The sequence below is a fragment of the Xyrauchen texanus genome, chromosome 16, assembly GCF_025860055.1.
Source record: "Xyrauchen texanus isolate HMW12.3.18 chromosome 16, RBS_HiC_50CHRs, whole genome shotgun sequence".
NCBI lineage: Eukaryota > Metazoa > Chordata > Actinopteri > Cypriniformes > Catostomidae > Xyrauchen > Xyrauchen texanus.
This window is the reverse complement of record NC_068291.1, coordinates 20,075,988-20,148,076: the sequence shown is the minus strand read 5'-3', so window position 1 is coordinate 20,148,076 and position 72,089 is coordinate 20,075,988. Positions and strand designations below refer to the sequence as shown.

The 72,089-nt window shown below is 39.4% G+C and overlaps 1 protein-coding gene across 3 annotated transcripts; it reads right to left on the bottom strand.

Annotated features, from left to right (window-relative positions):
* Positions 1 to 20,616: 20,616 nt before the first annotated feature.
* Positions 20,617 to 57,163, bottom strand: prox1a (prospero homeobox 1a). 3 transcript variants are annotated; one of them, XM_052145602.1, is made up of 5 exons: positions 57,038 to 57,163; positions 52,155 to 53,943; positions 48,218 to 48,326; positions 41,857 to 42,051; positions 20,617 to 25,062 (listed from the first exon to the last, which is right to left on the bottom strand). In XM_052145602.1, exons 2-5 carry the CDS (start codon positions 53,873 to 53,875, stop codon positions 24,877 to 24,879), a joined length of 2,211 nt encoding a protein of 736 aa, XP_052001562.1. In that variant the 5' UTR covers positions 53,876 to 53,943; positions 57,038 to 57,163; the 3' UTR covers positions 20,617 to 24,876. The 3 variants fall into 3 exon arrangements, with proteins under 3 accessions (XP_052001562.1, XP_052001560.1, XP_052001561.1); XM_052145600.1 differs by lacking the exon at positions 57,038 to 57,163 and adding an exon at positions 55,974 to 56,384; XM_052145601.1 differs by lacking the exon at positions 57,038 to 57,163 and adding an exon at positions 56,183 to 56,384.
* Between the last annotated feature and the right edge of the window lie 14,926 nt (positions 57,164 to 72,089).

The window sequence follows — 72,089 nt, the reverse complement described above, 5'->3', positions numbered from 1 at the left end:
CTACTTTAAACTACAAACTACTTTAAACTACAAACTACTTTAAACTACAAACTACTTTAAACTTCTTCAAACTTTCTGGTCCAAACTTTCACAAGCCAACTTAAAGTTTGTCTCAACAAACTTTTTTTTCTAGTTTGTATTGTTTCTTTTCCATTCATTTCCTTTTAATTTTTTCATATCAATGTTACCATATTATTTCAGTTGCTTTAGCGAGAAGGAAAAAAAAGGCACATATGTGTGCGTATGCGTGTGTATGTGTATGTAAATCTATATGCCAGTAACTATTTAAACATAATGGAAAGGATCTGCCCTTTTCTATATAAAATGGTTACACCATGTCTCTTTGAAATCTGAATGGGAAATAATCTGGGACTCAAACATGCCTTGGTTTAGTGCTGCTAGGTAATTGACATGGTGTGTGGATAGTTTAAGCTCATGACCCTATAAAGTTGTTTCATGCTCTTTGAAAACAATCAAAGGTTAAGAAATGACTCATAAAATTCCCCCTCTGTCCCATCCTTCTATGTATTAAAAATTTATAGTCCATAAAATAACCTCTGAGATTAATAGGATCTGACACAATCAGGCATCCAAATTCAAGAGTAACAGTCAGTACCTGGTTTGGCCACCAGCTGCATTAGGTACTGCAGTGCATCTCCTCCTCATGGACTGCACCAGATTTGCCAGTTCTTGCTGTGAGATGTTACCCCACTCTTCCACAAAGGCTCTTGCAAGTTCCTGGATATTTCTGGGGGGAATGGCCCTAGCCCTCACCCAGATGTGCTCAATGGGATTGAGAGCCAGTCTCTTCACTGGCCATGACAGAACACTGACATTACTGTCTTGCAGGAAATCACGCACAGAACGAGCAGTATGGCTGGTGGCATTGTCATGCTGGAGGGTCATATCAGGATGCGCCTGCAGGAAGTGTACCACATGAGGGAGGAAGTCTTCCCTGTTACACACAGCGTTGAGATTGCCTGCAATGACATCAAGCTCAGTCCGATGATGCTGTGACACACCACCCCAAACCATGGCGCATCCTCCACCTCCAAATCAATCCCACTCCAGAGTACAGGCATCGGTGTAATGCTCATTCCTTCAATGATAAACGCGAGTCCGACCATCACTCCTGGTGAGACAAAACCGTGACTCGTCAGTGAGGAGCACTTTTTGCCATTTCTGTCTGGTCCAGCGAAGGTGGGTTTGTGCCCAAAGGTGACGTTGTTGCCGGTGATGTCTGGTAAGGACCTGCCTCACAACAGGCCTACAAGCCCTCAGTCCAGCCTCTCTCAGCCCATTGCAGACAGTCTGATCACTGATGGAGGGATTGTGCATTCCTTGTGTAACTTGTGTAGTTGTTGTTGCCATCCTGTACCTGTCTCGCAGGTGTGATAGTCGATGAACCGATCCTGTGCAGGTGTTGTTACACGTGGTCTGTCTCTCTGTAGCGCTGTCTTAGGTATCTCACAGTATGGACGTTACAATTTATTGCCCTGGCCACATCTGCAGTCCTCATGCCTCCATGCAGCATGCCTAAGCAACATTTACTTAGATGAGCTGGACCCTGTGCATCTTTATTTTGCTGTTTTTCAGAGTCAGTAGAAAGGTCTCTTTAGTGTCCAAAGTTTTTATAACTGTGACCTTAATTGCCTACCGTCTGTAAGCTGTTAGTGTCTTAACGACCGTCCCACAGATGTTCATTAATTGTTTATGGTTCATTAAACAAGCATGGAAACCATTTTACAATAAAGGTCTGTAAAGTTATTTGGATTTTTACAAAATTATCTTTAAAATACAGTGTCCTAAAAAGAGACGTTTCTTTTTTCCTGTTTATAAGTAGAAAAAAATATTTTAGTTCTCAAGGAGACCCAGATATGATATTATGCTCCAATCTGCACAGATGCACAGAAATCTCCCCATAACAAACATGTAGGGCTTAATGCTACACTCTGAGTTCATTTAGTTTGAACCCTGATTTGGTGTTCTGCCCTCAGGATTTCTTTTTTCTTTTTTTCTGATTATTTCCACTGATCTTACCTTTCTAACCTTCTCAACCTTTTAGAACTTGTTTAGGTATACTTTACATACCTTATGGGCTGCAACAACAAATATTCTCATGATCCCGGACACATTTAGAAAAATATTAAATATTTTTTGGGAAATACCTCCCCTTCTATAGGTCTGAAAAGAGGTTAAATATAGATTTATTTTCAGTGCCTTCTGTATAATGTTCACTGTCCAGAAAATCTTCCTTTCACACACTCGTCCTCCACTGTTCCTTAAGGGCACATCTTAGTTTAACAGAATTATAACAGCAGATGTTGCAGACATGAGTAATGTGCAATTGTTGGCCCATAAAGTGCTTTAAGAAAATTCCCTACAGTTGTAGGCACTGCTCTGTTATTAGAGCCCACTTAGATTAAGTGCCATGCCTGTGGCCTTGTCTCACCGCACTGATCTTTGTTTTCATTGTGGAGCTGTGCGTTCAACTGCCCGATTCTCTCGAAACAGGTGCAAAACTGACCTCAGACATCTTGGTGATAGTCTCAGTTCCTAAATCTACAATTATAACTATGCTTTGAGTGACAAAACTGTTAGCACATTTACACCTGAGCCATTTCTCCATTTTGCATATATAGAGTTTCACACATCAGGTTTTAGAATGTAGAAAATAGGGCTGTCAATCAATACAAATTTGTAATTCAATTAATAACATGACATGCCACTTTTGGAGCATCTCACTTTGATTGCCTTGAGTCATAAACACCGCGATTTTAGGTCTTCTTCTTCTTACTTTTTTCCATCGTAGTGCAGGGTCTGCTTTTTTGAAGCCAACCTCCATTTCCAGTGGTCCAGAGCATCTTCCTGGTTGACTCCAGTAGTATGCATATAATTTTTAATACAGTTCATTCAATGTTTCTTGGGACGGTCATGGGGAAGCTGGCTGGCTGGGTCACATTTGTCATTTTTGCCACAGATAAAACATTCCTTAATATATTTTTTTTAAACAGATGCTTTGCCCTACTGTTAGAACAATACAACAGACATAACACAAGAAGGACATGATTGCCAGATCACCACTTCTTAGCCTCAGACTAGCCAGAAATAGCCTTTCTTTCTTGATTTTTAATTGAAATTAACTTTGCCAAATCAGTGTAGGTTGTTGAAGCTTACACTGCATAAAACGGTAATACAATCAACTCATAAACATATTTCCAGTATGTTGTATTTGTTATACTTTCTGCTGTTCAGCAAAATACATTAGAAATATTTCGCCCCTTAATCACACACATGCTCAGTGTAAGCAGCTCATTGGATGTCAGTATGTCGGACACCTCCGAAAGAGGAGATTCTCAGTTCAGTGTACTGTTGACTCGAGAATTGTTACGAGCTATTTATTGTACTGTTGACTTGGGAACTCTTGCGACTGGAGTGTTCAGTCCAATTTGTGAACTAGTTGGAGCGGTTCATTGCAAATAAAGAGTTAAGAAAAGGAGATATCACTAGTTCTAGGATCATATTACTCCCGGTTATCGGCTCATTTCAAATTGGAGTTCCATGCATGTCTGAGAAAAAGGTTAAGATAGAGTAATTTGTGGATCTGTGTTGACTCAAGACGCGAACGGTTTCAAACTATTCAGTACCGATTTGGTGATCTGGTTCAACTTGTTCACTAAAAAGAACCAGTTCAAAAGAACGATTCGTTCAGAAACTGGACATCACTATTAGTTATGTGAACGTGTTGACACAAAACTGAAATCTAGCCTTTCAGATAGTGTGACTGAAGGAAGGAGCTTCTGAGTGGCTTTCTCATTTTGGTAAGCATGCTTAACTTGGCCATTTGTAGTAGTAGGTGTGATTCAGTTTGAATGAACGTACAGTGTTGAATGAAAGGGCAGTAATCAATGCTTTGAATCAGAGAGAGCAGAATATAAAGTGCATATTGTCATCTCAACTGAGATGAAAGATGACAGATTTGAATGAAAACAGTAGTTTATATTAACAATTAAAGCCAAATATTTGATAGTGTAATTTTTCTTTTCACCCTCTGTTAAGTGAGCAATGCTTACCTTGCTTATATGGATGGCACGTCCCTGCCACACTTGAGATACTCGGTTTTTGTGATGTTCAGGCACAGCCCAAAATTGGTCAGGCGCACATTCCAGATCTCGTGTCTGGTCTGCATTTGCGAGCATGACATCATTGACATATAGAAGTGTCCATGTTTGCCGAGTCTAGATTACATTTTTTGCCATATCCATACAGAGGATAAAAAGCAGTGGTGATAGGGCAGAGCCCTGGTGCAATCACTCCGTAATGTTGAATGGTTGTGATACTCCCAAATGGCATCAGACCATGTTGGATGCTCCTTGGTATAGAAGCTGGACATAATGGACATATGCCTGTGGTACTCCATGTGAGATGACATAGTGTGCGACTTGTTCAAAAGCTTTCTTGAGGTCTATCTTGTATCTTTTAATACAATTGTAAATTATAAATATATATATACTGAATATCCAGTACAATTTCTTCCCTGGACAGCAGAAGAAAACTCCTGGACATCTAAAAATCATTTCTGAAACAATAAGTGTCCAATAAGAACATTTAAGGTCATTGTTTGTATTGCTGTGCCTCTACAAGCCCATTCTCTGCTGAGCTGATGAGAGCAGTTTTCTTTATCTCCTCCGCCACTATCATTTTATTAATATGGGTAAAAAGGGACATCTGGACATTTAAATGCAAGCCATTATGTGTGCTAAACAGATGTTGTTTTATTGCCATTTACAGATGTTCCTATGACCTGTTTCATATGGATGAGGACATATCTTGTTTAACAAGATTAACATTGGAAATAAATAATTTCTAACGATTAACGCTGTATTTCTTTCTCAGATAAATATTTTATGATGGTTAAAATGGCAACTTACTTTTTCCAGTACTTTCTGCAGATTTATTGGCACGTCTTGTCCTCTAAATTTCTAGCAGTTGATGTGAGGAATCGACTCAAGAATGATTTGTTGTGTTTGCCTTTGTGTAAGCATTTGGCTCATTCCAAAAATCATCCCATCAAGGAGTAGAAGGACCTAATATTATTGAACTGGTCCTAGCAAATAGATTTGATGAACTGACCATGTTCTTGTGTGCTTATCTTTTGACTGAATGAAAAGAATGAGATTGTCTGAGGAGAGAGGGGGAAAGGCTTCTTTGTGGATTAAACACAAAGACCAAAGCATCCTCGTCAGAAAATATTACATTTACCAAATGTCTTCATTGCATCTGGGATAGATTGCGTTTAGTTTATTGGTGTTACATTATGAAATCCTTTCAAGTCCTCCTGGCAGAGGTGATGTTTATAAGGGAAGGTTGTGTAACCCCTAACATACTGTTTATAAAAAATTAATTGTTGCTTTACAGTTTTGTGCCGTAATCATAGCTAGTAGTGCCTTTGCATGGTTACTGTACCGAACTGTACTTGAAATGTAATGGAAAAAAGTGCATAAATAAGAAAGACAGTAAATAAGAACAGCATATTGCACCAGACAGTAGCTTAGTGTTTTGAGACTCCATCAGAAACACATGAATCCTGATGACCTCAAGGGGTGAGAAATTGATAGAGGTTTGCTAGCTTTAATGTCCCTCATATTCCACATGCAGTGACAGATGTCCCGTCACACTGGTGCTTTGGTGAGGCTTTTACCTCTCTCATACCTAATTTTCAACACAACCATAGCAGACTGGCCAAAATTAATTGGCTCTTCAGTGGTTCTTGGGCAAAAACACAACATTAAATGCATAGTTTTTATATTTACAACTCATGACAAATAGGATGCAGACTGTCTGGGAAAGAGATAGAAATGTGGAGTGTGAGATTAATGAAAACCTGAGCTGAGCCTAATCTAACATTAGGTTAGATTAGTGTTTTCCATCTTGGAATCATGCGATATGTAGATAATTTGATAAGAAAATAAAACAATATATTTCATAATATGAGGACATTGAAGTCTGTTATATCATCATCATAAAATAAAAAAAAGATCATAATATTTGCATTTAAATTTGTAATTAGTACTGCCCTGGTGAAGCTATTTGACATAACAGATATTCCACAAGACAAAATAGCAACTGAATTAACACAAATTATCATTTAAAAATGTTTACACCCCTTTGATATTAATATGGTGTGTTGCTTCCTGGATGGTTTTGTGAAAGTTGTGCATGAGCTTTGTCCTGAGCAGTGAAACTGCCAACTGTTACTGCTACCTCCAGGTAATGCACTTTCTTTGGTTTCCCAGTATCTTCTGCACATGTTGTTTTGTCCTGTGGGATATACAGTAATGATCTGTTACACTATATTGCCAAAAGTTATCTCATAATTGTTTTATATTTAATCGTGATTAATCACAGATTTTGAAAGGGATGAAATTTTATTCTACATATATATATATACTTCTTTTCCTGTTAAACTGCTTTTATTTTCTTCTTAGAAAAGAAGACAAAACAATATGTAACAATAATGCTTTATTAACATTTTTCACACAAAGCCTTCCACAGTATAAAGGTGAACAATTCTTCTTAAACTCTTAAATTCTCATCCTTCACAATATCAATCGGCTGGCAACAGTAATCGTACATCCGCATTCATGATTCACATCTGGGCATCAACGCCAGCATCATGCACTACTTTAAACTCCACATGAAATGTGCTTGCAGACAATGTTTCATTCTGTGTTTTCATGATATTCACAGAGAGCTAAAAATTCTTAAAAGTAAGAAGTCTTGAATATTTGGTTTCATCATAGTCTCATCCAAGCTTTCTCATATAGATATAATCAGAATCAGCTTTATTGCCAGGTATGCTTACACATACAAGGAATTTGTCTTGGTGAAAGGAGCTTCCAGTGCACAACAATACAATATAGCTACAAGACAGAAATAATAATAACATATAATAAAATAATAAATAAAAATAGAATAAAATAAATATAGCCTATGTATATTTTCGATTATACACACACACACACACACACACACACACACACACACACACACACACACACACACACACACACACACACACACACACACACACACACACATGTTGTGTTTCCATGTTTTATGGGGACTTTCCATAGACATAATGGTTTTTATACTGTACAAACTTTATATTCTATCCCCTAAACCTAACCCTACCCCTAAACCTAACCCTCACAGAAAACCTTCTGCATTTTTACATTTTCAAAAACATAATTTAGTATGATTTATAAGCTGTTTTCCTCATGGGGACCGACAAAATGTCCCCACAAGGTCAAAAATTTCGGTTTTACTATCCTTATGGGGACATTTGGTCCCCACAAAGTGATAAATACACGCACACACACACACACACACACACACACACACACACACACACACACACACACACACACACACACACACACACACACACACACACACACACACACACTTGTTGTGTTTCCATGTTTTATGGGGACTTTCCATAGACATAATGGTTTTTATACTGTATAAACTTTATATTCTATCCCCTAAACCTAACCCTACCCCTAAACCTAACCCTCACAGAAAACTTTCTGCATTTTTACATTTTCAAAAAACATAATTTAGTATGATTTATAAGCTGTTTTCCTCATGGGGACCGACAAAATGTCCCCACAAGGTCAAAAATTTCGGGTTTTACTATCCTTATGGGGACATTTGGTCCCCACAAAGTGATAAATACACGCACACACACACACACACACACACACACACACACACACACACACACACACACACACACACACACACACACAGCAAGGGAATATAATGTCAGAAGAGGTAGGGTGTGTTGGATAAATATAAAAAGACTAAACTGTGAATTGCACATAATTATTGCTCAATAGGCAAGTTTGAACTGTTCATGAGATGGATAGCCTGAGGGAAAAAACTGTTCCTGTGTCGGTTCTAGTGCTCAGAGCTCTGAAGGGTCAGCCAGAAGGCAACAGTTCAAAAAGGTAGTGGGGAGGGTGGGTGGGGTCCAGAGTGATTTTTCCAGCCTTTTGCCTCACTCTCGAAGTGTACAGTTCAGGGCAGGGGGCAACCAATAATTCTCTCAGTAGTCCGAACTGTCCTTTGTAGTATTCTGATATCCGATTTCATAGCTGAACCAAACCAGACAGTTACTGAAGTGCAGAGGACATACTCAGTTACTCAGTAACTCAGTAAAACTGTATCTGCAGCATCTGTGACAGGTGGAACATCCTCAACTGTCGAAGGAAGTACAAACTCAGCTTTGCCTTATTCACAGTGGAGTCAATGTGGGTCTCCCACTTCACGTCCTGTGAGATGGTAGTGCCCAGGAACCTGAATGACTCCACTGCTGCCACATTGCTGTTTAGAATGGTGAGGGGGGTCAGTGTTGGGGTGTTCCTCCTAAAGTCCACAGTCATCTCCACCGCTTTGAGCATGTTTACCTCCAGGTTGTTTTGACTGCACCAGACAGCCAGCCGTTCAACCTCCCTTCTGTATGTAGCTTGGTAAAGCTGGTAATCCACAGACAGATAGACTTGGGAACAGAGAGTTGGTGTAATTTAGACTGGAGAATAGCTGGGATGATGGTGTTGAAAGTCAAACTGAAGTCCATAAAAAGGATCCTTGCATATGTCCCTGGTCTGTCCAGATGTTGCAGGATATGATGCAATCCTATGTTTATTGCATCCTCCACAGACCTGTTTGCTCTATAAGCAAATTGAAGGGGATCTAGAAAGGGTCCAGTGATGTCCTTCAGGTGGGCCAACACCAAGCTCTCAAATGATTTCATGACCACAGACGTCAGGGCGATGGGTCTGTAGTCATTAAGTCATGTGATTTTTGGTTTCTCTGGGACAGCAATGATATGATCGTTTGAAGCAGCGTGAGACTTCACACTGTGATATGATCAACAAGCTGTTGCAGCGCGGCGCTCAAGCATGCGTGTGGCGGGATATGAACGCTCACCAGAATAAACGAGGAAAACTCCTGCTCGAATAGAAAGACTTATAGTTAATAAAGAGTGCTTCCAAATTAGGACAGCACATCTTTTTTAATGTTGTTACATCTGTACACCAACCTTCATTGGTGTAAAAACACGTTTCACCGCCTCTCGTTTTCCCTGTTAAATTCATGATGCGATCCGGATTTAAGCCCTGCAGATGTAATGTGCTGTCCAGAATGACTTCAATCAGTCAGGTTTCTGTGAAGCACAATGCAGCAGAGTTTGAAAAGTCCTTGTTTGTACAGGTGAGGAGATGTAGTTTGTCTGTTTTGTTAGGAAGAGAGCAGAGCTTCGCTAGATGAATACTTGGCAGGACTGGTCGAAAGCCACACAGACGGAGCTTGACCAGTGCGCCAACTCGTCTCCCTCACCTGCATCTCTTAAACCACAAAGCTGCGAAAAGTGTCCGAATAGTCAAAAATCAGGAAAAGATTTACTGATAAATGCTGCCGAACATTCAGCTGTTCGTCCCTGTTAAAACTGATTGGAAAAAGATTACTAATCACAGGACAAACAAACAAAAGAAAACAAAAGAATTGGAGCGCTCCACACCATGGCACCATCTTATAGCAATGGAATGTATGGAGAATGTAATGGAAAGTATTATTATTATAATGCTTTGTTATGGCTCTAGAGAGTATTCTGATAACAGCTACTTGAGAAAGGCAAATGGAGGACATAAATAATTGTCAAGGATATGTACAGTAAGGCGAGCAATGTAACGGTACACTGATGAACTAAATACATACAAAAACTGATTTCACATAGAAAAGAGTTTCTTGAATAGCCACAGAATTAAAGTTGTACATATGAAGGAGACATGTGACACCTTTTTGACTTCCTCTAGCAGATTCTTACGGACATATCATGTCATGTCAACACGCAGATAGTGATTGAGAATGTGCTCTGCCGCGGTGCCAGTTGGCATGCTCTTTTGTTCTTTCCATGTTGCTTATGCCTCCACAACAAGAGTTCTCTTTCGACTGACCTTCTCATAGTCCAGACGTTCATGGTTTCAAGGGAACAATGTGTCATTGTCTTATTTATGGTGTGTAAGTGTGTGCCTGTGTGTGTTTGTGAGGCAACATCTTCCTGGCATCCCAAGAAGCAAGGAGGAAAAAAAAGAACTGCATTGTCCATCTCTCTCAATAGCCATACTAAATTGGACTTTGATGGACATAGCCCAAGCGACAACTGCAAAAAGGGGGCTGACTAAATGCTATATGCTGTAACTTCTTCCATGGCTGCCTTCCCTCTTCCATTTATTGTTGGCTATCAGCTGTTGGATACCTGGGCTTGATCTACATTGTCTCTTCTAACTAGCTTGACAGCAGTTGTTGAGGAACACAAGCCATGGATGCCTCAGTGAGTCTCTTCTCAAAGATAACATTTATGTCCAATGTCCTCACCCCCACTGATCTTTTCTCCTGAGTGCACTTTGATCCAAGGAGTTCTAGTTCGCCCAAAGTATTAACGTATTACTGGGATCCTCTCTGTTTATACAACTATTACCTCCTGTGATCCTCTAAAATATGATTAAACATTGACAGATGGCATGTCCATCACTAGTACTGTCACTCTTCGGTTCTCAAATATCATTTCGGAAATAACAAGCAGGTCATAAGATAGTTGAGATCATTGCAATTTCTTTCAGCCAAATAGTCTGTCCCACTCTTTACCTTTCTCTTTATGTTGAATGGTGTGTCTATGATATGTTACGTGCCTTTTGTCTACTGCAGGAAAAAAGGAGGGTTATTTATAGCAAGGTACAGAGGAAAAGAGTTCTTGGAGGGGTGTCTATTTCATGATAAATGAAATTCCTTGGCCATGCCTGCAACAATTGGACTGAGAGAGCCAGGCAGCTTAAAGATGAGGGTTTGCAGGCTGCAGCTGTCCAGCTTGTCATCCCTTGTCTTATGGCACCTCAGCCTTCACACATTTATCCAACAAACAAAGGTTACAAAGAGCATAGATAGTTGATGTCGGCCACCTCAAAGACCTTTTGTCAAGCGTGGTGACATGTGAGCTTGAAAAGGAGTTAAGTTTGTTGTTTCTTTGGCTTTTAACTTCTATTACAATCTGTCACAAGCAGGGATACCATTAAATTGGAAAAATAAGGAAGCCTGGTTGCTATATTTCACTTGTTTACATGGGATGCTGTACTTTATTTCAATGCTGGGGTTCCTTAAGGATGCTTTCACACTTTCACACTTGGTTGCTTGGACTGAACCCAAGTTCGTTTCCACCATCTTCCCCTGCTCAGCTGGTCTTTGTTCACATCATATTATTTGGGTCAGAACCAAGGTCCAGTTGCGCCTTCAACATGCGTACAAGCAGCTGCTGTTGACCACTGTAACTAGGCAACAACTCAAGAAGACACCAGTTTCACTGTGTTATTAAAGTATTAGTCTCTTTGGATTTACCACCAAAACTTTAAATGCACAGATCAACACTTGTATTTATCTGCCATGGATGCACTGAATGTGCAATGATGTGATAAGCAAGATATGTGAAGAATGTAAAATGCTCTCTGAAGGCGATTTATTTGGACACAAGCAGGTATTTGGACACAAGTGATCAGCAGCCTGCAAAGACACAAATTATATGTCATCACAAGTGGTTCACTTCTGCGATTTGGTACAATTGCGTTCATATCAGCTGCTAACCACACCAGAGTTCACATGAACTGTACCCCAGACCACCTTTCAAGTGGACTTGGGTGCGGTTCCCAGGTTAACACCTGTGTGTGCACCAAAAGTGCTAGTGGGAAAGGACCCTAAGAATTTACTTGTTAATCATGTTTGTTCCAGACTGATCACACTGTGAATTTGACAACAGTAGATTGACATTTTTACTTCTGAAATCAGTCTCTGTCCTGAAATTCAACTCATTGCCCCTAGTGGCTGAAAAGTGAGCCACTAGGGGCAGAGTGGCGCCAAAAGTGAGTTGCATTTTTAGTTGTAAGTGATATAATACATTCAACAGGAATGCAAATTGTATTAAACATAACTCTCTAACCCAGACCCCAACCCTAAACCTAACCATCAGCAAAGTAAAAATGACATTTTAGAGCAAAAATGCAACCTCCGAATCACATTTACTGTACCACTGCTTATGTGAATGTGATTATTTGTCAGAACCTGTGTCTCTGGGGTTTCTCAGTAGTGCCAGAGGGAAAGGTGAAAACAATTGAATTGATGCAACAATGTCAATGTCTGATGAGTGATAGCACATGTCCGTAATTTAACTCATGGGGTCGATTTTAGAGTACACGAACATTGAAACCATCATGTCTATTTACTTTGTGATCATATTGTTTGGCCTGCTTGATAAACAGGAAGAAAATTCACAAAGAGGATTGTAGATCACAGCATCACCAAACACGGGACTGTTATGCCAAGTCTAACTTTCCTCTGTTTGGTCACCCTGCTTACATTAGAATATAATCATACCCAGAAATAGTTCCTAGGAAGAAGACAGGTTTGCAATAATCCTTCCTCTGTAAGGTAAGTAATAACATGCAAGGTTAAAAATATATTAATCTTTGTAGCTTACTCGTAAGAAGATTTCAAATAGATTTGATTGTGGCATTTTAAATGCAGAAGGAGATTGGCAGAGTCAGAGGCGTGGGTTCAGAATACCATGATGGTTTCATAGATAATCTCTAGACATCTCAGCACAGTCTGTATCCTACAAACTACAGTATCATAATACATTATTTAGGTGTCTCTCTCTTAAAGTCCTTAGACTTTTGTAAATTTATATGAATTAGCCTTGGTTTCAGAAAGGAAAGAAGAACATGTGTAGCTCTTTAAATAGACTTGCAATAAAAACAACTTTGCCTGAATTTATTGTGAAGATCCACTTACCTTCCAAGATGATTTAATCTGGCTATCATAGACCCTAATGAAATTTCCCTACATTAATACTTTATGATCATTTAATCTTCAGTAGGTAAATACACAATTGATCTAGAATTATTGGTTTTGGCTCGAGGATGAGTGTATATTACAGTAATACAGTCCCTCTGGGGCTTCCATCGTTTTCAGAGATAATAACACAATATTCATTATATTCTTCAGAATCCCCCAAGAAAATATTGTTATGGGAGCGACAATTGCTACACAAGAAAGACCACCCACTAACCGAGAGCTATTTGTTCATTGGCAATACTTCAGGCTTTCAATCAACTGTTTATTGCTTGATATAAAGTGTCTTCATCCACCCATACTCTGTTATCCTCTGTCAATTTGAATGTAATTACAATACATTTGACATGGTTTTAGTGTGCTAATATGGAATATGTGGCAAGATGGCACTGCCCACTATGTTAACCTGTGGTTGTCTAACATGTGCTGTATAAATATCAGCCATATCAACGTATCACTCATGAGCAAGCTCTGATTAAGGGGGCTGTAACCCAAGCGTTAAAAGTGTAGCATGGAGTGTTTTTGGAATGAGAAGCCACCTCTGTCAAGAGGATATCTCCTTCTAAGGCATGCCTTGCCTTGACATGAGCAGGGCAAGGTTATTCCTCAGGAGTACCAGAACAAACTTGTAATAGTTGAAAATAAAATACACACTCCTTAGGCACATAGCAATCTTCAGAGACTGTCTGTGTCTTAACAAGCCATTGTTTGAGAAACTCAATCCCTGGCATGACAATTAGGAGGACTGATTGTTGATAGTTTTTTAAAGGTTACTCTGAAGTCCTTGGCTGGTAGTGCCACACAGTTTTCCCTTACCTCCCAAATACCTCAATAGAACAGTTATTTTAATTAATCAAAATTAACATTGTGGTCTATTAAATTTGTTAATGTGCAGTAGACAATTGATTACATATATTTATATACACAAAAAAGCACACATATGCAACTTTCTGTTGTATTATATCACAAAACATATATTTTAAGAGGCATCAAGTGCTGATGGTAATCTTTAGGCTATTCCTCTGTGTAGAGCACTTCATAACATCTGAACATACTTTGACTTTTAACTCAAAGAGAATCACTTTGATTTCAACAAAGCACGCAACACAAAATGCAAAATAAAGCTAGTTTGTCCAGAAGTCTTAACATCAGAGAGTCTTTTCTGAAACGAAACTACACAGAGAAGTAGTCATGGTACACGCTAAGGATGAACATGCACATACAACATCATACATATCAAGAAAAGAGAGTCACCCTTAGAGACAACCATTGAGGCACATTATCAAAAATGAGATGGTCTTTGCAAAACAAAAAACTCACTCTGTAGCTCTGGAAATGCTAATGAAGAAGGAGTTGGAAGTGAAACAGAAGCCAGTTGAAAGTGAAATGCTTGTGGCAATTCTCCCTCTCTGATTTAAAAGGTTCGGCTTAGATTTGGCATGCTGAAAACGCTCACAGACTTGAAAGGCCCTATTGACTTTTTAATGATCTTATGTGGCTCTTAATTAATGAGGGGTTTGTTGTCTGTCCTCCCCCAAACATTGTAAAGCAAGAACCGACTGTATTAGTGGAGATCATGGTAATGAAGCTGCCACCAGGTGTCACTAAGTCATCTGAAACATCAGTCTTTTCTGAGAGAGAGAGAGAGAGAGAGAGAGAGAGAGAGAGAGAGAGAGAGAGAGAGAGAGAGAGAGAGAGAGAGAGAGAGAGAGAGAGAGATGTGTATGTCATCCTGTAAAATTAAATGCACCCATTAAATGAGCATCAGTTACAAAAGAAACATTTAATTCAAGTTCTTTGATTAAACTAGAACAAACTGGACATTGGCTTGGAAAACAAAATTGTCAACCTATGGTCTACTTTTGTATGCCTTTTTTTGTTTTTTTCTTGTTTCATGTCATATTATTTATATGGTCCATTTAACTCTGTCCCATGACAAGTCATAAAAATAGAATGAGAATCAACTAATTAAGTTATTATGATTTTTCTTAAAGGAATATTCCGGGCTCAGAACAATTTGAACTATACAAGCTCAAACGACAACCTCTGTGGTGTAGTTTATTTCAACAAAAATGTATTAAGACTCCTCCCTTCCTTTATTTAAAAAAAATAAATAAATGGAGGTTACAGTGAGGCACTTACAATGGAAGGGGACAATATTTGGATGGTTTAAAGGCAGATATGTGAAGCTTAACATTTTAAAACTCATGTATTTTTTGAGAAAAGTTGTTTAAATCATATTTCTTTACAGTTATTTTAGGGTTTGTTGACATTACATTGTCATGGCAATGAAGTTGTAAAACTGGCTATAACATTACTCAGAAAAGGTTAGTAAGCCATATTATCACACTACAATCATATTAACATGCATATTGTTTATGTCTTGTGGCTATACTTTTGAAACAATGAGTATTTTATTTTAATGTTTACAGATTGGCCCCATTCACATTGTAAGTGCCTCACTGAACCCAGAATTTTGCCTTTTAAGAAAAGGAGGGGCAAGTCAAAATACATTTTTGTGATAATCAAATAATTCCACAAATACCATTGATTGAGCTTAACTTGTATTGAACCTGGAATATTCCTTTAAGTTTAACAACTTAACCAAACCTAAACACAACCAAGATTTTCATAGGAAAATGCACCACGTACCATGCACCACTTTTGTGTACAACGGAGGAAAGAAAACATCAGTTTTGTAGTAGGGGTTGCATAGACTAGTTGACTAGTTGATTATAACTAACATAGTCTCCATGTGATTTACAAAACGTGTCTGTAGGAAATACAGTGGGTGGTGGATTTCCGAAACCTAGGATGGCAAGAGAAGACTCATTCATATTAATGAGGAAGCTCTACCGCTTTTGTTGGGGTTAGGCTTTGGGGTTGGGTTATATATGACCATTTAGGTAGCGCTTTCCTGACAAATATTACTGAACAGTTAAATCAGCTATCACTTTACTCATGAATATAAATGACTCTTCCTCTGCCATCCTATGTTTCGGAAACTAGCAAGCGGGTGTGGAGGCCAATCTGCACTGAAAGAGCGAAGTGGCTCAAATGTACTTGATGATGACATAGATGCTACAGTAACCTTCAACATATGCAAATGGACTTAAAATATAACAGAAATACCAGTGCTATACAGAATCATTTAAAAAAGGCACTCGCTAGCGCCAGTTTGTGTTTTCATCATGCTTGTTGGACATCTGACCTGGTTGCTGTTCACTCCTTCACAAACACGATTCAGAGAAAATTACAAAAGCGCTTCAAGTTGAAGTATGATGAAATGATGAAATGCATCCCATCCTGCATGCTAGATATCTTGTCCACCCGTAAACATCTGTACAAGTGGCTGCAAGAGGAGAGGGAACCACCAGCACCTAACGGTCGTCCATGCAACACTTAAATATGTTAAGACACTTATGTTAACATTTAGCTATGTTACAGCTTGAAGAATGCCTACCTATCGTGGCACACTTCTAATAAAAGGGTGCTTACAAGAGGATAACATAATGGTGGATGTTTATTCCATCTGATCCATTCACATACAAATCAACACTCAGACCTTCGCTCATAATTTTCCCCTCAGGTGCCAAACTATTGGAAAGGACGACGTAATGACTAGTCGAATTCGACTCGAGTCGATTAATGTGCTTCATTAAAAACCATGTAACCCCTAGTCTGTAACGAGACAAGGGAAAATTCTTACAGGTTATTCACATACATTCATTTGTGTTGCAAATGTTGCATTAGTCAATTGTATTGCATAAATAAATAGGAAATTAATAACTGAATTTGTTCACATGACCTTTCCTTTCTCAAAATAAAGTGTTGGATAGGTGGCTATTTGAATTGATGCCTGCATCCACCTTTTTCCTGAACGCAGAAGTGTTTCACTATTCAAAACGAACTGCTGTTTTCGTTTTTCGGTCTCCAGTGTTTTCAGTGTTCACATCAGCATGTGTTCTTAGAGGATAACATGATGTTTAGCGCAATAAATTAGTACAAATTGTCAAAAAGAGCATGTAGCTCCATATTGCTGATACTTTCAGCCTGATCTCAAAAAATGTACGTGACAATGGCAACATTTTTACAAACCAAAATGATGCAGTTTCCCAATGTCCAGCAGGGGAAAGTGAATAAAAAGTGTTTTGTGTGAAAGTGAATAAAAAAACACAGTTGTTGTAGCACCTCTAGTGTTAATTTCACCAGGAAACTGCAGCAAAATTTAGAAAGCGGCATACAAACCTCAGTTCGCAAACATGTAGTTATAATAAAGTTCATTGTGTGAGACTAGGTTGGATACTTAAGAGAATGTGATGATAATTTTTTGACAGTGCCTCACTCATGGGTGGATGGATGAAGTGAAGCTATGAACTGAGGTTAGTCATGTTCATATCATTAACTACTTCTAGTTGTTATGACAGCCAACAGCTGCACAAGTTGAGCCTGAACTAATTTTAACTCCAAATTACACAAGTTACATGAAATGGTTGTTGTTCTCCATTTTGAACACTCGTAATGGTATTTTCTTATGGAGGCCGGAATTAGAAAACAGTCCAGCGCCAATAAGAATCTTCACAGCGTCACCCAGTGGTTAGTCAGGAAAACTGTGGATTGTATCGATTTGAAATTTGATTTATTGATTGGTTGGTCTCTATGGGAATAAAAGTCTAACTTTTTGTACGAGCCAAGTAATGTGATATGTTACGATTTCGCCATCTTGTACAGATTATCCCAACATAGGTCCATTCTGATATTATAACATACACTCACTGAGCACTTTACATCTTTACACCTACTTATTCATGTGATTATCTAATCAGCCAATTGTGTGGCAGTAGTGCAATGCATAAAATCATGCAGATATGGGTCAGGTAATGTTCAGAATGGGGGAGAAAATGTTATATCAGTGAACTGGACCATTGGATGTTTGTTGGTGCCAGACGGGCTGGTTTGAGTATTTCTGTAACTCCAGATCTTCTGGGATTTTCACACACACAACATTCTCTAGAATTTACTCAGAAAGGTGCCAAAAACAAAAACATCCTGTGAGCGGCAGTTCTATGGACAGAAGAGCTTTGTTGATGAGAGAGCAGAATAGCTTCTCAGAATGCACAACACGTCAAACATTGAGGTGGATGGTGTACAACAGCAGAAGACCATGTAGTGAACTTTATTAGGACCATAGTGTTCCTAATCTTGCACAATTTATTATGAGTTGTCCCAACATAGGTCAATTCTGATATTATAACATAAATAAATCAAAGAGATTTCTCTATTTATTATCATGTAACAAATATAAGACAAAGCAAATGGAAAACACAGTCCATTTATTTAACCACTTTTGGACATACCGAATGTAACATCATGTTTTCTGGAACCCTCACTGCTAACATCTGCCTGTGAATGGGTTTGAAATTGTAGAAGACACTCAGCAGATTCCTCGGCATGTGTGAGGTGACAGACCCATCTGTCCTCAGAGGCACCTTTCACTTACCCACTTACCCTGAACTCACTTCTGCTCTATGGTCCTGATACTCCCCTTGGTTGCCATTCAGCCTGCAGTGCCATTTCTGGTAATAGGGCTTCAAGCGTGATCAACTCTAAGCCTCCTCATCGGAAGGGCAAATGGACAAAAACGTTTTGGCAAAAGGTGTTCATCCTCTCATCTGGGCACATTTTGCCCTCTTTTCCCTCAATATCTCTCTTTCCTGTCCTTACCTAACTCATTTTCCTCCATGCCTTGGTTTGTGGCGGTGCTCTACACTTGGCTGCTCATGGCAGGCCAGTTGGTACTTGAGCAAGGCAGTATCATCCCACCAGCAGCTCTCCTAACAGCCCCCCAGCTGGGAGAGACCAGAGCCCCCATAAAAGTAGCAGAAAGATGTATTAAAGGTAGTAAATATACACATTCAGCCCAGTGAGCTGTGAAAGTTGTGAATTGGTTTTTAAAGCTTTGTTAAGACCAGAAATCACAGATGTTAAAAACAGGTTCAGATGTAGCGACAGATGGTATTTGATTATGAAGCAGACTGTTCGTGTAATGCAAGGATGCTGCTTCAGCCCAACTGCAAGGAGTCTGTCCACTTGGAGCTGATGTAGTAAGCCCCAGAGGTTCTTAGGTTGAGGAACACATAGAGACATACTGTAAAAGATTGAAAAAGAACCCTGACGAAATAAACTTGGCACTTTAAACCATGTCTGTCCAAAGTTGTCTGGGTTCAGCTGATGAGTTCTGGATCCAGACAGATGCAGCTGCATCTGAAGTCGCATGTGATGCCAGAAGGAATGATGAGGTCATTGTCTCCTTGCATAAAGGCAAGGTCGCACACGCCTGTTAGTCCCACTTTTAAATAATCAAAACAAAGTGCCCTGATCTGACAGAGGTCAGCCGGTACGTTGCCTATACTAGAGCATATGAGACCATTCATTCATTCAAGCTTGAATTTTTTTTTATTTTTTTTTTATTCTTTTCCATTTTAAAATAATTTGAAAGTTAATTAATCTTTATTCACACAAATATTTAACATGTGAAGTGTTACTTTACAACACTGTTACTAAGGTAATACAAATTCATGGATAGCTCTGTGAGAATATTGAACAAAACCTTTATCCCCTTCACTTTAATAACAGCCAATTAATAACAGCGATCGTTCTTTTCTCTTTTCTGAGAGAACATCACGGTAGCAACATTATTCTCATGTTATCTCTTTAGGGAGGGGAGAGAAGAGGGGATGGTGGTAAAATTTTCAACAATGAATGGGCCAACACAAACACAGCTGTTTTATTGTTGTGCTGTTAAGATGTGCTTTTCAAAGGCGTGATGATGAAATCAAACAGAAGGGCAGCGGCTCCGCTCGTCATTATGGTGCACGGAGAGTCGGGTGGGGGAGCTGACCCCACCTCCTGTTCAGCAGAGCCACTGGAGCAGTCCAGGCCCGCTAAAGTGCCTCTTTGTATCAGCCTATAAATTTCAGCAGCAGCCGCCCCGCTTCTCTCCACAACACTGCACTAGCCACAATAGCTTGGGCGCTGCTCTTTTATTCCGCACTCCCCATGCACACCTTTTTCCGCCTCCTTTCTTTGCAATTAAGATCGGACATTGATGTGCGTATTTGAAGCATTTTATTGTTTTTATCTCTCATTCAACCCTCTAATATTAAGCCAGTGGAAAATGACACTTGTAGTCTTCTGTCAAAGACAACTTAATCGAGAAACAACTGCAATGATATCTAATGAATTGAACACACGTCAGGCCAGTGGGTCTATTAAGCCTGAGACAAGGAATGAGGAAAAATACAAATAACAGGGTTGATTAGGAATTTGAATTGACTAAGGGAAAAGGCTTACACACATATGACGCTTCATATCTATTCAGTTAACTTAAAGCAAAATAGGGATATAAAAATGTATTATGTAAAATAGGATAAAACACCTGTGAGAATATATTTACCTTCAGGGACGTAACCACCAGGTCCCCCCAATATTTATAAAAGTGGTCTACTGATATGGGATTTTTCCATGGCTAATAATTAAATTATTATTTTTGGTCCCCCAATCCTGAATATGTGGTTACATCCTTACATTTATATAACCCATCATTTTGGGCTTTGCTCTTTATGATAACAAATGGAATAAGGAAACACCTGATCTAGGACTTAGTTTTTATTTTGCACAAGCTTGCATATATACTGCACATACATTCAGTTCTGAGGAGATGGAAGGCACACGAGGCACTTTGACTACTGTATTGTGTAGGTGGTAAAAAGCAAAGGTAAAAGTCTGATTAAGTGATAAGAAATAAAAACTTCAAAACACACATTTTTCACCTTCCAAACAAAATAGATGAAAAGTTTTGTACTTTTTTTTTTTTTCATCAAGCATCTCTTCTGACTCCAGTTTCTGAAATAACAATGGCTACCTAGACATAAGTGTCTCTTTTATGTCTTTACAGAGGAGCTTATGAGGGCGTTATGTTGTCTCGTTCTACCAAATTATATTACAGTACATCCCCAGAAATACCAAAATTGTACACCATCACCAAATAAATTATGATAAATTAAACCAATAAATTATGAAACTTCTGCATGACAAATTGACAACGAAACCCACAACGCTATCCCGTTAACAATGTATGTGTACAGATCAATTAAGTCATGAGTATCCTTCAAAACATATCAAACAAAATTGTAACAGTATCAGCTGGAATTACCATACTAATCAAAGAATTCTCTCATACAAAAAAAGCTTAACAATGCTATATACATCATATTGCTAAATCATAGAAAGGCAGTGTTTTCTCTTTTCCTGTTTGTGTTTATATACATGTCTAAGCCAGTGAAGTCATGTTTAAAACCCTTCAGGGAGCATACACCTCATAAATACAGCATCAAATCTACAAAGTGTCAAGAATCTTGTACAACACAATGCATTCAGTACAAATAATTGTTCCCCTCCCAGAAAGTGTCTTTCTATCTCTTTGTAACTGGTCTTTCTTTGTTATAAAAAACAGTCCAAAACCATGTTTGGCAATTGATTCAGATTTTTACAGATTTGTAATCATTATATGACATTTTTTTTCAGTTCATGAAAAACAACTAAAAAGATTCTCCTAATATGTAGAAGCCCAATAGTGCAGCACAAGTGAGATGAATGTGTACTGTATATCCAAACAAGAATCAAGGTTATTCCGAGAGTTGGCATTCTTTCTGAAACTCCAGAACAATTGAACTTAATGGAGTGCAAAATGTACATATCAGCTACATTTAGGATTTTGGACGAACACAAAGCTACACGGCAAAAGACCCTGTGTTTCAACGCAAACAAGTCCATCTTATTTCTATTACCAAATTAATGTAGACTGATTGAGAACACCTTTGATGGGCAACCCTGAAGCGGTCGTGAGATGAAGGGGCAGGGGCGTAGATTCCGGGTGGGGGGGTGTGTTACAACACCCCCAATATTTATATCATGATCAGTGGAAACATTGGTAAATGCTTCACGCTGCAATTTTCAGGCAAAATCTACACCCTTGTGAAGGGCTGTCAAAATATAAACAACCAAATGTCACCACTCAAAACATTTAAAAAATCGTAACACTTCTAGAAGTACAATAGCAATTACATCAAGAAGGACTTGAGATGTTGAATGCATCCTGCCTCTGGTTTCCTTCAAATATGCAATACAGTGATAAATACAAATAAAACAAAACAAACAACAACAAAAACATTTTTAAATGAGAAACAATATATAAAGAATATTTATCAGAAATGGGTATTCATGTGTATTCACACACACACGTACACAAGCACACACACCTGCACTTATGCTGACATATTACCTCTGAGCTACGTTAAATGGCTTAAAGTACATCAGATTCACGGGGAACTATAGTGTCATTCTTAGAAACACTCTGCTTCTTTAAAAGGGCTGTCAAAGTAATTTTCCCAGGTCTCTATGTGTAGATAATTACCAAGAACCTACTGTTTAGGGCATTTTGTTTTAAACCTAGAAAAATATATCCTGCTATTTCAATTTGTGTAAAATGTTCCAGTGTACAATCTAGGCTTATCGACATTATTACGTCAATACATAAGAATCTAGAGTCAAATCATAGTATTTATGTTACATTTTATGTTATCAATTCTTTTGGAAAAAACTGCTGGTGTTACCAACATTAGGCACAGGCAATTCTCAGATTCATTAAGTGTGTGAAGTACACAATGCCTGTTTGTAAAGAGATTTACACTGCAACAGCTGAATATGACTAATCAAAACTTGATGCAAAAATTGAAATACCTCATTAAGACACAACCATCATTAGTAGGTTGAAAAATGTTGCAAAACATTACCAGTAAAATAAATTAATCATTTCTTTCATTATGACACAAAAGTCCTTACAACTTTAAAAGAATTGTTTATTTTTCACAATGCATGTAGAGTAGAAAGTACGTCAGCACAGCCTTGCAAGAGACTTGAGAATTGAATAGGGCCAAAATGCTTTCTTTTTAACTCCTAACTTTGTTTTGGTTTTGTTTTTCTTCCTCTTTACAATGCATAGTGAATGGCTTGGCGTTTTGTGCGTTGTCCGCGGGCTGTGGATGATGCCAGCCCTGGCGACATAATGACAGCACCTCATGCTCTTTTGTGCCCATTAATCTAGAAGTCAGCAGGTTTTTTAAGGCATTGTGCTGACAATAATTGCCGGCCTGCGTTTCAGTTCATCAGCTGGATTTGCCCAATGCAAACGGCACAGGCTTCCAGAGCAGATCACATGTCCAGCACTTGCCCTCTACTGCCGACTCTTATTTATGAACTAGGGATGGATGCACAAAGAGTCCGAAGGCCCTTTTTTTCTTTTGTGGACACTGTTTTAATCATAAACTGTTCTTTTTTCTTTATATGTCTAGGGTAAGCTAATTGTTTCTGGGACATGTAATAGATCCATAGTACATAGATCCCTTAGCAGGCTTAACTACAAAAATGTGAATCCTTTTACTAGTATATTTTTTTTAGAAAGCGTGAGGAGACAACTTCAAATCAAAGAACTTCATATGAATTATATAAAAGTACAATTTAAATCAACAGATAAAGTTTCTCTAGCATGAAACTCACATGAAATATTTACTACTGATAAACTGTACACTGCCATAGCTTGATTGGATTATTGTAAATATTAAGCAAATCTGTACATTTCTAACAAATAAACTATGTACAATCCAGTAAGTACAAAAAAACCCAACCTTTTTTTTTTTTTTTAAATCTCTGCTAATCTCAAATTATTCTCAGTCAAAATCTCTATTTTGTAAACCAAACTCAAGTCTACAGAATTTACAGTCCAATTATAGAGGTGTTCCCAGCTAGCAGGAGGACAAAATCAACAAAAACTATTATCTTTTCTTGACTCCATAGAGGACGTGTTTGACGGAGTGAGTGCTTGTGAATTTAGAATGTGTATGTATGAGAGGGATGTGTATTTTGGTTTGTGTTTGTATGTGTGCATGTGTTTATATGAGCAGTTTTGATTGTGTGCTTTTTATGAGAAATAATGGTTTCTCAGTGGGAAGGCGTCCATCTTTTTTGTGCCGAACTGGCTTGCCCCAGAATGTAATGGCCATGTTGCTTAGTTACAGGAGAGGCTGCTCCATCAAGGAAAAACCTACGAGTAGGCCTCCCTCCCAAGAGCCAGTGCTATCAATGTGGACACAAAACACAAGAACATTGGACCCTAGCCAACAAGGAAGAATGGCTAAACAAAACAACAAAAAACAAAAAAAAAAAACATTTAATGCTGTTCCTTTCAAGAATAACATCAAATATATATATTATATATATGAATTTCCCACATAGAAAATGTATATCCCTCTTTATTATTATTTTTTTTGTCCAAAGAATAATTTATTTTTTGTAGCATTGCCATGAGAAACAAGAATACCACATGTCATTTTTTTGTCTTGTCATGTCTTCCTTTTTTTTTTTGCAGCAAGCTTTAATAACATTAATGGTAATAATTATATTAATCATAAATAATAATTACATCTATACAAGCTACAAATGCAAGTCTTATTCAGCAATAGTAAAACCATCACACATTGCAAACATCCAGGGATAAAACAAAACCCTCAACAAAATGACCAATAAAAGAGAGAAATTCAGGGTGTCAGTTCCATTTGTTAACCATCGCATGGTAAACATAGTAATTACCGTTTAAAAGGCAGGGAAAAGGGAGGAAGGATTGAATACAGTCAAAACAATCAAGATTTTTATAGACTTTCCCAAAAAGAAACACAAAAAAATTAACAGCTAAGTCATTCAAAAGTAGCTGGGACTTAAAAATAGGAATGCTACCTCTTACTTCATAAAGATTCTGGAAAAGAAGGGATGATGATACTTGGTAAGCGATTGAAATCTCTACTCATGCAGAAGCTCCTGCAGACAGTTGGGAGATTTGAAAATCTCTGGGACCTCACTGTCCAGCTTGCAGATGACCTTGTAAATGGCCTTCTTCCAGGAAGGATCAACATCTTTGCCTGCCACAATGGCATTGAAAAACTCCCGTAATGTGATCTGTGCCACTTCCAGGAATCGCTCCGGAACCTGCTGACACGCAAGGAGACAATGACATTAATAAACATATTATATTTCAATCCCAAGTCTTCGTTTATTAAAAGAAAAGAAAAATAAGGGCCGGCACTGAGGCTCAAACAAGACAGGGGAATAAGCCACTCCAAGAGCCCAAAGCCCTATGGCAGAACCCATGTAGGGGAGCATCGGGCTGCCAAGTCTGGGGGGATTCCAAGAAAAGCCCCAAACATTGTCACTACACTAATTCCTCTTTGTTTCAGTTGCTGAAACACATTCTGGTGGTGCTGACCTGAATACCCATGTGTTTCATATCAATTGTTTGGGAGATTGCATGGAACCTTTTCAAAAATGCTACTTTTATGGTTACTTGCATGGTTACTGTAAAAAAAAGGAACAAAAACAAGACATCCCTGTTTGCATTGAAATTAGTCAGGAAACCCATCACACAACAGCAGCTCCCAGTGAATAGTGTGGTAGGATTTTAGAACCTGGCAAAATTCATGAGGTAAACAAGAGGAACTAATTGGGTTAAACATTAACTGAGCTGTTCCTCTTTTAGAGACTACTTCCTAGAAGGAACGAAACATAATTTGTTGACTTCCTCTTATTTGACACAAGATTGTTAGCGACGTCTCATAAAACGCCTTTTCTCCCAATATGCTTCCACTACTACAGGGGGAAGAAGATGCTTCTGGTTCTAACATTGGCCAATATAACTAATAAGGAACTAACATTCTGCTTTGTTCCTTATCATCTTTCAGTGACTGTGGATTCTGTATCAATCACATGGTTTATTGCTTGGGTACCATCTGAAATATAAGTTTCATTATAAGTATTGGCTTGCCCACATGGATTATCCATAGCAAGTCTTATGAGTGCTCTTGGACAAGGTCTGTACCTTTAACCCCTGAATGCCTGCAGTAGTGCAAAGCAATCAGCCATGAGAGCAGTATTGAAGAGTTGCTCCCTACAACTAGAACATATCCCCTCCCGTGTGAGCCACCGAAAGGCTGTTGTTCGTGAGAGAGGGCCAAGACCGGGGGCATACTGTAGACTGGCCCTGTGATCTCTTTAGCACCAGTGACAGTCCCTCTCCGCTAACACTCTGGAGATGATTAGCCAGGCAAAGAACTAAGTCACCTCCCCTACAGCTAGACAAGACACTTCGCCGACATGGTGCTTATTGTGCCCCCCACAGACACACACACACAGACACACACACACACACACTCGTGCGCGCGCACACACACGCACCCACACAGTCAAACACAGATGGGGAAGTAGGCATGCAGACCAGCAGAAACAGACAGAAAAAACACAAATGTTCTGTAGGGGGACAAGAAATAAGGTGGCATCTTAAAAATGTCACATTCAAATGTTACGATAGCACTAAGACTGGGTACATATTTTTACATAGAAATGCGCAAGATGCGTTTTAAGGGAGTGGAATCAGCCAGGTCAGTTTGAAATCAAGAGTGAATTGGATTCCCGAGTGCACAACTCAACCTGAAACTCTCATTGGCCAACGCTAGAGCTTGCAAGCCTACATATTTTATGTCACCCAGAATAAAAGTAGCAGACTAGATGTTGTGTCATTGTGACAGAAAATGGAAGACTGAAAACTATTAATTTGTCTGGCCTTCTGTCTGATTTTGATAAAACCGCCTCACAGTCTGATCATCTGAGTACTCTCTGTACTAAACTTAGAGAGGAGTTTAACAACACTCACCAGCACGTGCAGCAGAATTCACCGGTCGTCAGTTATAGTGTATACATCCGAAACGAAGTGCACATGTTTGCGGATTTCTGACCATGGTTCAGTCACATTGCTTTCAAAAACATAACCCAGTACAGTTTAGGTGAGTATATTTTATCACATCTTATTCATTAAAATGTATTTATGCAAATTGATTATTTGAAATGTAATATTTGCAAGACAAGGAAAGGCTTCTTTTCCTCCCTTCAAATGGGTGAATCTTTTTTTCAGTTTTAAATGTATTCTTATGTAAAATGAAAGTGTTAAATTACATGGCCATTGTTTTATGTGGGTTGATATTGTCAAAGATATGGGTTTTAGCAGATCCTCTTAGTTTTCCTAGTTTGTAAACAATAAGCCCTGTTAAAAGGCTTTTATAAAAAACAGAGTTTAGTTCTATTTTTCATGTTAATATCAGTGGCAAACTCAGGGCCAGCAAAGCCTTCTCTGCTGGCCTAACATGCCAAATAAATACATATTTTTCATAATTTCATTCTCAATCTCAATGTAATTTTAACCGCTTTCCACTGTTAATTAATCTACAAACAAATAGAGAAAAACAAAAAGTTTATCCAGTCAGAATTTATTCCTTGATGCTTCCAAGCAAAGTGTCACAACCGTTTCACAAATCGCATGGCCGCAGCGGCGCGTTAGTTTTAGCTCCACCCCATCGGCCCTTCAGAATCCACAGAATCCCTCAACAGTGCAAATTAATGCACACCTAATGTCAGATTGTCAGATTCGTCAGCCAATCAGATTGATTTATTTGTTCTTGGTGGGTGTGATCTTAAGGATATGTCCTGGTCGAGGCCTTCTAGCTGGCCTTGAGTGACGCAATCACGCTTTAAGTGATGTAAGTAATTCAAGAGCGAAAATCTTACTGACGAGTTGGCTGTCACTGCTGGTATTGCGAAAATACCAGCAGTGAGAATATTGAGAAGGAGATCCTTATGGATTTAAAAACGAGTTTGTTTGGTAACGATATGTTCTGCATGATCATGCGATTGATTAATTAAACAGGAAAGGAGGACTGATTTTCACTACAAGCAAATTGGTAAGTGCTTTTTGCATTGTTACAGCAACATCAGGAGTTTTCTAAGTGTAAATTAGGCTGCTTGAGCATTCAGTGTCGGATCAAATTTTGAAAAGTAGTGCTGCGTTCCATTCAACACGGAAAGTTTGATTTTACAACTTCTTACTAGGAAAAGTGAAATGGAATGCATCTTGAAATCAGAATTACAACTTGTAGGCTTGTGCAGAAATTCTCAACGCTGATTTTGCTGAGATGCAGATGCATGATGCCACACAAACATTTCGACACTCAGGGAGATATACAACGTAAGTGTTAAACATTCAATTTGTTAAATAATATCGATAATTGAGTACATTTCCACATTACATGATATTAAAGCTTGTTTAACAAACACCTGCAGAAACAGGTGTATAAAACATTATAATCCCTTTTGATAATTGTACACCTGAAGCACAAATACTAGCGCTGCAGCATTGTTTATAAGTTTGCTAGGAGACATCTCTAATGACAGTCAAATCCCAGCTAAGCTAACAGGAGAGTTGCAGTTTTGTTTCCTTAAAAGGCATAGGGAGTCTTATTCATTGTGAAACTGTTTTCTTAATGGCATGAATCACATTGAAGGCCTAGACTTTAAATGCATGGCCCGCCACTGGTTAATATGTAACTTACATTGAAAGTGCAAGCTAAGATAAATATGGAAATATGTTTGGCCCCCGTGAAATTTTCATTTGGATAACACGGCCCTGCAAGTAATTAAATAGCCCTGCCATAGCACATACATTTTCATTTTTAACATTTAACTTTATTGTACATGGTATATGTGCAACTGCACTCTCATCACCAAATGAAACAATCACAACTGAAATCATGTGATCTAAGAGTAGTCGACATGAAACCAACACGTTGCAGACTAGTGGCAGAACTTACTGACTAACTGTCTTGCAGACTCATCTGTGCAACCCTTAGTCAACATAAACTTATATCAGAGTGCCTTACAGCAAAATTAGTTTTGTCAAGTGACAGAGCGTCACTTTCACAAACCCTTGCGTTTTTCATCCCATCCCTTTTGAAATGGATGTTGTTCTCTGATGCCGCATGCAGTTAGTTTGTAGGTTCTTTAACTTCTAGTTCGTATGTTCTTTCTTTAATTGCTTATGGCACCATATTTATCCTGCAAGGTTGAAGTGCTGTAGTTGGTTTTATCAATGCAGCCCTCTTCTGTGGATCGGGATCAGCGCTTAGTTTGGCATCAGTACTATCAATCAGATTTTGACTTCTCCTCAAAGGCCCTGCCAGGTGAGCAGTTGTCTGGACAAAGAATCTCATCCATGTGACCCACACCATCCCCAGCTCCCATTTTTTCCATTAAGTGTGTTAAATATACTGTCATCAAAGTCATAGCCTTGTCTGGAAGACCTTGACCGGTGTGTAAGCTTAAGATGTTTCACTCTGCCGCCACAATCACAAGTGCCTGACTTCTGTTTGTGATGCACATTAATTGTAAAGTGGCTATAAATATCGAACTTATAAACAGTAGTTAAACTAGATGCTCTTATTCACCAGAGTGTAGCTGATGGCTTGATTGGGTTTATGTTGTAACATATACACTACCCCACCTCCCTTTTATGCTGTGCTCAAACACTGTCCGTCTCAAATGGGTGACATTTTTGTACAGTGCAGTACAGTTATTTCTCCCCTCCTCCACTCTTTCTCCTGGGGCAAGATCATAGGGAGGAAGCACTCCTGCCCAAGTGCTTTTGGCCAGAGCTCTGTCTCCTTCTCCCTCCCTGAGGGGCAGAGCCTTAAGGGGTCATTTGTTTGATTATGCTGACTGTCCCCAGCCTCGGCTGCACACAATAAAGGCCTGACATAGCAGCCTGCTTGCCTTCTGTGTCCTGCAGATACTCATCACGAGTGTCAGGACATACCAAGGTTAGTGGTCACTGGGACGGCGCTCATAGGCAAAGGGCCTGCCAAACGCACTTGGCTGATGAATGAATGTCACATGGAATGGAGGGGGTGAGAAAGAAAAAGAGAAGAGAGGGAGGAGAGATTACAAAGGTTATAGATACCCAACCTTCCCCAACACCCCAACTCTCAACATACCCTCTCCCCTGTTTTTTTTTTCACCTTTTGTTTTTTTAAGTCTCCCACTTTGACAATAGCCAGCAGCTCTCTGGAAAACCACTTAATAATTTTGGAAGAGGAAAGAAGGAAACAAAGTGAGAGGGGTGCCTTTCTCAACTTCAAAGGGAGTCAGTGCAGGTGTGCACACTTGTTTATTACTAATGCAAATATTTTATAGCTAATGTAAATCCATTTGCCATTTTGAAAAAAATGGTATGAAAAAAAGTATGAAAAATAATATTCAAGATTGGGGGAACCAAATGTAAAAGTTTAAGAATCTGTTATTGAATATAATATATATACACATCGACCAACATTCTGAATATTCGAAGTGACTGAATATTCTGCTCAATGTCTATGGTGGTTAAGGCCCAGGACATGTTCACATCAAAATCTGCTTTCGTTGCGTCGTCAATGACTTTAACATAGGGTAAAGCCCAGGAGTGCTGCATTGCTAAAAATATTCCTGTAAGGAATTTCTCCAACTCATTTTTTTTTACCATAAAAGGGCAGTAAAATGCTGACTGGGGAAGAAGACAATGTCAAGGAGAAAAGGGTATTGGTATTTTGGATCCTCTTGACTGCTTGCCTTGGAAAGAGAGAGAAAGAGAGAGAGAAAGAGAGAGAGACAAAGACTGAGAGAAGAAAAGAGAGATAGGGTGAGGGAGAGTTATTCTTGTCACAAACCCTTTTGTCTGCATCTGCTGACTGCTTGCCCATAGCCAGCAGCATGCTTTAACTGTTTTGTCACCTCCTCGCCTCACACGGATCAGCTGTTGTTCTTTTGTTACGGCTATTGTGTAGGCTAAGCCTCTAAGGCCGCTCTGCTGTGCGGTAAACACAGCTGAATCGCACTGTAGACAATTTCACATCAATATTTCATATGCCCTCTTTAGTACTACTGATTCTGTCAGGTTGAGAGGAAAAATACAGCAAGAATGGTTTAAATGGCCCGCAGTGCCCTCTGAGAAAATTAATTATAATAAAGGAAACACTACATGTATCGGTGACTGCCATGTCACACATCATTTTGATTCTTGGCTGTGGATGATGTGAAAGTGTGAAAGCACAAGAGATTGCTTAATTACTTCTAGCGCTTTCATGTTCTGACAATCACTTTGCGATCTGTGTTAATGTGTCACATTAATATCATAATGTCCCTGTAACAACATAAATGACTAAAGAGACTATTACGTTATAATTTACTCACCCTCATGTTGTTCCAAACTCATATACATTTCTTTGTTTCGTGGAACACAAAATGAGATGTTAGGCTTATGTTAAGTTTAAGTAAATTATGATAAAATTGTAATTTTGGGGTGTACCTCTTTAAAAAGAGTTTTGAAGATGCATAATAACAACATATCTAATTAGCACTGGACAATGTGTTTGAACCTGTGCTCTCTGGATTGCTAAATTAACTTGAATGAGTTTTGCAAACATGATTCCTTTTATTTAATTATCATTATGAATAAGACTAACTGGCCACTAGTCCCTGCACAACAGCTTGATCGGTTTTCTGGCAGGACAGCATCCTCAGCTCAGCTGTTGCCAAGGATAAGAGGACAGAGAGGCTGTCTTATGAAAAGGGGGATTTTATACCACCCCTCCACTGAGAAACACAAGACAAGAGGTGAAAGTGTTGGGGGGGTTGTCATTTTGATCAGCGGTCCAGGTACTGCAGCCAGCATTCATTCACCTCACTGTAGGTGCACTTGGACCCTCTAAACAAACTACCTTGAAATCTACTCTGTTTGTTGGGTAAGTATTGATTGAAGAGAGACTTACCTCCTGATAACTGCCCTACAAATTAAGGGCTGCATGGGCAGAAGGGGGGGTGAGCGAATATTTGTGTAGAAAATGTCATGGGCAAGTGCAGCAGATGAAGATATGGTTTGTGAAACTTTTGTATCTCACAAGGCCACAAGCATGGAGAACTGAAAACCCTGGCTGACTCTCTGTCCCTGCTTTCTTCTTGGGAGGAACGTCCTGGTTTCCTCACCAGAGCTAATCATTAAAGGGGAAGAGTCTACTTTCCCTTTCATTGTGGCTCCTGTTTGGAGCTGCTGTATTTGACTGCTTGTATTTGCTCAGGCCAAGTCAAAGGTGATAAACTTGCCTGAAGGCCAGTAAACTTTCTCAGAGATTGTCTAGAGCAAATGTACCTCACAAGTCTAATATATTTAGTTTCAGTGTTCATGATCCAGCATTATTCTTGATGTAAAAGTTATTGACGAAAAGAAACAACACTGTTTTTTCTTTATGTAATAAAAATATTTATGGGGGGATTAGATTACAATAAAGGCAAATGATCTCACACTGCATGCTTTATTATATTTGCCATTTCCCCATCTCAACCTAACGTTTTAAATCTGCAAAATGAACTGTAAATAATGCTTATTTTTCTCCGGTATGATATAAAAATATGCTTTTATTAATTTGATTACAATAAGGGCATCGTATCTCTCACGTTGCATGATTTATTGTATTTACCCATCTTAACCTTAAGTTTTAAATCTGCTAAAGGAACCCAGAAATTTCTCTACAGCAGATCATTTGGTTTGACTTTATAATGGAATATGTGCATGCAAAATGTGTTACTCATTTGCTCTCATATGTTTTATATGTAATAATAAACAATAGACTGTAATAAATATTTAAATAAATTATTAGAATTTTCTTTTAAAAAAACCTTTCAGAAATGAACTCACGTGTGTGGGAGTAAGAATTAGACATCTAAACATATACAGGCAGGAAGGTAGTGCAGAAGGTTGAGTTTTTACAAGAGATAATGGATTGACATAGAGCAAATAAGTCTCAAGGCCAGGGGGCTGAAAGGATAAGAGTCCACCCCACTCTCCACCCACCCACTCACTCACTGCCTCTCAGTTTCTCCCTCTATCACTGCTTGCCTAGAGTCCGGGTGCTAGACTGAACTTCAAAGTACAACACCCCGTTATATGAGAAATGTTCAAATGAATGCTGGACATTCAGTTTCAGCTAATCAATAGCACATAGAAAGCAAAATCTTGCAGTTTGATAAACTCTTGGCTGGAGTGTCAATCAGGCAAACAGATTGCATGTTTCCCTTTCTGATAAAGATTCTCTCAAAACCCACTGTGATGCAACTGAGCCTCACAAACTGTCCCGGAAACCTTGAAGCATGGAGTAGGTTCTTACTGCAAGTGCTGGACAAACATACGCACCCTGCTGCTGATTCTGCATTGGCCTTGATGAAAACTATTTTTCATACTTAAGAAAACTTTGAGCAAGCACCATATGCCTATTTCTCAAGGCACACTGGCACAAAGTGTGAGCAGCTATATTTGCACTCACTTTTAAACAAGGTCATTTGGTGGCTTGTTTTTCAACTGAAGACAACCATGAAACAAACGTTATTTATCAAGAACTTTTTCAGATATCTCTGTTTTTCCTGTCCTCACAACAACGTGAAGACAGCATTTTCCAATTTATCCACTTGGGAGAGCATTTTTGAAAAGCTCAGTTTTCGCTGTCAAAAATGCAGTCTCAGTGTGGATGGTAGACCAAAATGTAGAGAAAAGGATGCATTTTCAAACGAAAGTGTGGACGTGGCCTGAAATGCACAAAAAAGGTTTGTGTACTGTAAATGGGCCAAAAGACTGAACAACCTACTGAACAGACTGCATGTCTTTCCCTAGCCTTGTTTTTATTTTAGCGTAACATTAAATATAGGGTCTACCCTGACTAAAGTCTATATCACAACGTTTACTTAAGAAAACAATACCGCAATGACATGTGCACTTCAAATTCAGGGGCAGTAGTTCTCTGACTTAGAGGAGGGTCAAGGTTCAGGTCTGCTTGGGCTAAAGGTTATGAAGTCATTTGTCTCAAATTGCAGTTGAACGCCATAAAAGAAGAGAGTATTTGAGGGAGGGAAAGAGAGAAAGAGGGACATCTGGAGAAGAGGGAGGAGGGAGAGGGAGGACAGAATGGCCTAAGGATGGGAGCAGGCAGGAGGAGGAGAAAGGCAGCTTGGTGTTGGTTCTTTCTTGTCTGGCTGAAGAAAGGATCTGGCACTGAGACTAATGACAAGAAGAGGGAGGGAGAGACAGACAGGGTGGTGGGTGGGAGATGTGCCAGGGTTTGGAGAAAGCCATGCACGAGTGCTACAGATGTGTTCGAACCCCCTGGAGCAAAATAATGACATAATCACCAGTGGTGTCACTGAGCAGACTGCACACAAGGTGACTTGGGAGAACATAGATAGAGTCTGGGTGAAAAAATAAAGCCCATCATGTCCATCAAAGAAATTTCCATCAAGAGATTCTTGTGGAGAGCTATAAAGACACAATGGCAGGTATTTCTCACTTTGTGCCACTCTAGAAACTTATCTTTAGGAGGAAGGAGTTCTAGCGAGCTAGCAGGCTCTTTAGGAACTACTTAAAGGCCTGTTTATGTTCTGTCACAGGTCCATTCTTGACAACAGAATTCCATCCCATGGCAGGCAGCACTTAACACCGAGAGGCAATTAAAGGAAGTGTATATTCAGCACCACAGTATCATACTTTAGGGCAGGAAGCTTGTTGGTGAAAAACGGTCAAGTTTATTTTGTGTACTTAGTCTGAAAATACACATTCAATTTAATTAAATCAAATTAATAATCTATGTTGCATTGATTTCTGAATCAAAGCTTGGATGTATGATTGTGTGTAGTTTTCTTTGGCCAGTTCTGAAGACTACAGGGCTCGGAGATCCCTCTGTGCAACTTAGTGACCATTAATAAGTCATTTTGCCTGGAAAAAAACATTGCCTGAAAGCATCACACACATGCTTATCTAACATCGGTTTCTGTTTCTCTGAGGTAATAGGGAATATAGTGTGCCTACAGCAGTTTGGCTTTAAGTCCCTCTGAACTGCCATTGCCAGACACTAAGGGTAAAAAAAGATCTTTGTGTTTGGTAACTAAAGCAGCCAATAATGAAGTAAAAGTGGACATTTGTTGCAACTTACATTATGAATTAGGTGGTTAACTGCAACTCCTTGTTGTTGCTATTTGCGCTATTAACTAACTGTAGATTAGTCTTCTTTAATGCAAATTCAACGGCACTGATTATGCCGTCTCTTGCAAAGTACACTCAAGGCCATTGGATGTAATGTGTTGTACTGTACATTTTTCCAGGTCACCTCCACTAATGATTAACCAACACACCGGGGAAGTTCGGTTCCCACAAGAGCCGCATGAGAAGAAATCACACAGCCCCTGCTAGTGATCTCATCAACAGAGATATGGGAATAAAACTACAGATAACATGAAATGTTTATCTCCTCAAATGGGAAGAGTTTTCATCTCCAGCAGAACTATTAGGCATATTTCAAACATGATTAATGTTAAACATAGCCTGTCTAATGTTAAAAGATTGCCTAAAGTGCATCACGGTACATTCGATTAAGACATAACGAGTGTGAAGGCTTATCCTGTCAGTGGGCTCAATGGGAACAGAAGCCAAGTGTCATCCTGTAACTAGATTACTGAGGCTCCTCTGACGTGAAGCATGATAATAACTAAGCTAATATGACGGAGTTTGTTTTCATAGAGCTCTATTACGTTCGGCTGGGGACAGTTCAGTGTGACAGCAAGCTGCGGAGCGTGACATTTATAGCAAAGCGGTAGTGAAAAAGAGGAAACAGATTATAGTCTCCTATCAATCAGCTCTCCAAAGATGAATTGATACAACACTGAATATATGAGCATGTTAAATTTCATGGATTATATACACAGATTATTGTAGTCATAGTCAAATAATGAAATTATACTATTAGTATTTTAAAATAGGTATTATTAATAGTATTATTTGTAATTTTATGTTTGTGATTTGACAATTTTATTTCAAAATATTTTACAAATTGGCTCCACTTCTAGATTGCACTGTGTTTTTTACAGTAAAATAAGTGTTGTGATTTTAAGTGTCAGTCCATAAGACAGTATGATCTAATTAGAGAGAGGAAGATGATTGTGACCCAAGAGCCCTTGAAGACAATAGTCTGCATCATCTGACCAGAGTGAATCTCAATATCATATGACGGGCTCAGAATTCACCACAGAACACTTATTGTGAGGAGTGCCATCTAAGCTGCATGTGAGCTTGCCATACAATGGGGCACCAAGTCAGACTTTGTCTTTGAGACTTCTCTCCAGTTTCATTCACAACATAGATGTTTCATTTGAGAGGCCATTTCTATATACTTTTGCTGCATATTGGATATGCTTAAAATTTTCACAAAAGATCAGAATTAATCATAAATAACAAAAGGGAGATAACATCATTGAAGCATTATTAAAGGCAAAGTGTGCAATTTCTAATGCATTAGTGTCACATAATAGCTTTTAAAAACATCATTGCTGTTTCCTTGAATACTCCATCCGATATTTGTTGCACTAACAGATAGACTCTATGTTAGGTTAGAGATCCTAACCCTAACCCTAATGTGTATTCAATTTGGCAATATTCGATTACGCATTGTGTCAAGACTGTAATTTGACTACACAAAAACCTACTGTAACTCGTTATAGCTAGAGTGTTTACACTTTCTAGAGGAATCAACCTATGAATTACTTTGATTTAATTGTCTCTGCATATTAAGCTGGGATAGGAGAAAGTATTTCAACATAGAAAAAAAGGACACTACGCCTTTAAATCTAAACTTAAAATGAATATTTGTGCAGGTAGGTGACTTTGCTTATGTCCACCAGAACCTAGTGAGGTAAATTAATTTGTTGTAATTACCTTCAGGGAAAAATGTAAAGATGAACATGTTTAGTTTTTGCTCTGAAAGAAAACAGATGTTTGAACGAGTGCTAAATTAAACTATAGCATGCTACAATGGTACAGTATGTAAAACAGAAAGATTAAGATGTCTTATATTTATCCTTTAAACGTCATCCGTTATCTTGTAGCACTGTCCATAGCACTGAGTGGCATTGTAATGGGAATGTGAGTCGAGACGGCAGACCACAGCAGCGCAGGTCAGTGTGAGGTCATAGAGAGCAAGAAGTGAAACCAGAGCCCGTTCCTAAGATGTGCTAGAGTAGCATGGCACAAGCTTGCAGCGCAGAGATAAACAACAGTAAACTAGCCCTCTGTGGGGGAGCCGTGTGTGGACTTGGGAGGCCGGGACCTCCTGGCAGCCACGGTGGCAGCTCTCTATGCTCTTATTGATAACCTTCTTTTCTCATGAGGCAGGGGAGATAATACACTCCTGGAACAAGGGTAAAGGGAGATAAATGTTAGACAATAGACGGTCGCAGTAAAGGGACCATCCGCACAGTCTTTGAACTTTTCCCTGTCTCCAAAGGACAATTAATAATGAAGGCCTTTGGGGTAGGTCACACCAGGCATGGACAAGAGGAGCGGCAGACATGAATGAGAGAACGAAAGAAGAAACAAAAGGAAAGGGAAACCTGGGGAAGAGGGGGATGTTTGGATAATTGATCTTTTCCTAATGGTAGAATGGTACTGATCAGAGCATCTAACATTGTGTCATTTACATTCTGTGCTTGTCTTGTAGATATTTACAGGTGATGTGTGTAATTATTTTGATATTAAAATAATTTCTACTATCCAAGCTTAATATACAGAGGCCATTAACTAGGTTAATAGTAGGCCATTTGTAGGTCAATTTCCCGGAAAGTGTAAACACAGCGACTCTATAGCAATATCAAAAAATTGCCCTAATTAAAAACATTGGTTCAAACAATGGCACAAATTTAAAGTGGGAAAACCTGTTTTTCTAAACAATGAAAGTCATTATTTTTGCAATTCTGTTTGGTGACGATAGCGACAGAGAAATAATTCTTAATTTTCAAGTATTCCCTCAAATACTGATAAGTTCTGCAAAACTAATAAGTGAGTGGAAAAAAATAGGAAAACAAACAAAAGAAATGTCTTCAAGGCCCAAACTTTCATTCATTCAATATGAGAATAGGCATGGACACCTGATACCTCAAAGATACCAAGACGAGAGCACTTGAAGTCAAAGGAGGTCTCTGTGAGTCTGCTGTGGGTATATGGCCACCAACATTTTTTCAAAAATGCTCAGAGATCACAGGGAATAGGAAGAAAGAGGGGGATAGACTAAGCCTCCTCTATGCTCTCCTCAGCCGGTACATGGGAGGAGGGTACGAGGACTGAAGACAAGACAGGTCTGGGGCACTCAGGGGGGTTTGACAGAAGAGCCTTGAACTATTTTGTGGGCGAAAGATGAGACCTTCCCAGAGCTGTCATAAAAATGTCTCCTTATCCCAGTGGAGCCTGTGGACCCCACCCCTCTTAGAACTCTTCAATGGTGCCTGTGATGTGATACAGTAAGTGTGAAGAAGGTTCCTGAGAACCAGATGCCACAATTGAAGGGGTAGGAGATGCCACTTGGACTAACAATGCTTCGAGATTTAACAGGTGTTCGATTTCTTTGTACACTTTTACTATTCACTGCTCTGCCACTTTTTAAATTTTATAGTAATTGTCCATCCAAAAACTAAATTAAAAATCTTGTTCCAAACATGTATGTTGCTATATCTTTCGCTAAACACACCAGGAGAAAATGTAGTAGTTCTAATGACTAAATAAATACAAATAAAATAAAAAAGCCACAAAAAGAATGAACTAATAATCTTCCCCTCCGTTGAAGCTCCGAAAAATTATTTGTGTTTGTGTTTAGATTAAAAAATTATGGGGGGAATTCACTAAGAATGAATTGTGCCCGGTAAAGGCGCTGTTTATTTGCACACACTATCTGCACTGTTTAGCGACCAATTCACTAAAGTAATTATGCAGATGAGGCAACAGCACAAATGCTCCCACAATATCTGTGCTAAACGCAGTTTGCTCAGTGTAATTTACGATTTTGCATTCTGGTTCTGAGTGCATTTCAGGGATGCAGCAGACCACCGCAATCTAGCACACTCTGCCGGGACTGTACAGCATCAATTCATTACTGTGATCCAGACAACTGAATCAGAAAGTGTGCTTCACAACAATGCATATCTGAATATATGATAGGTTATAATGCTCTTCACCATCATTTGATCATTATTTGATGAATTACTGCTGCCATGATCACTAGAAAATTTATGTTTTAAAGATAAAATTCAGTTTACCCCCAGCTTTCCTCGGGTGGTAAGGCTGCGATGTTAATTTCACCAGGCAAATAGCATAGAGTTTTTAAATAAAGTGCAATCTATAACATGCCTAATTTACATAGAAATGAGGTGTGTTTGTTGTAAGACGTATACAATAACTTCATTTATTAACTCAAAATGCTCCACTATTTCAGTGCTGACTGCGCCTGCTTCACCACTGTGTGTTGACGAATCACTCCAGGCCTGACGTCATTGATGCCAAAACGGAACTGCTTCTCATGTCTCACCAAAATGTTGTCACCAAGCATAATGCACCAGTTTGAATATGCAGACTGAAGAATGAGATTTAGAAGAATGAGGAAAACATTTCCTGTGAACAATTAACTACATATAAGTCTATTCCTCTTCGAAAGATGCGGAATATAGTGCACAAGTCGTTTGGTCTACTTTTAAGGTTCTTTTATGGCGTTTTTTTTTTTTTTTTGCAAGATGCTTCTTCAAGATTAGGCATGACATTTATTCATAAGGTGAATAAATAATAACATAATTTTCTTTTAACTATTCCTTTAATAAAATATAATTTTGTTGTGTCTATTGAGATATCCAGGATAAACAAATTATTTACCCAGACGGCAGATAATGAGTCCTGTTAGGTGTGATCATGTCTGGTTAGTGCATACAGAAAAACCTTCAGATGAGAGAAAACACTTGACATATTTCTGGCAGCTCTATCTGAGATTAAGAAGGGGGAACTCTGTCTGCTTTGGGAACCTTTCAGGGTTCGGACATCTCAGGCTTTGTCAAATGTCCTTGATTGTGCAAATGTCCTTGATTGTGTTCATTTGTTGCATTGTCCAGCGAAGAAAAACAGAGCAGTAATTAGGAGAGAAATTATGGTGCATTGAGACAGTATGGTGAGGAGGAGCCTAATGAAGGATAAACAACTTGAAAGAAAACAGCAAGCTTGGTGAGCACAACACAAGTGCATGCAAGGCAATTAATGAAGCTCCTTTAATTACAGCCTCTGCTCATTCCACCATGAGGAATGTGACAATTATGCCATTAAAAAGTTTGTACTGGGAAAGAGAGGGGTGAGTACATTCGAAGAGGATGAAAGACACAAGAGCAGCGAAAGGAAGTGGAATGAAAGAGAGGGAGAGATAGAGGGAAATGACAGGCCCAAACTACAAAAAAGAAAGTCTCAAAGGAGGAGGAAGCACATTACTGGTGCACATTGACAGACTAGATTAACATCAAACGATCAGCACAACAGAGGGTATATTCATTCAGGAGGAGCTAGCAAGGTGGAACTTTGATGATGCTAAATTTGGCAGAAAGAGCAACTTGCTGAATCGGCGAGGGTTCCAATTTCATGCCTCACAGTCTGACAGGTGGAGAAGAGAAAATTTAGTACAAAAAGCCTCAGCATGAAGTGTCCCTTTGCACCGCGAAAGGTGAAAAAAAAAAAAAAAAACACCCTGAAGTTGTGTGACCTCTCTCTGCAGCACGTACTTACTGTGGGATATTGTTGCATGCTAAACGAGACAAGCAAGCCAACCCGCCAGGAAAAAAGGGAACAGACCTGGCCGGCTTTCTTGCTGAAATTTGCATTAAAGATCGAGTTTTCCTTGCATGGAAAATGAGCATTTGGGAAAGCCTTTCTTTCAGTCCTGCTTGTACACCTGTGCAGCCTATGTGGCTCTTGATATGCAAAACAATCTCTCCCTCGGTTTTACTTCTCTTCCAACAACAGTCTTATTCATGGTGCCATGCACTTTCTTCCACAGCCATGCAAATCTTGCATTTATGTATGAAAATAGGGATCATGTCCCTAAATATGTTCCTGGTTGAAAAAGGTGTGGCACGCTGCCTTTTCTGTACCTGCAATCACAATAAACCTTGGCGTTGACCTGATCTAAATGAAAGGGTGGGAAGGGGGAGGGGTGGATTTTTGCTAATAGTCAGCTAAATGATGATGATGTTGTAAGGATAGTGTTTGAATGACCAGAGTCCCAGTGGGCAGATATTGATAGTGAGCGGAGCGGTAAATGTGAGCTCGGCAAATTGTATTTGACAAGGACACTTGGGCCTGAAGCATCACTCCCTGTTTGCCTCATCAAACAGACAGATGCATGACTGTGTTTTGGCCCAAAAAAAAAAGAGCAAAATTCCTTGTTCACTTGTACACCCCAGGAGTACAGGGGGCGTGGGGGTTGGGTTTGCAGGATGAACAGCTTGCCGTTCATTGTCTAATCATATAAAGAGATCATTTAGCTACATTCATTGTAATGCTTTGAACTGTGCTTTCGTTCACGGAAAGGAGTCAGAATAATAACTTATAAATCGCTGTGTGAATCTCATCCGGTCACGCAATGCAGCCTGATAAGGTGAATGCAGTTGCCTAGTAGCATTACACAAACAAACACACAAACACAAACACACACACACACACACACACACACATATACACACACACACGCATTGGTGCGGCTATCCTTATGAGGACTCTCTATATACATATTGATTCTATCCACTAACCCTAAACCTAACCCTCTCAAAAAAACTTCTTCAGTTTTACATTTTAAAAAAAACATTGGTTTGTATGATTTTTAAGCGATTTGAATTATTGGGACACTAGAAATGTCCTCATAAACCACATTTATAGCATAATACCCTTGTAATTACCAGTTTGTAATCTAAAACAATTTCCTCGGAAACCATCCAAACCTGCTTACACACACACACACACACACACACTGGATGAGGGCTCACCTCAAAATCGTTGGCCTTGTTGTAGTGCATGTTGAGAGCGCGGAAAAGCTCACAGTCGCGGCTGACGCTCAGCTCTTCTACTCCTGTCACACCGTCATTGATGGCCTGCCGGGCAAACTTTTCCATCTGGATGTAGTAGAACTCACGGAAGTTACTGAACCACTTGATCAGCTGAGATGTGATGCAGCGATTGAACTTTAAAGGAGAAACAGAGAAACATGTAAGATTTATTGCTGCCAAAATATAAAGCTAATTTTTATGCTCAGGGAGTACACTGTAAAAAGTGGTCACCTGCGATTCAATCTAACCCTTAAAGTTAGTTTTGTTGGTGGGGTAACCTAGTTTATTCAGGTTGATTCAGTGATGTTAAATAATATTTTTGATTTTAATCAAACCAGTTAAATTATGAACTACCACTTGAAGCACTATTTTAGGTTAACATATTTTAATAGTGTAGATTGGTAGTATGGTATAGGGATAGTTCTATACTCAATAGATTTGAGGTTTACATGTAGTTGAATAAACAAGAGGATTTGTACATTTCAGTGTGATGTTTTGCATTTTTTCCTGATCGTGAATACAAAAAGTTACACTATAAATATTTTTTGTAAGTTCGCATAAATAAAAAATAAAAAATTGTCACACCAACTAAAGTAAATCTTAATGGTTATATCAAGCAGAAATAACTCCTTAAGGTAACAGCAGCATGTATACATTAGTGTAGATAGATTTTTTTCTCCTGCAAATAACACCGATATTACATTTTTTGGTGCACTTTTCTCTAAAAACTAATAAAATCAAGTGTGACTAACCTCTAATCTGGTTAGCCAGTGAGACCCTTAAATGTCAGTGCAGCAGATAAGACATTTGTTTCCACATACATGTTTACTTCACATTGTCCTTGAGGATGATGGGTAAGCAAACATACTGGCAGCTGAGACAGATTGGTCAGGGTTGCTTTTTCTTTTTTTTTTTTTAAACAAGGCTTACACGATCAGTGTGGGTATTTGCTGTTGTAGACAAATGCAAACAGTTCAGGCTCGAGTAGATGAAATTATAATTGTGTCAATAGCACATAATACAGTGACAGCAAATTTACATATCAAGTAACTGAGTTAATTTTGATATGCCTCAGGGCTTTTTTGCCACATTAATAAACAAGAGAATTAAATGATCAAGTAACGGGTGAAATTGAGTGAAGAAATCAAAATTAAAATAAAAACAATGCAACTAGTTAGTCGTCAAAGAAGTTGTTTTCACTCTGTGACTCTAGTTGAACAGTTCAGCAGCAGGGCTGGCCTTCGTAGCTATATTTGGAGCGCCTGATTCTAGATCAGTAAATACACAAAACTCTGTTTGCCCTGTGTACTTGCCCCATGACCTCAGCTAATGACCTGTGTGACAGCCTTTGGTTCTTTGTGTGTGTGTGCAGCTACGTGTGTCTGTACATGTGTGTGCGAAAACTACGGCTGCCAAGAGTGTAAATGTATTGTACGGGACAGCTGAGTAGAATGTAGCCAAGTTAAAAGCTATAAATCCAGCGGGCTTTTCTGTTGGCTTCTCTGACATGCAGCCTCCTGCCTTTTGTCATTATGGGGCGTTCATCAAGCCTTCATTGCCTTTGCATCCCCTTCCATACCCTCAAAGAGCATTAATCAAAAATCAACAGCGAGCACTTATCTATCTGTGGCCATGAGTACATGCAGGCCTCTGTTTAGATGACAGCTGAGAGGAGGGAGAATGAGGGGGAAAAAAGAGGAAGGACGAATAACAAAGAGGGAGGAGGGTGGCCGTGTTTTCTGAGGGTACATGTAATTACCATGTAGAAACTTGTCGCCATGCTTGCAAATTTAAGATAATGACGTGAACGAAAATTCATACCGAGAAACCCAAGTTGGAGAAAGAGTCAGAAGCCATGGCGGGCTGAAAGGTTCCCCAAAAGGCCAGCTGTGAGGATAATTACTGCAAGGATTCTTCTCCCATAATTTACAGTTGGATTAAGTCATCATCCAAAGACATCACTCTGTAGAAGTTCAAACATGCACTTAACCTATTCTGGAATTATACATTTGGCTTGTGTGTCACCTCTGCCTTCTTTCAGCCTAACAGCAAGCACAAATAAAGCTTTGATAAGAAAAAAGAAGAAAAGAAGAAGAAGAAGAAGAAGAAGAAGCAAGCCTATCTGATCTCACGGTTACCCCTGTATCAATAGAAGTTAAACCTATTAGGATCTACTGAACTCGAGGGGGTACATTTGTCCCCTTTTTCCATGCAGCAAAATGCACGGTCCAAATTTCCAGATACTGAGATAACGACCCCCAGCCCCTGTGACGACTTACTCTAGCCCCCGCCACCATCCCCTTATTTCATTTAGAACAAGAAACAAAACATTACAAAATGATAGCAGGCTGCTCACTGGGGAATGAAAATTGCTTTGACATGGAGATTAGGCTCTGCTATTGTCATAATACATTGTCTCATATGAGTGGGGCTCGCAGAAGAGACGGATAAAAAGTGAAAGGGGGGACACATTTATTTTTTTCAAGAATGGCTAGTGGATGACATAATGGAGAGCACAGAAAAGTAAGTCCACATGACATCGTTTGGCAGCGCAGTATAAAGGGAGATTTAAAAAGCATTGTTGCCGAATAGAAATACCAGAGATTCGCGGGACAATGAAGCCATGTTGCTGGAACGTGACAACTCAGCAATTAAGGATCATGTCATCTGCTTGTCAAACAAAAATAACAAGTCGAGCTCTCGTAGCTCTCAGCCACCCCTGAACAGAACAAAACACTGAACGATTGTTGCAAAATTAATAAAATGAACACTCTCAAAAAAGAGTTTTCATAAAATTAAATAGATTTTTCATATGAAAACAAAAATAGTTTTATGAAGCCAGTCCTTAAATTGTACATCACAAGTTTTAACAGGGTAATCGGGTATAATTTATGGGATAGTTGTCATCACATCATCCTTTTGTGGAACACAAAAGGAGATGTTAGGCAGAATGTTAGTCTCAGTCACCATTCACTTTCATTTTATGGTAAAAAGAGCAGTATCATCAAACTTATCTTTTAATGTATGTTCTAGCAAGTATCTACAAAAGAAAGAACGAAAGAAAGATTTTTCGGTGATCTAACCCTTTAAGTTAATGTTCTTTTTCCATGGAACACAAAAGTTTATTTCAGGCAGAATTTTAGGGCCTTAGTCACCATTTACTTGCATTGTGTGTATAAGAGCAGCCTCAACATTCTTTAGAATTTCTACTTTTATGTTCCACAGAAAGAAACTAATGCACACATGTTTGGAAAGACAAAAAAGTGAGTAAATGACAACAGATTACTCTTTTGGAGAGAACAAACCCTTTAAATTAAAGTTAAAAAAAAAAAAAAATTACCCAGTTTCAAAAAATATATTTCTCTTGACATAATTTCCACTGCTGTTCTAAGAACTCTAAACTCAGTGCTTCCCAGGGGCACCTCATCCTGTTATGCTCTACCCCCTCAAAAAACCTTAAATATCCAATGAGCAAGCTCAATAGTTTCATTAAACAAATCAGTCTGACGCCTGTAATGTGTCCGGGCAGCAGTTGACTCAGAGAACAAGGGTGTGCGTTCGGACGGCAGCGTTTCACACACTCTTGCTCAAGGGCCTGTGAAAGATTATTCCTCTAGTGACAGAGATCCTTCTTTCCAAGACACCGGGGGAAGACTTGACCGGTCACTCTGCACGTTTCCTCTGTTAGCCATGGACAATACAGGCTTTCACACATGCCTCGCCAGCTTGGTGGGGACGCTACTTATACGGAGGTCTATACATTTTACCCCCAATACACACAGCATGCACTTAGAATGTGAATCTGGGAAAAGTTGCGCTCTATAGGGTAAAGTAAGAACTAAGTGCCCCAGTAGGTTATTTGATATTCAAACTGTTAATGGTACATGGTATGCTGTATATTTTAAAGGGAGTTGGACAGCCCAGTGACCAGCCTGAGAGGCTAAAATAATTTCCCTGACCTATGGTTGACCTTTCTTTAGCTGTTCTGCTGAAATATATACCTTGACCCTAACAGGGTGCTATAAACCCCAGTCCCCCCATACTTGCTTTGACTGCTCATAATCAGTGTCACACCATCTTCGTGCTAATACCCCCCTTAACCTTTGCCACCCTCTTATTTAGCCCTCAAAACTACTTCAGCTGGCCAGGGGGAAAAGTAATGTGTATATGCCATATCTGGACATTTATTATAATTAAATAGTAAAGAAATACAGGGGGCGAAGTGTAAAGTATGAATAAGGGAGTTTAGCAGTAAATCCCATTCGGATAATGACCTATTATACCCACATTCACTGTTTTACACTACTCTGAGTGACAAAAACTCAACTATTTTGAGTGATTACTTTAACAATTCAAGGAACAACTGTGAAAAAGTGATATTGATGAGTGACAAAGGTATTATTCATTATGTAAGAACTTTTTGAATCATTGGATTGCAGTTTCCTGTTGCTTTCCCGTGAAAGGAGGCTGTATTAATGTGAAAACTGGTCCACTCTACAGAAGTCCTAACTGGAAAATGTGCTCTCTTCTACTGAAACTACCTAGAAAAAACAGCTTCCTCTACCTGACCGAGCAACTAACTATTATAAGCATAATCTGATATAGTTAATGTACGATTTGATCATTTCAATTCTCTTTGAATTAACCATATCAAAAACAGTAACAAGTAAAAACAATTGACTTTGTTACATGTAAACATATGTAGGCATGAATACATGCAACATTTATTTAATATATTTATATAATAAATATATTATAATTTGTATCCATGTTCTTATTGACAAGTCAATATATTTTTGGGTGTTGCCAAAAATAATTCAGTATTAATGTAACGTCATTAATCTCATACATTTTCTTTAATTAAAAGTAGAATAATTAATACTGGAATAATTCTACTATATTTGTTTAATTATGGCATTATATAGTCACGCTGGTCAAAGGGCAAAAGGGTTTATTTTTTCAATCATCCCATTACAGACAAATTCGGAACAACAGTTGTCAAATCAACCTATTTCCCACAGTCATTATTTCCTATTTAGATCCCATCATTATGGGGCCTAAACATCTTTAATCACTAATTCCTCTAACTTTTGTGGGCTTATTTGGCCGTAATTAGTCAGTAATTTATGCTTAATTCCCTTACATACATACTAGTTGATCCAACAAAAACATGCCACCCATTGTTCCCTTCTGCTTAAGCAGCACTGAAAAAGCATCTCTCCCGGCACACTGACCTTGCTTTGGAAAATGTTAATTTAATGTGTTTTCATAGCCTTGTCTAAAGGGAAATTGTAATTGGGATTTCTTTAATTTTAGGCTTTGATACATTTATTATTTTGAAAAAGGTGTCAAAATTAAGGTATGGGGGGAAAATGTGAATTGGAAATGTTTTCTTTGAAATCTGAGTAAACTAATCTTTTTGAATTGAATAACTCAAATGATTTCAATGAAGGACTATCCCACTATAACGCTGCATTCTCTGAATATTGAATTTCTATTAAATTCTAGATATTAAATGATCTCAGCACCTATTGGACTGCAAAGTGATAACGTTGAACGATGAATGACATTCCCATGAGTATTACGCTGATGGCAGATTGAGATGGATTCAACAGAAGCATGCGAGAGAGGATGAGATGGTCACCCTGGACCCGGCACAGGGGCAGCTGGGAGTGAGAGGACCCTGCTCTCCTCATTTAAATAATGTGGCCTGAATCTGTCACATTATTTCTCCTCCGTATGTTCCCTGTATGACGCATCAACAACAAATTAAGTTGTAAATAAAAGACAATTGGCACCATTGTTTTGTTTGTGTTGTTGTGCTCCATTTTGTTTGCTGTCTCCCCTCCTCTCCCTTGCCCCCTTCCGCTTTTGTTTGTTCGTTACAGCCAAACCTCTAATTTTCTCAGCTCTTATCACCCCTCTGTCTCCCACTCCCACAGATCAGCGGCAAAATTTTCGGCTGGGGCTGGGAACTCTTGGAAATTATCATCCCAACAAGTTAACAGAGACAGAGACTAGTTATCTATGCCCACTATCCAGTAATGACTTGGACAGAAAAACAAGCAATAGGAAAAAAAAAAGGTAATCGCTTAATCTGTATTTAAAATGAAAGCGTAAGTGAGTGACAGGGAAAGTGGGACTTGCGCTATGCTGTGTTGTTCTCTTCCAGGAGATTAAGGCCAGTTATTTTAATTGGGGGGGGGGGGGGGGAAAGCTGGCCGTCTGTTCGGGACCCATCTGGACTAGTGGGACAGCACTACTTTACACGACAAAAGTTAACGGTCAATGGCAAGCTCACCTTCACATCTGAGAAGAACATCTTCAGCATGTTGGAGCTGGGGTAGCGGGTGTAAAAGAACATCAGCTTGGCCTTCTTCAGATGGTTTGGAGAAAGCCCCTCTTGGATTTGGAAATTTGGTGGTCAAGGAAAATGGTTAGGAATTTTTAACACATATATTTCAGTAATTATTTCATCAAGTCATCAAATAAAGACATTCACAGGTAATACATTCCAGACATAACAATACCTGCAATAACTACTACTTATTTATAATGCCCATAAAGCTGACAATAAATGGAAAGTCCAGACGCAATAATAACAATAATTAGCCTACTCTATTTCAAACAGCATACACCTAACTATACTTAATAACGTCATATTTCTGACAACTTCATAATGACACATAAAAGAGTCCCAGTCAATGCAGCATTAATAAACGTCTGCTTATCCCAATAAAAACACAATTTATCTGGAGGTGGCAGTGCCCTCTAGATTGGTAAACAGAGGGCAGCTGAGGGGGATCCCAGGAGAGACCGTGGCTAACCAGAGCCATCTACCCATTACAATTAGCCCCCAACCCTCCACCCTGTGGGCCTCCTGGCACGGCCCCCGCTCTGCCAGTTAGGCCGGCTTTAGCCACATCTGCGCTCCAGACTGGCCCAGCCATTTCCTCTGGAAATTAACGGCTTTATAATTTATAAAAAATGAAGATGCATGTGGGGCTAAATCAATGGGCCCCCACAAGGTCAATTAAGAGGCTCACCCAGCACTCTACCCCCCACCCTCCACTGTAAAGCATGGACTATCACTTCATCTAACATTTACAAAAGTACTAAACTATATAAATGCTATCTGCTTTAACAGTTGGTACACTTGTAACATTGTTAGGGATCAGTGCAAGATGTCGTTCAAGAACAGAAAACAAATTAAAATAGTTTTAAAAGACTACACAAATAGACCGTATATGGCATTTGCATCGTTGCGCCTCTGTAATAATGGTTGTAGATTGACATGTTCCTTGTGCCAAGAGAGGAGGAGAGGAGGAGAACCCTAGGTGACCTCCATTAGGCTGATAGGGAAGACCAAAAGAGCATTACTCTCTTTCCTACCATCTGTCATAATGCATACAGCAAATAACAGCAGTGAATGACAGAGAGGTGGAGAGAGAGAGAGAGCATCAAGCTGTTTTTTCCACAACAAATCTGGTTTTTCAAGGTCCTCAAGTCTCATTTAAAAACCAAGAGAAAGGAAAATCCCAAGCAGGGTGGCCTCTTCTCAAAAGTGCATCTTCACAAAATGAAGTGAATAAAAGGCCAGTTGAGGTCTATAAAGAGAGGGCAGGTAAACACCTTTTTTAAGAGATTAATCACACTGAGATGCTCTTTTTATGGCCATCGAACATAAAAAGTGCTAAGGGCATATTACCGTTGAGCACTGAATTGCTTAAGCAAAGCCATGGCTGCCACTTTTCAATCTCTTTGCAGTATTTACAGAGTGTTGATCATATCAGATTATTCTACCTTCTCTCTGCTCAGTTAACAACATTCATAAATCCCAGGTATCTCATTACTCAGCACCATTAACATTCAAGACATTCACTTTTAGAGAAAACAAACATTCTCTGATCTTGGGAACAATACAGGAAAATGATTCGATGGGTTTGACTCACAGAACGCACATTTCCTACAAGTAAATGTTGCTTCCAAGGAAAATACAGCCGTTTCTAGGATACGTAAATATGCGAAATGACAAAATAGATCGAGTAAACACTGGCCCACTCAGTGTGTAAAACAAGCCGTCCACAGTCAACGTCAATGAAGGACATAATGCAAACATGAATATTAAGTATTTCAGGGGAGGAGAATGGGGCAGCTGTGGTTTATAGCCAAATGAGATACTACATAAACAACACCACCATAGATGCAGTGCATCATCGGCTTTTTTAGGTTTGGTTTTGTATTAAGCGTGTTGCATGTAAGGGAGACAATAACTACTGAAATGTGATCCAACAGCCAGGTGTAAGGAGAGAAAGGAAGAAAAAGGACATAGGGATGATAAATCCATAAATTAATGCTAGACATCTGTTCAGCAATATGAAAGATTAGAGCAACAAATGTACTACAGCTGAGCCTTGAGCTCTTGTTTAGAAAAAAAAGAACAAGAAGTGAATTTTTTAGATTGTAGACAGAAAAAAATATATATATTTTGAAGAGTCTCTTTATAACCTTTTGACATAAACACGTACGAATCAGAAATGACAGAATTTAATTTGTTGTAATACTACCAGCACTGTGATTTTGAAACAGAGAAAGTCTTTTATCAAACCACTTTGGCAACCAAGTTTGAAAAGTGATCTGAGCAATGTCTTTATAGCGCAAGTTTTTTTTTTTTTTTTTGGCTGCAGTTTAATTGATGAAACCTGAATCTATGTGCTATAGCTGCCTCAGCACTTAAGCATGGAGCTGGCGCAACCATGAACCTCTGTCCTTGTCTTCTATACTAGACATGCAAACAGGCTTCACCTGCCGCCCACCCCCACCCTATTCTTACAACAGCCCTGTGCCAGAGCTGTTCGGTCTCTCTATATGCAAATGATGGGGGAAACTGAACAAGGCTATTTTTCTTGAGATGCAAAGAGAGCATGTGACAAGGAAGATCGTGCTGGCCATGGCTGAAGATAATTGGCTGCTTGTTTCTTCTAGAATTTGAATAGAAATTCATATTTGATTAAACACCCTATTTTGCAAATATTGAGATGTTGTTTTTCAGGTCCCAACTGTGCAGGTGTGCAAGTATACTTACAGAATCTCACTCTGAGCATTTACTTTGGGAATTGCCTTTGTAAAAATTTGGATAGACTAGAAATGTTTTGTTAAATGATTTAACAAACTATCTTAAATTATCTTACAAAAAAATAACTTCATGCCAATCAGCATTGTCACATTTGGAACAAGGAGGAACAAAATAGGAAAATGTTAATAAAAACATTCAAAGTTTATTTTGACTTCATTCTAAGCTTACCAAAGATCTAGTAGCCATTTGGCAAAAGGTTAAAGAGATGGAAGGGGATAAAAGAAAAACAGCTATCTGCAAACACCTGTCAACACCAGAGACACAGGATAAAAGGAAAAGACCTACTGTCAGGCAACAGCTATTAGTCTGGAAGTACCTTTACCTACAGTAAAGCAAGCTAGTAATGATCATAAGAAATCTGTTTTATTGTTTTCTGAGTTAACATATGTGAACTAAAAATAACAAAGGGAAATAATTATTATTATTAAAAACAAAAAACAAACAAACACTGAGCTCCACACTGTTAGCATTTTATGCTGAAGTAATATCCTAGTTGCCTTCACTTGACACTGAATGAGGACAAATCCTCCTAAACTAAAAGCTTGTCCACTGACAGAGATCTTTTACCATCATTCTAACATAACTTTATATGGCCTCTATAAGCAAAGTATCCCACTTGTCCTTTTACTTCCTGGCTTTGAAATATGATTTGCTTTGAGCATTTATGTACAAAGTCTTGCATGCACTATGATGAAAGAGGAGGTTTTTATTGTGAGTCTCCCTGTGATAGTGTGAGAACAGAGAAGATGGGAGGTATCTTTGCCATGGCGGGGCCTTTTAGCACTTCTCCATATAGCGCACACTTAAAAGCCTACAACAACTGAGCTCTTTTTAATCTTTGGACTACTAGAGGAACAGAGATTTTGAAATGGGCCAATTAATGGAAATTAATTCAAATTAAATATCTTCTCACATGTTTTGCTTCTAACAAGACTTCTGGCTCACATATACCATAAAAGATGTTTAAGCTACACTCTCACTAGAATTGTCTAAAAATAGCACGGGAAGCATCGTGCATTTGTGATGCTTTTTAACATCTCAACAAATAATAATGTAAAAGACAGGAATGTAAATACGGTTTTCTATTTTGTGAAAGGATATTGTACTTCCTGAATATGGCGAGATGTCAGACATGTCCTGCAGGTCTCCACACTCGGACTTGATGAGGGACAAGGACAAGCCTTCATTCCCTGGGTGTGTTGGTGAGATGGAACGATGGTGGCTGAGATGGCTGGACGACATCTTGGTCCGTAGGCTGGTGGTCTCTCTGGACAGATCCAGAGACTCCGGAGAAGACCTGTCTTTTCCAGGGTAAGGCCCTGTTGGGGCACCTAAAGGGCCATGGAAAGGGTAACCCATGAGAGGAAGGGGGAAAGGATGGCGGAAGGAGGGAGGACTGAAGCCCATCGTGGAAGATAAGGGAGAGGGGTGCAGTGAGGGATGGTGGTGACTCCCAGGCGTGGGCAGAGACCCAGTTTGATCTGAGGAGCTCTTTCTAACTACCAAAGGCAGAGCCTCTGTTTGGTCATTTGAACTGGGCATCTGCATACTAGCAAAAGTGTCCAGGGGATTGGGAATGATGACATCGCCAAAACATTGCAAGCGCTGGTTGGCAGTATGGAAGTTTGGGTTTTCTCCGTTGACTACAAAACGATCAGGGGGCATCTGCAGGGGTGGAAAAACCTGAGGAATTGGGCGTGGAGGTTTCGCAAAGACCTTTACCACTGTGTCAACTACCTGGGACATTGCCGTGTTCAGTTCTTGTTTTAGTGTCTCTGCTAACTGTTTACCCTCTGCGTGCATGGAGGTTGGTCCCTTGCCTCGTGACCCATTGTGCTTGGGCTTGTCCCCCTCTGTCATCATGGACTGCTCACGAAGAAGTGCACGTGCTCGATCTAGGAAGTGCCCTGGATCCAGGTCAGACATCTCATTGTCGGAGCGATCTGGGACAGAGTCGTGGGCACGATTGTCCATTCCATCGGAACGCATGCTGTCTTCTGAGATGTTTCCATCTTCATCGTTCTCAGAGTCAGTGCTGTCATAAATCTGGTAGAACTTCTCTTGCAATTGCCGAAGTTGTTTCTGCATGTCTTCAAGCTGCAGTTTCAGTTGCCGGCGTTCCTCGTGTTTCTGTTCTTTGCGGGCCGAGACGAGCTGCTGGAAACTCTGCTGTTGCTGCTGTGGCAGCTTCTGCTTGCGCTTGTTTTCCCGGTAGTTCTCACGAGGACTAGGGGGCTGGGCTCCCCCCTCGCGATCGTTATCACCTGCGCGGAGCGTGACACTCGGAGAATGGCTCATCCCACGGATGATATTCTCCACGCGGGCTCGTTTGGCCCTGAGATGCTCATCTGTTAGCCTCTCCATTTCAAATTGGGTCATGGAGGGCCTGTTGAATGGTGAAAGGCACTCCTGAGGGCTGCCCCGTGAGGAGTTGCTGCAAGCATCCTCTTGCTGTATCTCTGAGCCGGTGCTCGAGAGGACGCTCCCCTGGAAATTAGACTCACTGCCACTGTTTTTGGTCAAATTGTTTTTTAGAAGCTGAGAGATGATGGTTGCCCCTGGAAAGGGCATCATAACATCTTCGTAGGAATTTGCCCTCTTCAACAGTTTGCGAAGCACATTGGACTTCTCACCATCTGCGTGCTGCACAACTGAACACTCAATATCCTGCTCGGAGCTGTGGGGATTCATGGCACTAAGAAAGGTTGCGTTTGCTCGGGTAAAAAAAACAGATGCTGGCCCAACAGTCCTCTTCACTCCTATGTCAACTCTTCTTCTCTTGCTTTGTCTGCTTAAGAGGTCTGAGCTGTCATGGTCAGGCATCACTGGAACTGTTATTGTGCCATCTTTGAAAGCTTGTCAGCTGGGCACAGGTCGAGAACCCTGGGAACCTGGCCAAAAAAAAAATGACTGATAAATTATTTTCTTTATATATATCTCTAAGTTTCTTGTGCCCATTCGAAGTACGATTTGAAATACACCCATGCCTTTGGGAACAACACACAATGTAATTAAAAAATGCTTCAAGCCAGTCTAGAGTCTTTTAAATAAAAACTGACAGAGAGCTTAAAAGCGGAAAGATAAAGATCTATACTTTAGAACACCATAATTTTATAATAATTTTTTTTTTTTTACCAAAACTAAAAATGAGGCATTAACAATGTGAAGTCACACTTGAGTCTGTATAAAGCTGTATGCCAAAAAAAAATACATTTAAATAAAGAAAAAAAAAAGAAAACAGTTAGATATAGTTAAAAGAACCCAGCCATCTAAATCTTATATAAGAACCAGTAAAAAAATCATACAGCCATGTTTAGACAAACATGTCAAACATCACTACTGTGCTTACACAGAAAACTTGCAGTCTTTGTTCACTTTGAGAAGTTCTGAGTTGCACTTGGTTTTCATCTGACAAAAGGAAACAACCTGAGTTTTATATTAGATATTTGCAAATACACTAAAAGCACACTTTACATAATCTTTTAGAATTTATCAGGCATATAAAAACTGGGTACTTCATTTTGCTAATTAAACTGAGAAACATCATAAGCCTAATACACCATGAGTAGGCTACACTCTGGTTTGCCCAAAACAATGTTCTTGTGGTAGATTCACCGAATATGAAGCTAACACTTTTTGTGGATAATACAGTGTCAATAAAGGCTAACTGCACGTTTTATAATTTGTTGAGGGGTGATTTAGGAGTCAACGCCATATACTCATTCAACATCCTTCATGGCGTGTAAATCAGACGATAAAATTGTGAATTCTCGGAAAACGAAAATATTTATTTAGTATGAATGCAACACACTTTGAATAGACTGATACTCTCGCACTGAGCTTTGACTAAAGTGCACTAGCTACTTTGCAGAATAGCTATTGAAAGCGAATAAAACAAAAATATATATATATATTTTATTTTTTTATTTTTTTTGGAGCAAAGAATAACAATCATGCAATTTGATATTGTCCTCACATTGAGTAGCTACAGTCATATGGACAACCGGTTTTCGTTACCATTTTTAGAACCTTTGCAAAATTCTGTAATAGACTACATTTCAGACATGCAGGTTCATGAATAATATCAGCGCATCGATAAAACAAAATCAGAACTTCACTTTTAATATATGAGAGATTGAAGGGAAATTACTTGCTTTGCTGTCCCTGAATAATCAACTTATTTAAGGAATCTTTGACCTTATATACAGTCAATGCGTCCTGTGAGCAAATCTTGTCTCCTAAAAATGGAAATCTAGGACCTGTTCAACTTAAAAACAAAAAGTTGGAATGGAAAGAAAGTTCAACTCCATTCAAGTTGATAAGACGCTATATCTGAGCACAAGACGCGGAAAAAAACAGCGTATATTAAATAAACAAAGAATAAAAATTAGTTCGGAAAGCGTAATGAAGAAATATCACCTCAAACGTAAACTATTTTATATATTTAAACCACGTGTGTGACTTTAAAAACTTTCACATTAAACGGACTCCACAGCACTATATAATCGGCAATCTTTCCTAACCAAATCATTTCCCTCTACCAGCAAATCTTTCTTGGCGAAGCAAGACTTTGATGTACCTTGGTTTAACATCAGAAAACAATGATGAGGTCAAGCTGAACTGCCAATTAAGAGGCTCAGTAGACTTTAAGCCTAAGGTAAATTTAGCAAGCACATCTATGTAAATGGCAAGACATTTTTTTTTACTGGCATAACAACCACAGACGAGTGACCAACAGCAAAAGAAAAGTAACAAAGATACAAAATAAGGAAAAATGGCAAGCAAAAAAAAAAAAAACCTTCGAAAAATCAATTTCTTACAGTTATAGTGAATTAACGTCAAGTTCAGAACTGAACGTAAATGTTTTACGTTGCGTCTCTGAAGTCTCCAATCAATAGTATAAGAGCGTATTTATACTTACTTCATGATCAATTGCGAATAACATAAAGATGCAGTCCCTCCACAATGACACGACTTTATAATAAAGTTTTAGCTAATGTCTGCGTAATAACAGCTAACAACCGGAGCACGAAAGATGAAGCGAAACAGCGCATCACATCAAAAGTCATCTGTAGAGAACAAAACTCAGCGCGAGCGCATTTGGAGCTGCGCGAGGACACGGTTACTTACTCTGAAGATGAGAGCGAATTGAGCTTCTTCGCGATAGTGTAACGGGGAGAATAAAGTGGGTTGTTCGCCCCGTGATGAATATTGTAATTTCTCAGCACAAGCGAGAGCGACGAGAGTGAGAAGAGAGAAAGAGCTCTTGTGCGCCGCTCCTCTCTCTACATGAAAACTGTATGTCTCAACGCACGCGGCCAGGAGGAGGCTGAGAGAGCGCGCGCTCGTACCAACAAGATTCACTTTAAGACGCGGCTGAAGGAAGCAGGAAGACGACGCGTCATAATCATTGTGATGTAACGTTCGCACCTACCAATAAGAGCAGTCCGCTGGATTTAGAGGAATACAAAACAAGTGAAGTTCCGTGCGGCGTGCTTGAAGACTGCGCTCGCGAGCAAAAAAAGAACGATACGGGAACCTTTCCTGGCATCAGAAAACGATGTGGGGTATCTGTAAGGATATGCACTTTTTATAAACGTTCTCTGTGTGCATTTTGTGCAGTCCAGTTATTTTTTTATATCATGCACGAAAGCACTTAGGCTTAATTGTCATCTGATATTGTTGTTTGTGCTGATGTACATGGCCTATATACCATTGTATATACACTCATTTTCTGTCTAGCAGCTCATTTCAATATGATGTATTCAAAATAGTACAACTTGCATCCATGTGCATTTAGTGCACCAGTTTAAACCCATTCGCTACGGATTTTGCTATTTATATTTTAAAAAATGGTTATATATTTGCTAATCTAAATTACGTTTATTACAAATACTACGTAGGCGATTAATATATTATGTCCTCATGTAATTTAATGCGAACTGTATATTTCACCACTATGTTTAAAAATAAGAGACAACTCACAACATTCATGAAATGTGGTATGCAGGGCCCGTGAAGTGACCGCAGCCTCGACCTCGTGCGTGCCTGTGAAAATCTGGCTTCATGAAAATAGTTTCGCTTGCCAAGGTTGTAGATGGGCTATATGGGCTTCTTTCTACTTAAGACGTTGCTCTTACTTTTAGATCCCTCCTCCTACTCACAGGCGACGACACAGCCAACAGTTGACGAAGGAATATCCTTAAGCCTTGGCATGTTTTTACTAATGGTTATTTGAATACGGTTAAAGCTTCTACTGTTCTTACAGTGACAATACTGTCTTTTTTTTTTTTTTTATCACAAAACGCTTAAGAGGTTCTTATTGTATGGTGCATACATAAGAAACCAATAACTCACGCATTATAAAAATAACCTCTAATATTTAATGTATAATGTTCTCTCCCTTTTGACTATAGATAGGCTATATCAGTTTGAAAAACAGAATAGAATAGAATAGTTTCTGTAGGTGTGGCAAACTTTTTAATTCACAGAAAACGTTGTGTGTGCAAATCGAATATTAAGGCTTTTAATGAACGTGTATTCACTATATCTGTGCAGCTCATAAATATGAGCTACCATACTAAAATAAAAAAATAAAAATAACTTATTTGGCACATTATTTAGAAGGCCATTAGCCAATGAAATGTCACCATCCTATCATGTGCCTCATAATGAAAGCAGATTTCTCAAAGCCTTAACCTACTTTTCTGTAAAGTCTTTGTTAAATGTCAAAATACGCATATTCAAACCCTCCCATATTACTCTTTTTCAGTAGTAAATGTCACGTGAACGTTTTTCTTTTTTATTTATTTGCTTAAACATGTCTCTGATGCTCATTTGAACGAAATGTGACGTGACCTTGCAGTTTCGTGAGTAACTATTAAAAACCTTTATTCATACAAAACAAATCGTGGTTGCAATACATTGCATATAAAATAAACCGATCAGTTCATGTGATACCAGACGTGTTTTCTCTTCTGCTATTCAAATAAAAAAAATCACCGCAATTTCAGAATTCTCCAAAGCGCATTTTAGTGGGCTTCTTCATTCCAAAGCATGTTTGGGCTGTCACTGTAAATGACATCTACGCAGCTGTTTGACCCATAAATGAAGTTATTTAGTGTAACAATATTGGTAAAACTTCTGTAGCCTACTTAACGATTAGCCTATTTATACTTATATTTAATATTGTTAATATTATATTCATTAACAGTATTAGTAGAAGGCCTTTTATTGCCTACAATATTTTTTATTATTATTATTATTATTATTATTATTATTATTATAAGTATTGTCTTCGAATATTATCTTCGATTTACGCATCTTCAACGAGGTTGCTGTATTTCATATTTTTAATAAAATGCATCCCTCGAGATTGTTACCCGATGGCGAGTATTTTCTCCGTGTAATACGACAATATTCCTCAAACTTTGGCTGCATTATGTTTTTATTCATCACCGAGAAAAGCAGAAGAAAAAAAACTTAAAGTTTAGAGCCAACCAGCCCTTTTCTTTTCCTTGATCGAGGACAAAAGGAAAGGCGTGTTGTTCAATCAGTTTCCATGTCGCAAGCAAATGTTATTGTGGGTGTATAAATGACTGGGGAAGGCAGGATTTTTGCTGCCATGAACTTCTTTTCCAAAACAGGTGCTCCAACTTATTTTGTTACGTGAGCATCTTTCCCCAAAGGCATGCTCGGTGTTCAAGCTTAGTGGAAAAATACATCACGACATTAAAGCAATAGTGTTTGGAGAAGGAAAACGCCTCTTAGGTAGAGGAAACCTGTTTATTAACACCGCCACCTCTGATCTCTCTTTCACCTTTCTGCTGGACACTCACAATCATTTAATGTCTTGGACTCGTTTCGTGAGGGACGAGAGCCAGACGCAGAGCTCACATTTCATATCGAATATCATATTAAATAGATGTCCGCAGACATTTTTTTTATTTGATTTTACGCAAAAAATTAAGTCGTTGCCAATGGCCATTCATTAAAAACTTGGAAAAAGAGAGGAATACGTTTACAAAAAAGACCGCAAAAACCTTTTCAACATAAACGCACGTTAAGATTTCTTGAAGCAGAAAAAAGGCAATGTGCTCACCTGTTTTTCTCTCTCTCTCAACATACATGATTATGATAAAATAAGCAAATGAAAGAGAATAGTTACTTATTATTTTCAATTGGCTATATTGCCAGAACACATTCTGCTGTATTTGAACCACGAGTTAAATTCCGATAGTAGCCGATTACAACTTTGTCTTGTTAGCTGCATCTGAGGACTTACTCAGTGTGAGCAGTCAGCTCATATTCAGCATCCCTTTGCCTCTTTTTAACGCTGCACTGTATAGCTGCATCAGTTAAGATTTCACTCTTTGCCTATAGTAATTTCAATAGACTTTGAATTATCTCTTCATTGTAAAAATGTGAGAGATTTGAGACTTTATTTATGTAATTATAATAACACAAAATGCTTTTTAGATAAATTCAGTTTAGGTTTATTTATTTTCCCCCATCAGTTCTTATGAGAGTGTGTATTTCAAGAGTATTACTCACCAAACTGCATAAACACTTTGTTTGTTTATGAGCTAACACTGACTTTTTTAGGGCAATTAACATGGCACTTTAGTGGGTAGATTTGTCTACCGGAAAGATAATGACAATGATCAATTTAATGTATTTTGCTCAGGATAAATTCGGGCAGGGTTGTTTCCAAGATGTGTCAGTCATTCATAAGCTGCAGTTGCGGTTTGCATAACTGACTGCGAGAGGGTTTGTATAACTTTAATCCGGCCTGCAGTTAAAGCATACATTTATTCAAAGGACCGAAGTTGTTGGCCCTAATAAATTAGCAATTCAGATGCAATATCAACAAACAAGGCGAAAAAAAAAAAAAAAAGAAATCAACTGGGCTTCATATGTCACTTCTGTGGATTACAGATGTCCTGGGGTCTAGCGGTAAAGAGAGGATCAGTGAGACTGCCAACAGATAAACAGTATCTAATGCTGTGTGGACATTGACGTCGCCCTTTCATGCTGATCTATGACCTGATAGCTGAACCCTAACCATAGACACCGCAGGAGAAACTGTTCTCAAATGTGCATAAATGTCTAAAACAAGAAAAGTTCTTGTCGTAAAACATATTTAGACTTTCAGCTGCCTTGGCAATTATTTACACTAGATCTATGATGAGATTGTAGGAGTATTCAGTTTTTGTCTCTAGTTGTTAAGCACTGCATAATTGTAATATTAGTCTTGTTCCATAATATTCCATCACGTCTCTGCCCAGAAAAGATAATATCCTCCACCTTACTAATCACGCTAAAATTGAAAGGCCACATGAGAAATAGAATAGAAGGGGAGAGATGTAATAAGACTAGATTAGCGGTGGAAGCACACAAGAATAGATATAAAAAGGGGAATATTACAGCACTGTAGATGCTGTTGTGCACAAATTCAGTCAGCTTCCAGGGGCCATCAAGATTCAGGGAGTAGCTATTACTCTACACATTAGCGCAGGCTAGCTAAAAGCTCTTATGCTTGAGAAGGGTCTTGGAGGTCTTCAGGAAAAAGGATGTGGCACTAAGAGTGGGCAGTGTTTAAGAGACCCCTTGCACTCCGCACAAATGGGATGCTCTCGATGTGGCAATGTGACATGCTGGATTCATATACAAGACTGTTGGAGGAGGGAATCGTATATACCACGGCACGGGAGCGATGTTACGACATGCAACCATTACCATGAGATATCCTTCAATCACAAAAGAACAGGCTAATGAGGAGATGTGTGGTTACTGAATCTAATGGCTTCAGAAAGTGTTTAAAGTGTAGCTGGTTGGCAGTAGCTGAAACAACACTGCGGAAGTTGTAAAAAAATATATTAGGAATCAGTTAGACTCTTATGGGACTGTTGAACCCCAGTCTTTGCTATCAGATACTGGCTTAATTCCACACAAATATACCTACTGTTTACCATCCCCAGTAAACACTAACAATCAATGCTGTTTTGTGCCATGGACAAAGTGAAGCCATAATGCAAACAAATCCAAGGTTAAAAGATCACTTGCTACAGCAGAAAAAAGAGAGAGAGAGAGAGAGAGAGAGAGAGAGAGAGAGAGAGAGAGAGAGAGAGAGAGAGAGAGAGAGAGAGAGAGAGAGAGAGAGATCTTTATGAAATTGGCAATTTGTATATTAAACTTACAGCATACTATTTTATTAGACACAGATAAAATGAGTGAGATTGCAAACAAGTAGCAAAAAAGGTTAGAAAGCCATATGCTGCACAAAGACATCTCCCTTAAACTATGAACTTTCCATGGGTATTATACAAATCTATAGATCATAGTGGAACAGGATGTTTAAATTGCAGATTGATTCCATCCACAAATACTGAGCTTAACAAATATGAGCTAAACTTGCGTCCACTCACTTAATTTGATATTTTGGAATGTTATTAATTTAATTTATTTTGTGCCTAGTCCTCTTTTTCCCTCATATCCATGTTCATACAGATGTTTCTGTTTGTCTCAAGGCACACAAAACAATTTAAGAAGACTTAATTTATGCAACCTCCAAAAACGGTCCTATTTTTAAACCGGTTGCTTACTCCATTGTGTCCATACAGTATGTATTTATTCATTTCTCTACCATTCTTTTTTCCCACTAAATTGATTGCAGAGGTCTTAAACTTAACACGTAATTACACAATCGTGAGCCCTGCCTGTGATAAGCTTTTGAATGAATGAGTAGCCGCTGAGACTAAATTGCTCTCGCTCCCCTGCTCCCTCCTGTCGCGTCTGGCCGTTAGGTCAGGGTTTGAGGCGAGTTGGCAGTGCAGAGAGAACCAGGCCTGGCCCCTTGCCTCAGTGCCTGCGGGACCCTACCCAGACCTGCACGGCCCCTCTGGCCTCCAGAATGAATAGAGGTCTTCAGACACCAGTGCACTGAACTGAGGCAGCCTTTTCGGCAAACAATCCTATCAGCCTTTTCTCCACTCCTCCTGCAACTTCATTGAACTCATCCAGTTTTTCAGGGGGCTTATGTTTGTTTTTATTTTATTTTCATGTTTCCCACTCTGTGAAGAAAAAAAAAAGCCATAGAAAGCTGGAAATGGCCCCAGAAAACCACTAAGGGAGAGGACCTTTTGAAAGGGTTGTTGCATCATGACATTAGCCTTGATGAAATTGTCAGCTCATGTGCTTGGGTGTCTGAATAAAATTAAAATAAACACATTGGTGCTATTTAATAGTGTTTTCTAAAGCAAATTTGCTGGGGTAAAAAGGCGAGTTAAAAATATAAAAGAGGAGACATACACAAAACATGACATCTTTAAAAATCTGTTTTTTTTCTTACTGGTATGGAAAGATTTGTATATGTTAACTTGCTTCTACATTTTATAAGCGAGGTCTAAAGGGTCTTTTGCTTATTCAATTGTATTTAAAAACTTTAATTGTGGACAGTAGAACTAAGGAAAGAAAAACAAAACTTGCTGGTTACTCTAAACAACTGAAACGTTCTGCCAATTTTAAATAATTTGTTGTTAGATTTTTTTCACTAAAAAAAGGCCAATATGTAAAAATAGAAGAGTGAATTGTAATTCTGTCCATATGGGGATACTGTGAAAATGATTTCACAATATGTTATGGGTGTTCTGTACACTTCAATTGTACAAATGTATTACAGAAATGCATAAATAATCATAAAAACAATAGAAAATTAGTGTTCATCCTCTATTTTATATTATCAAATTGCTGAGCACATAAATCATTACTGGGGCAGTCCGTATGATTTTTTTTCCATAAAACTGGGATAAGGGATTAATTCTAACGTTGCGAAAGTAGGCCAGGCATGGGCTCTACAGCAGCGCACTTAATGAAAATCAATTAGGATTATCTTTATTCTCCCCTCACTGAAACCACAATACACTTTGCCTCTTTCTTCCAATAAGCATGTAAGGAAAAGCCTTAGGCTGTTTGGACAGTAACAAGGATATTACGGCAACATAATGTAGTGAAAATATGTAAATAATTACTAATTAGGGTTATGCTCACTCTACCTGAACAGAATTTGTCTTGAAGGAGGATATGATACCTTACTTACTGTTCTGCACATGCAATGGTTAAAGACTGATTATGTTAATGCAAGTACTAATATGTCTATTTCTGACTCTAAATCAAGTAATGTACTGTTCAAATTGACTCAAGTGGTAATCTCTTTGATTAGGGGTGGAGCTACATCAAGGTAGGGCTTTAAGCAACAATCTGCATTTGTATGCAGGAATCTCTTAATGGGAAATTCTGCCCCTTAGAAAGGTTAGAAGGTTGATATGGTATGTGATGATTGTTTTTGGAGCTATTTGTGCTCCTTTGATACAGCAACTGGACATGATTAAATGTGGAATTTAATCTCTATATACTCACAGTATAAAGAATGTGATGGGTGCATATAGGGGTGATGGACTGAGGTTAGATTACTAATATACTGTATTCAGCAGGAATTGGATAGGACTGCTATTTTTCACCCATTATGATCACATGGGAAGTCTGCATATTGTTTGCGAAAGTTTCAGTACCCTAGGATCAAAAAAATTATGCAGACATGCTGCATCTCCTTGACATTTTTGCATTGGCTTAAGTGTTTTCATTCTTCTGTGGTGTGACCGGAAGTGTGTTTCATCAGCAGCATGGGAGACCCGGGTTCAGTTCTTGCACTGAAACCAGGAAGTAATTGGGTTTGCATTATCAGCGACAAGGGCAATTCAGAGGTTGCATTTCCCTCTGACATTAAATTTTTACTCCACTGATGGTTATGTTTGGGGTTTGGGTTGGTGGGGTACAATTTTTACAATATGCATTCCTCTTCACTGCATTACATCCTCTGCAGCTGAAAACAACTTGCTTCACAACTCACTTTTGGTGCCCCTCCATTGACATTTCTCCTGGAAAATGGAGCTCACTTGTGCCATAAGCCCAACAACACTTACTGCTATGGCCACTGGGGGCAATGTTTTACATTTCGGTAAGCACAGACCAATTTTAGCTAAAGAAAAGTCAACCTACTGTTTCCGTTTTCAATGTAAGATCAGTCTGTTTCAACTCTCCAACTAGAAAGATGAATAAAGTCATGACTAAAGGCCTTTTGCACACTAGAGGTGACGTGATAATGCTAAATGAATTGCAGACAAATGGCTCTCTTACATTACAATTGAGGATAATGATCGCCATTAGCACATTCACACCTTTACAATAAATGCCGTTAATCGACAAGCAATTTAATCCTGGTACAATAGGTGGCGAGGCAGCTGCCCTCTGCCTAGCTGAGTTCAATAGTAAACAACCATGAAATAACAGTATGAAAGACAACGGAGTTCTCAAGCGAGCCAATTGAAAAAATTGTATGCATTCTCTATAAGCTGCAGCAGTGATTATGAGTTTGATGTTGATTTTCTCAAGGAGAAAGAAAACATCTAGGTTACTATTGTAACCTCCGTTCCCTGATGGAGGGAACGAGACGTTGTGTCGAATGAAGCAACACTAGGGGTCTCTTTTGAGAGCCTTGCGCATCTCTGAACATGAGAAAAGGCCAATGAGAATTTGGCAGACAGAATTTGCATGTCCCAGTATAAAAGTAGGGAATCGTGCGTCTGTACATTCAGGTTTTGTACTGAGGAGCCAAGAATGAGGTTCAGCAATAACAGTGTCTCGGTTCAGTGTTGTGGCCGGGAGGACACAACGTCTTGTTCCCTCCATCAGGGAACGGAGGATACGAAAGTAACCTAGAAGTTCCCCGTCTGTCGCTGACTTTGACGTTGTGTCGAATGAAGCGACACTAGGGTCCCTATTCAATCACGCCATGCGCTGAACCGTGTACGTGCACTGTGATGCAGGTGTGGGCAGGCAGTTGCGTGCCAAGCAACAGGCTGCGTCAGACTGCATGTACCCTTACCCATAAAATCGTCATACATTTTTTGGTTCTCGGGGGGAACAAAGCAACGTGCCAAGCATGGGAGCAAGTCGTGCCTCTCTCTGTTTTTCCGCATAAATTTAAAGTGGCTGGGGCCATCTTAACACTATCACACACATCGGTGAAGGCATTCTTTTCCAACTCCTATTCTTTCAGGGGGAAAAGACGCCATGGAGACCACCACCTGCCCAGGCTGGGGGGGGGGGGGGTAAAGAATGGCGGAATATGTCACATGAGTTTTCAGACCACATGGGAATGGCGCGGTGGTAGATCCTGCCTGCTGCGAGGGAGGAGTTGCTACAAACATGGCAACCGGGGGGCAGCGGGCTCACCCGTAGGGGGACCATAACACGGAAAATACACACAGGGGGATTAATCCACACAAGCGCCCATCCTGTGGAGCACCTATTCCAGTACAGAGTAATTTTAGTACCCGTAATGTTACCACGCACCAGACACAGCAACAAAAAGGCTGGGTCTGCCTCTTCCCGGGGCTACGCTTGCAGGTTCACTACTTGGTCCCTGAAGGGGGTCGTAGGAACCTTGGGCACGTAGCCCGGTCGAGAATCTGCCAGACCGAACTCCAGGCAGGTGTCGCTGACAGCGAACGCTTGCAGGTCCCCAACCCTCTTGCTTAGGAGGGCCATCTTCAAGGAGAGGGCTTTGAGCTCGACTAATTCTAGCGGCTCGAAGGGGGGTCCCTGAAGGCCCGAGAGGACCACTGAGAGATCTCAGGAGGGGAACAGGCTTGGCTGGGGTGCCTCTAAGGAACCTGATATTCAAGTCGTGCTTACCCAAGGACTTGCCGTCCACTGGGCCGTGGTGGCCTGCAATAGCTGCTACATACACCTTCAAGGTGGATTGGGACAGCCTTCCTTCCAGCCTCTCCTGCAGAAATGAGAGCACTGACCTGACTGCACACCTCTGCGGGTCTTCAGACCGGCAAGAACACAATTTGTGAACAAGCGCCACTTTAGGACGTAAAGTTGCCTAGTAGAGGGAGCTCTGGTTTGGTTGATCGTGTCTATGACACCAGGTGGTAGGCCACTTAGATCTTCCACATCCGGTCCAGGGGTCCGTCGTGGAGGTTCCAGAGGTCTGGGCACGTATGCCAGAGGGTGCCATAGGAAGGGTCGTGTCGAGGCAAGATAGAGTTGTATGCCTCCTTCAGGTCTATCGCTGTGTACCGATCTTGATGCCAGACGCAAGTTAGAATGAGTCTTTGCGTGTGCATTTTGAACGGGAGTTTGTGCAAGGCCCGGTTGAAATCTTGCAAGTCCACGATCGGTCGTAAGCCGCCTTTCTTGGGTACGATGATGTGAGGGCCGTAGAAACCCTTCTTCAACTCTGCAAGGGACATGCTCTATCGTTTCTTTGAGTAAAAGAGTCGCTATCTCTGCACGGCGTTGGTGAACCGAGGTAAAGTGGACGCCGGCGAAAGGGGGCAGGGGACTGGCGAACTGAATTGTGTAGCCGAGTTGGATGGTCCTGGCCAACCAGCGCGATGGGTTGGGAAGTGAGAGGGGCACTAAGGGGACGATCGTTTTTGACGTACCTGGCAAGGCTTCACAGCGGTGCAGGGCAGGTAGTGTGGCATCAGGGGGCAGAAGTGTGTCCCAAGGCTCTGGTGCTGAGAGAAGACTCTGGGTTAGTGATTGAATGAGTGATGATGATTCTTCTGGACTCATCAGAACTGGCTGGCCGGGGGAAACATTTGTGGGTCCGGAGGTGAGAGGTCCGTATCCGGGAAGCCAGGACTGCTGAAGTGTGGCACCGGGTTGCCGTGAGAATGACATTTGCGGGCCAGGTGACCCAGGGAAAGAAGAAATTGCTCTATTGTTGAAAATGTGCATACCGCAGCCCAAAGGGGGTGCGGCAAAGAAAATACCTTGAACTGAAGTTTCTCCTCCCGGCCCTCGACCGGGGGACAGAGTGGTCTGTCTACCAGCTCCGGAGCAAATGTCTCGTTCCCTGGACCATCTCAGGAATGCTTGGGAGCATTCCGGGTCCTCGGGGACGTTCGGGAATGCTGGGCCCAGGTTGGGGCAGAGCTGCCTGTCGTCTGGAAGCCACAGGAGGACGCCATCGGTGAGCAGACGGAGCACGGCCCATGCTGGTGCAGCGGTGGGGCATGATGTTGGAAATGGCACATGTGAATCGCAACTGCGGGGGGCGGCTGGAGTGCCGATCCTCTTTTAGAAGGAAAGTCGCGACCGCAGTGAGAACACCAACCATCCACAAATACTGCCTTGGTGTGATCGCTGCCCAGACACACGAGGCAGCGTCTGTGACCGTCAGGAGTGGAGAGAAATTGACCGCATCTAGGAACTACATAGGGGTGGAAGGGCATCTTTATAAAGACGTGTCCTGAAAAGGACGTTCAACGCTGCTGTATATTGCTCCTTTACACAAATTAAACTCTTTAAGAAAATATTCTCTTTTAGAAGCGTTGTCGAAGCGCCCAGGGGCAAAGCTGCACTACCGTGCAGAGAAGGAGAATGTTCCGTAGATCCAACAGCATACGCTCTATAGAGATGAGTGAAACAGTAAGTGGCTACAGCTCGCTGATCACACAACCGGTCGGCTCCGAAGAAAAATTCTAAATGGAGAGATGCACGATTCCCTCCTTTTATACCCATATGTCTGGGGGAAGGACAAGGCAAATTCTGTCTGCCAAAATCTCATTGGCCTTTTCTCAAGTTCAGAGATGCGCAAGGCTCTCAAGTGAGACCCCTAGTGCTGCTTCATTCGTCAAAACGTTGGAGTGACAAACGGGGAACTTTCAAGTCACTTTCACATTAATTGGAAAGAATTCAGTGTAAAAATAGTATTACTTTAAAACAAATGTTATCAATTAGAACAATACTGATTATACTGTAAGCCTTTGCCATGCATATTTAAGTGTTATACACAAGTACATACAAGTACATTTCTTTAAAATCACTACATAATGCACACACACAAGGACTGTTGAAAGAAATGTTATCAATTGAAACAATACTGAAAAATATCTTATTGCCATGTGGAATACATCTAATTTATTTTGTTATGTACATTTGTTAACAAACCGGCACGATAAGAATTAAACATTCAATTATACAAGAGTCTGTATAATGCAAGCAATAAAACACTAATCTCAACCAACACAACCCATCTTCAGTCGGACCAGCACAGCCATTTTTGCCATACAAAGGCATTTTGATACAAAGACATATACACAAAGACATAAGAACTTTGGGAACACTATGGTCCTAATAATGTGCCCAACAGGGTCTTCTGTTGTCAGTCAGCAGAGAATGGCCAGACTGTTTTGAACTGACAAAGTCTTCAGTAACTCAGATAACCGCATTGTTCAACTGTTTTGGTGGCACAAGGAGGACCTACACAATATCAGGTGGTTTTAAAAATTACATTTTATTCAGCAAAAATTGGCAATGCAAATTCTTTGCCATGTACAAATTTTTTAACAAGTACTTTTTTGGTTTACGAAATGTGTCATATGCCAAATAGTTTAATCATTAGCTTTTTATTTCAAGAGAGCTGAGATTAAAATTAGTTGATGCTGCAATCTCTTTTTTTAGTCCTTCATCTGTTTTTGTACTGTCCATCCACAACTTAACGAAACTAAATAAATACATTAATAAAATTTGTTTTGCATCATAGCTGTTACCATATCATCGATTAAGGCTGTATTGATCAATCAGCATACAGGACCATAAATAAACCATTTATGATTATCAGTATGTATTTGAAAAATAGTATAACACAGTACAGCAGCACAAATATGTCATAATGTTATTTAAAATGATGTACCAAATGTAATGACTGTCAGAATGATTTGTGATGTCATTATAAAATTGGTATTATAGATCAGTATCAAGATATCTTTGCAGTGGTGGTTCTAGCTTGTATGGTGCCCTGGGTGAACCCCCCCTTCAGCACCACCAAATAACCCCCCCCCGGCCAACAAAACTGTGTGTGTGTTGGGGGGTGACGGTCCTTGCTGCCCCCGGCAAGATGCCGCCTTGGGTAGCTGCCCATGTCGCTCTTGCCTAAATCCGCCACTGTATCTTTGTAATGTCCATTTGTCACACATCAAGAGTCAAAGGGAAAAAAAAAACATGAGATACATTTAACTTCAACGTTTTACTCTGCTGTATTTATTTGGGTCATTTTTCATGGCTTGGTAAAATTGAGAGGGCTGTTTATAGTCACCAATCCACCATTTAAGCACCCCACCTGCTGATGATTACCCATAAACACTTCTTTCTGCTGAGATGTACCTGGCAATTAGTCTTTGAAATGTCCCATGCTTGATTTACCTTAGCAGTACAGGTGAATGGCGATGCACTCAAACTGCCCGACCTCTCATGGTACTTTCGGGATTGTTTACATGCTTTTTTTATGTGGTGAAGTTAAGAAAAAATAAATAAAAACTGGAACATTTTATATTATTCTCAAAGAAGATTAGCTACTATGCTTCTATAATTACAATGTGATTTGGCAAAATGTACAGTAGCAAAGACGTCCGCTTAGAGCTGCCATACTGAAAATGAATGTGTCATTATTGTGTCATATATTATTGTTAATATTGACAAATTGAAGTGCAGTTCTTCAAAGCAGCATTTTTGCCCCATATCTATAAGAGAAATGTGATACAAACAATGTTTTTTATCCAAAACAAGCAGGATGTGTGGTACAGTTGCAACATGTGACTTATTCCACTTTCACCTCTCCTACTACTAGATATAAGATATAGTGCAAACAGAATCATATGGAACATTTTATGTAGTGATCTGTAAAGCAATGTAATCGAGAGAATATTTAATGTCACCTTGTTAAAACAATTGTATAATGACAATATCATAGTGATGTATACATTTTCACTGATTGATTTGGTTAAGAGAGGCACAATTGGTAAATCTGTGCCTATTAGGGAGAGGTGATAATGGAAGATCACGAGAGAGAGAGAGAGAGAGAGAGAGAGAGAGAGAGAGAGAGAGAGAGAGAGAGAGAAATTAAGAGTATTTGTTGTGCCTTATGATAAGGTGATGTTTTGTTCTGCTCATTACCAGTGTTTGACCATATGACAAACATCATCTGATAGTAATGCATTATCCATGAGCTCAGCCTCTCCAAGGAGCCATTCAGCTTTCTTAACCTGCTCCTTATGGAGAAAAGTATACAACATGTGCGCATACTATCTCCTCCTCTTTTTCACATCTTATTCTGTAGGCTGGCTTTGTATGAGTTTTAGGGGCCGCATTGTTGCCTGCTAATATTTTTACAGTTTTTAAGTACTATCCCTTTAATACACTGTGCTTTTATATCTTAATGTTTGATTTGCTTAAACATTTTTTATCTGATTCTTAACTACTTGATCTTAACAAATTTCCTCCTCATCCATTTCCGTACACCTGATTTATGGGCTTGCAGACATGAATTCTGCTCAGGTATAAAGGAGACCCCCGAGTCATAAAGCTGCATCCTTCGTTAGAGCTCTCAAAGACTTCCTAAAGGGAAAAAGTGTTCATTTCTGCTATAAATCATTGCGGCACATGTGTGGAGGGCAGTGCGCACCTTGTCTGTACACCACCATGAAGCGTTAAGTAAATCATAACATCCTGCATATTGTATGTCGGAGTCAAGAGAGGTCACTTCCGTTTGTCTGAGTGTTTAAGCACGTGCCTAAAGTCTGTCTTGAAAATGAGTCTGTTCATTTTGAGGAAGAGCTTTTTGAATACTGATTACTTCCTGTCTAAAGGGTTAAATAGGGGAAGTGGTCATTTAACAGATAGATGGGCCTCTCTCACTCTCTAATTTTGTCGCTGCTTTGTCTGGTGTGGCACAGGTACCTGGGGACTCATTTTGGCTTAAAAAATAGTCCCTGCAGGCAAAGTCTTGTGTTTTTGGAACAGAAATTACATGAAGACTCCCTAATTACTAGGCTGCAATATCTCACTCTGTGTGTAAAGAGGCATTGCAAAAAAAAAAAAAAAACGCTCTGACATATAAAAGGCGAATGTTACTGCAGGCAGTTTTTATCATAAAACGTTTTATGTGGCAAGACACTTTTTAAAAGTATGAATAATTTTTTAAAATCCAAACTACACACAAAATGCTTACAGGTTTTCTTAACAACATAGTCTCATGACAACTTGTAATAATTCTGACAGCTCGTAATTATTCGTATAAGATGGCGAAATCGTAAGATTGGTTCATACGAAAAGGGATGACCTTTCATCCCATAGAGACCAACCAATTAACAAACATAATTTAAAATCAATACAACACAGGCATAGCATTTTAGGTAGCCTTCTTTCCAACAATTTAAGAAAGGAAACATCTGTGAACAAATCTGGTCACTCATGCAGTAGGCCTACTTATGTACTGCAAGTGAATAACCTTTAATGTTTTCTTTCTTCCATTGTATGTTAAAAAATGTTTCCTATTAAAATAATGGTTAGGTTCGGTTAGGAGTTAAGCTTAGGAAAAATCTTAATAACATTGCTTGTTGGTTTCTTTATTTTTATCTATGGGATTAAAAGTTGTACATTTTTGTACAAGCCAACTTGACTTCTTTTGATTTCACTTTCGATGTTGCCATCTTGTTCTACTTTTAAAACTTGTCATGAGACGGTTGATTGATAGCCCCACCCCAAACTCACACTGGTCAAGATGCAAAAACAAGCAGAGCAATGTTTTAAAAATGCACATAAGAAAATGGTTAATTCCAGGGTTTTTGCAGAAAGCGGCATTCTGACACGTTATGTAAACAAGAACGCCAGTTTCCTTACGCCATTTAAGGGATTAAGAGAAAGCGGTTTAACACACCTAGGTTTCTCCTCGAGAATGCTGCTTAATGTGGCCATGTAAACACATAAGTGGTGTTTGGATGGGTGTTTGAGGAGTGCACATGTGCTTGAACAGACTGAATAACAAACATCATAGGCTGTAGCTCAGCAAGTCAACACAGCGGAAATAATTTAACATTTCTCTGAGAACAGTAGTAAAAGCACATACACTATAAACTATACCCATTTATACACACAAATGTAAAATATCAACTGTCGCTCA

What these genes read in the sequence shown, in the direction of transcription:
- prox1a (XM_052145602.1), bottom strand. Translation starts at nt 53,875, where the DNA reads ATGCCTGACCATGACAGCTCAGACCTCTTAAGCAGACAAAGCAAGAGA. An exon ending in TCGCCATATTCAGGAAGTAC is followed by an intron (nt 48,327 to 52,154) that starts AATATCCTTTCA and finishes ACCAAATTTCCA; the next exon opens with AATCCAAGAGGGGCTTTCTC. An exon ending in ACAAGGCCAACGATTTTGAG is followed by an intron (nt 25,063 to 41,856) that starts GTGAGCCCTCAT and finishes GCGTGTCAGCAG; the next exon opens with GTTCCGGAGCGATTCCTGGA.